At 46.6% G+C, this 62,008-nt stretch overlaps 3 protein-coding genes across 3 annotated transcripts; 1 reads left to right on the forward strand and 2 right to left on the reverse strand.

Moving 5' to 3' along the window:
* Window positions 1-3,732: 3,732 nt before the first annotated feature.
* Window positions 3,733-16,093, forward strand: LOC117416409 (LIM domain-containing protein 2-like). The gene is made up of 4 exons (XM_034027451.3): window positions 3,733-3,927; window positions 13,458-13,502; window positions 14,210-14,349; window positions 14,538-16,093. Exons 1-4 carry the CDS (start codon window positions 3,925-3,927, stop codon window positions 14,695-14,697), a joined length of 348 nt encoding a protein of 115 aa, XP_033883342.1. The 5' UTR covers window positions 3,733-3,924; the 3' UTR covers window positions 14,698-16,093.
* A 3,736-nt stretch (window positions 16,094-19,829) lies between these two features.
* On the reverse strand, window positions 19,830-53,504 carry LOC117416421 (mitogen-activated protein kinase kinase kinase 3). Its single transcript, XM_034027469.3, has 17 exons — window positions 50,675-53,504; window positions 47,637-47,718; window positions 44,080-44,201; window positions 43,060-43,100; window positions 39,547-39,646; window positions 38,964-39,077; window positions 38,001-38,121; window positions 34,713-34,846; window positions 32,873-32,946; window positions 30,502-30,569; window positions 30,136-30,228; window positions 29,024-29,215; window positions 28,739-28,887; window positions 26,773-26,904; window positions 25,666-25,795; window positions 22,969-23,146; window positions 19,830-22,481 (listed from the first exon to the last, which is right to left on the reverse strand). The coding sequence occupies exons 2-17, from the start codon at window positions 47,638-47,640 to the stop codon at window positions 22,253-22,255; spliced, it is 1,881 nt and encodes a 626-aa protein (XP_033883360.1). The 5' UTR covers window positions 47,641-47,718; window positions 50,675-53,504; the 3' UTR covers window positions 19,830-22,252.
* A 1,869-nt stretch (window positions 53,505-55,373) lies between these two features.
* On the reverse strand, window positions 55,374-59,622 carry LOC117416419 (translational activator of cytochrome c oxidase 1-like). Its single transcript, XM_034027465.3, has 6 exons — window positions 59,310-59,622; window positions 58,002-58,319; window positions 57,668-57,774; window positions 56,709-56,842; window positions 56,346-56,505; window positions 55,374-55,982 (listed from the first exon to the last, which is right to left on the reverse strand). The coding sequence occupies exons 2-6, from the start codon at window positions 58,288-58,290 to the stop codon at window positions 55,773-55,775; spliced, it is 900 nt and encodes a 299-aa protein (XP_033883356.2). The 5' UTR covers window positions 58,291-58,319; window positions 59,310-59,622; the 3' UTR covers window positions 55,374-55,772.
* Between the last annotated feature and the right edge of the window lie 2,386 nt (window positions 59,623-62,008).

The following is a 62,008-nucleotide window of genomic DNA, read 5'->3' on the forward strand; positions in this document are numbered from 1 at the left end:
AAGGGTACAGCAGCAGTGTCCCCCACCTGGGATTGAACCCACGACCCTCTGCTCAAGAGTCCTAAGCCCTAACCAGTACTCCACACTGCTGCCCTTTGCCACACACCAGCCTGGCAGTGACACGAAGCCCATGACTGTCACTTACATCCCTAAAGGCAGGTTTGACCGGTGACTCCACGCACCCTGAGGACTGTGATACTGTCAATAGCTTGTGCAGGTCCAAACCAGGTTTCATCACAATTCAATAAGGGCAGAAGACTGGCACCTCTCGACAGCTTGTGCTACAGAGTGACGCAAAATAAAACCAGGTCCCACATGGACTGAGCATGTGCAATGTGGAGTCATGTGACTGTACCCCTGCATCAAACAGGAGCAGTCTCCCTTTACAGTAGGTCTCTTTGGCCACTAGGGGGCGCAGTGTTACAAAGACATGCACACACACTTTCTGTTTTCTCCCAGAACTACAGCGATGGCCAAAATGTTTTGCATCACCCTGTATAATTAACACATAAAGTCGAAGGAAACCTGCTGAATAATGTTACGTTAACATATTGAATTACACTCGGCTTTGGAGTTTTCCAGATACAAAACTGACACAAATTGAAAAATGACAAAAATTGGAATACTGTACTGCTATTATGGCTTCCGGTAGACTTTTGCGATATAATTTTGTAGTGTCTTTGATTATGTGATGTGAAATAAATGATCTAAATTATGTTCATGTTGTTGATCTCAGTCCTAAAATTCTAGGTGATGTAAAACGTTTGGCCATTGATTTCCACTGGGCCCCCGCAGTACTTCGCTGCATTGGGGAGCAGCTGTAATGGGTGAGCATGTGACCTGGGTTAACTTTCTTGCAGTGCTGAATTGGGTGCTGGCTTTGTGCTGGCCAGGCAGCAGGCCAACAGAGGTGATTGGTTTCAGAGCTAGTGAATGAGTCCACTGCACCACAGCCCGCTGTCCACCACTTCAATCAGGACACTGCACTGCACTACAGCCCCCTATCCACCACTTCAATCAGGACACTGCACTGCACCACAGCCCCCTGTCCATCACTTCAATCAGGACGCTCCTCCACTGTACCACAGCCCCCTGTCCACCACTTAAGTCAGGACGCTACACTGCACCACAGCCCCCTGTCCACCACTTCAATCAGGACGCTGGTAGCTGACCTTGTCTGGACGGTCTGCTTCCTCCTAATAAGGGCTCTGTTGCTGAAGTAAGTAAATACATAAGAACATAAGAACATAAGAACATAAGAAAGTTTACAAACGAGAGGAGGCCATTCGGCCCATCTTGCTCGTTTGGTTGTTAGTAGCTTATTGATCCCAGAATCTCATCAAGCAGCTTCTTGAAGGATTCCAGGGTGTCAGCTTCAATAACATTACTGGGGAGTTGGTTCCAGACCCTCACAATTCTCTGTGTAAAAAAGTGTCTCCTATTTTCTGTTCTGAATGCCTCTTTATCTAATCTCCATTTGTGACATGAACAGCGCCTTCAGTGAGACCAGCGCTTGATCATGGCTAGCGGCACTGGAAGGGACTGAAGCAGGGAGAGTTTGCTCCTTTACCGTGTAGAAAGCTGAAGAGAAACATCTTTACTGTCAGTTTCATTATTTTCAGATACCAGGGAAGCTGTATCTCATCCCTCAGACTCTGAACAGAACTCAGCTGCCACGCTAACAGCTAACAGGATGCTGCTAGCCCTAATCTGAGAGCTTTGAATAAAAATCAATAATGTCTCAAAATAAACAACTGACATTCTGCCAGCCTCGCCTGATCCGTTTCTTACTGGTTTGAATGGAAAGCGTTCCCGGTCTGGCCTGTTGTGTGCTGTTAGTGTTTGTTTGTAGCTTTTGATCACATCTGCATCCAATTCATAAAAATGTTTTTGCTTACAGATGTGCATCTCAATGTTTAGAATCCTTGTTTTTGTATTAATTTTGTTAATTAAGAGGATATCTAATTTAATCAGAACCCCTTTGGTACTAAAGGACCAGGGTTAGGGTAGTGAAATATTTACTCCAGTATGTGGCTACACTGGGAATGAAAGCACATCTCTAAAGCACATTGTAATGTTCCTCCGGTCTCATAATGCTGAAGAGTGAAGCTGTGTGATGAAACCACTTTCTTCTGCTGGTTGCTGGCTACAATGTTACAGCGTCTGGGTGGCAGAAGTCTGTTTTTCCAGTGCTCAGGATTCCCAGGAATATCGTCTGGACTATGCAGAGCAGCATTTCCACATCCGAGACTCTGTAATGGAAGCCTGCCCACATCTGTTTGCAATGAAGGCTGTGATGCAGGACTCACTCAATACCAATGGAAAATGTGGTTTCAATCCTTACTTGTGTTTTATTTATGGTTGCAAAGATTTTCCTGTCAATCGAAGGATCATTTTTAGGGATGCATTTTTTTCGTGAAATTATTATTTGTTTATTTAGCAGACGCCTTTATCCAAGGCGACTTACAGAGACTAGGGTGTGTGAACTATGCATCAGCTGCAGAGTCACTTATAACTACGTCTCACCCGAGAGACGGAGCACAAGGAGGTTAAGTGACTTGCTCAGGGTCAAACAATGAGTCAGTGGCTGAGGTGGGATTTGAACCGGGGACCTCCTGGTTACAAGCCCTTTTCTTTAACCACTGGACCACACAGCCTCACATTGCTGTGTAATATGTAGTTTCCTGTGAAAATTCACATTTCTGAAAGAATAGTGTAAACACACATTGTTTTTATCACTTAAAAATCAATTCAGCAAACGTTCGGGTTAGTGACGCACTTCCTGCTGCACTGCATTCAGGAACCTGGCAGACGGTTTAGTTTGCTTCCGGTAAACGACTGAACACACCGCTTAGAGCTGCACGATTTCTAAAAAATGTCTTCAATGAAAAAGGACGCCTTCTGCATCAGGAATCAGAAATATGTTTGCTAAAGATCGCTCTGTCCAGCACACACAGTGTTTGTGTATAAGACTCTGGGTTAGGTCGTTGTGCTGTGCTCAGTTGTTTCTTAATGACAACGAGAAAGGACTGGAAAATGTGTCATTTTTGTTAAAGGTTTTCAAAATCATTCTGTCCATCAAGAGTGAGAGAAGAATCAAGCACCAGCAAGCTGGTAAAATCACATGAGCCTCAGCCTCAGCGTGGTTTACCTCTATAGTAGTGGTGAGGGCTCTGGACTCTTGACCGGAGGGTCGTGGGTTCAATCCCAGGTGGGGGACACTGCTGCTGTACCCTTGAGCAAGGTACTTTACCTAGATTGCTCCAGTAAAAACCCAACTCTATAAATAGGTAATTGTATGTAAAAATAATGTGATATCTTGTAACAATTGTAAGTCGCCCTGGATAAGGGCGTCAGCTAAGAAATAAATAATAATAATAATAATAATAATAATAATAATAATAATAATAATAATAATAATGCACCATCATAGGTGCCTGCAAACAGGTGAAACTGTTTTCAACCAGTTCAGAACTCTATAGGAGTCTAAACGCGGTTTTGATTTCATACCATGATCGCTCACTGGTGTTGAAACACGAATATAAAAGTTTATTTACGCTGTGCAGGGGGGGCACCGCAGTATGAATGCGCAACAATCAAGACGTGAAACTTGATGTCCGAGCCGTTTCTCTGTGAAGATACGAAGCCACGGCTGCTTTACTGTTGTGAAACCCAGAGGCGCACAAAACGGAGAAGTATGCTGGGGAAGTCGAGGAGGGGAGGAGGGGGGAGTTGTAGCGAGCCAATCGCAGGCAGCATCCTGCTTATCAAAAAGCGTCTTCCAGCGCCCGACAGAAAGAGAAGACAGACGCACAGGAAGCCGGTACTGCTGCAGAGAAAAAGAGGAAAAAAACAAAACTAAACTAAGCCCACACCTTGACAACAAGCGCTATTCTCGGTGTTTGTTTCTCAGCGATAAGAAGCATGGTGAGTGGTTTTTCATGCTCGCGGTGAACAAGACAGAATCGTGCAAGAACCGCTCTCTCCTTTGTCATGAGGGGGCGGATGGTACGGTTCATCGCCAGGGCGCATTCTTTGCACGGAGCTTTTGAGAAGAGTACAGAACGGTACACATTGAGAGCGGGTGCTTTCTGTTTTTTTAAGCCTTTTTAAACGAAGGTGTTAAAAAAAATGCACGACCAATGAATAAAAAAAAGAGGAGATTTGTGTTTTGTAATGCGATTTTAAATATATATATATATATATATATATATATATATATATATATATATATATATATATATATATATATATATATGTATATAACACTAAAACGGGGGAGGGTTGTTTAGTTGTGCACACATATCCAGAATTTGCAGCTGGGGGTGGTAGGCTGTAATATTCCTGCAAAACCGTGCAGTTAGCCGGGCGGGGTAGTGCTTTTGGTTGTCTCTTATGGTTCTGGGTTGATCAATATTTCAAACCCCACTGAGCTGGTGCTACCGCGGGCACAGCTTCAGGACCCGCCTGACGTGAACACTTTACATTTTCCACAGGTCCGTCAAAGAGGCCGTTTTCAACCACGGCGCTGTACTGTAATAGATGCTGCAACAAATAGGACTGACTTCCTCAGAGAATTTTCTTCTTAATTATTATTATTATTTGTATAACAGATAACATTACCACCCACCCCAAAGCCTATTGTACGAGTTAATCAAATCAATTAACCATTGGCTGAAAAACGTCTTGCACAGGTCCTGTGGTTGACCCCAGTGATTCAGGCAGGCAGTGATATCAGAGCTCAGATCTGTGTTCTGCTGCATGTTTAAGGAATGCCTTCATCTGAAATGATTTGTGTGGGTCCAATGGGTGGGATCGCTTCAGCATGGAAGGTCATATTTAACAGAGCAGTGCCGTGGGGACCCCCCTGTTTGACCCCACTAGTGTCCATGGTTCTCGTCAGATAACGAGTGAGGTTTGAGGCGAGTGAGTGGCTGGTGTGGCACTGAATGGGAGACAGAGAGTGAGGGTGGACGGGCTTGCCGTTAAGCTGTGGAGGGTTTCTGCTGTTTTATAACGCTGTGTTGAGGGTGATCTGGAATGCAATTTACTGTTGATTTTAATTTGACTGGCTGTTCAAAACCCACCTCTCTCTCTCGCTCTGTCTCACACACCCATGTTTTATAGCTGGGTGTCTGCCTGGCTGATCCCTAGTGAAGCTGCAGGTTCAGAGGTCCCTGAAGGGGTCAGATTAAGGTTCTGGGCTGTCTGGATCTTTGTGAGTATTCTTGATGCAGCAGGCTCTGTTGAAAGAGTTCTTGCAGTTTATCCTTTGGCGGTACAGTTCTTGTTTTTGGAGCCCAGGGTCCGTGGGTTTGCTGCAGAGCTGCAAACTATGATCGTCTATCTTCTTTGGACCTCTGAGTGCTCCCACGAGGTTTGATTATCAGCACTCTGTGTTTGCAGTAGCCAGATTTGATGTGTGTTTCCTGGATGAATATTACTGCTGGAGGGCAAATACTAAAGGTTGTTTTTTTGTTGAGCAAAGTCAAATGGGTGAGCTGTGGAGCTGCATCAACAATCTTGTTTACTCAGGAGTTCAGATTGCAGCAATTCAGTAGAATAGAACCCCAGTCTGTTTTTAAATATAACATTAATGATTAACTGGAAGTCACTTCTGAAAGGCTGAGCACTGAGCTTTGTGATGTGTGACTGTTGTCTGGTTTAGTGAGAGTGTCTGCTCTTTAATATGCTATCGTGGTGCCCACAGTAGTTGAGTGGGTTCTTGGCTGTTTTAAAGAGGCTGGGTTTGGCTGATTCACTGTTCTATTGTATGTTGCATTACATTGCTGTGTAAGGTGTCGTGCTCATGTGACCGTCGTGGAGGGGGATTCCGAGTGTCTAGTCATGTGACTGCCTGCAGAGTCCAAAGGAGTTTTGTTTTATTTTTGTGGTCAGACACACGGTAGTTCCTTGTGTGGATGTTCCGCTGATGAGCTGACAGGAAAGCCCCTGGAGCAGAGGGCAGGATGGTGGCGTGTTGGATTGCGAGCTGTCTGGTTTTTTTAACTAACTCAGGATCACGTGTTCACCGCTCGGTCAGGCGCGCAGCGGATTGGACAGACCCATGACAGGGACGCCGATGCACAACACAAGATTGCATCTAAATTCTGTGGAGCTCCGAATCCCTTCATCGTTGAGCTCGTGCAATTAGCCTCCCTGAATCTGAAGTTTGTAAACCTAAAATGTGTCTGAGGCTGGGGGGTGATGAAGATGTTCGGCTCGGTGCAGAGCTGCAGGCTGGGTAACTTTTCATAAGACTAATACTCCACAGCAGTGATAACACTGTCATTCAACACTGTGACTCATCTTCAGTGCTGGAGCCCAGTCTGAGTATTTAACCCAAGCAAAGGGATTTAGAACACCAGCCGGGCGTGTTTTGGGTGGAAACTTGTACCCCTTCAGGCAGGTTCTCTGCCGGCCGTTGTGTGGGACCCTGTGGGTCTCTGGATGGTTTCTTCCTCCCCCCCCCCCCCCTTGATGTCAACTCAGCCCAGTGCAGATGCATTTAGCAAGACTGGAACGAATTCGCAGGAGCCACAGCACAGAGGAGCCCGTTTGTGTGCTGCTGTACCTGCTGCATATCCCTCCTCTCCTGTCTCTCCCTTTCAGAGGCACACCCAGAGCAGGGTGCTGCACACTGGCTACTCTCTGAGTCTGTGTCCTGGGCCTTGTTTTCCAGGACACCTCCAGTGCTGCTGTTCAGTGCGTTTCTGAGATGATTCGGGGTGGATGGGAGGCTTGGCACGCCCGCTGCCTTTCTGTTTTGAAGCGTATTGAACCCCCTTCGTTAGGTACTTAAGAACAACAATAAAGAAACTGAAGCTTTGTTTCTTACTGCGGGAAGCTGTACCAGTACCAGTGTCTGGCTCTTTTAGATATGAAGCCTCTGAATTGGTGGTAGGACTGCCTTTACAAGATGCTAACAGAACTTGTCATTATCTCTCTCACACACACACACATACTCACACACACACACCCCTACACACGCACACACAAACCCACACCCACATCCCTACACACACACGCGCACACACCCCAGCGCACACACATACTCACTCACACGCGCACTCCCACACCCCCGCACACCCACACACACACCCACACCCACACACACACACACACTCACACACCCACACACACAGAGCTGCCTGTTGGAGGACCCGAGAGGAGGCCCTTCTGTACAATTCACTATCGGAGCCGTCTTCAGCGTCTGCTTTTATGCTTTTGTGACTTAAAATCAGAATGCGCATTTTGTTGTTTTATATACTACCTCGCTATTGGCTAAAAAGGGACCAACAAAATATTGCCTTAAGGCATTGCTGCTGTGCCCTGTAGGGGTTGTATAGTGTGGCCGGACAAGAGCTGGGTATTCACGGTGTGTGTGTGATCATTTTGTAGTTCGTGAGAGAGGTGTCATGGCCGTAGGCCTTAAAAAAACAACATCCCCCAGAGTGCTTTGGGTACACAGCTGGCTCTAATGAAATGAGGGACACCTGCATGTGATTAAGCAGGCAGGGATAAAGGATCAGTCACAAATGTTTGTTGTGAAGGCTGAGACCAGTGTGGTCGAAAAGGGGTCTGGGGGTCCTCGGCTCACCGCGCACCTGCGACCCCTGTGGTCTGGCCGGGCGCCTGCGGGCTTGCCTGTAAGCTGCCCAGAGCTGCGTTGTCCTCTGATGCTGTAGCTCTGGGTGGCTACACGGTGAGTCCGCAGTGTGAAAATATGCAGTCGGCTGACGGCACACGCTTCAGAGGACAGCGTGTGTTCGTCTTCGCCCTCCCGAGTCAGCGCGGGGGTGGTAGCGGTGAACTGAGCCTAAAAATAATTGGCAATTTTACTAAAAAAAACCACAAAAAAATAAAGAAAAACACAAGTATTAAATAGAAGAGATTCTCTCAATCGCTTGGAAATAAAACTGCAAGTTCCTCATAAAGTAACAAACATCACGCTGTGGGTCTAAAGTCTTCCTTCCTGTACTTCCTTCCTGAAATACACGGTTTTGTATCGAAGATATTTTCCACTAGTATGTGATAAAGCAACTGCTAGAGTATTTCATCGAAGACATTCACGTGAAAGTAATGATTTCAACTCTGTATCCTGGCTCGCCTTTCCTTTTTAGGTAACCTTAATAAGCATTAACCCTGTAACACTGGCGTGCTTTCCCGATGTGTAGTCGGCATTTTTTTTTTTTTTTGGTATAGAACGTGTCGGGGTTCACTTCGGGTGGATCAGGGCTTTCATTTTAGTTACTTTTTAAATTATTTTGAATGTTATTTTATGTTATGTTACTGATTTGTGTGATTTAGGATAATCAAGGATACCTTTAGTTGTGAAACTAAACTTGGGTCCCCTGGGCTGTGTGTAACTGCATGACGGGTAGCTCCGTGGTCTCCCCTGCCTGTGTGCAGAGTGTGTTGGGTCTTGCTTGGTGTTCCCTGGCTGTGTGCAGAGTGTGTTGGGTCTTGCTTGGTTTCCCCTGGCTGTGTGCAGAGTGTGTTGGGTCTTGCTTGGTGTCCCCTGGCTGTGTGCAGAGTGTGTTGGGTCTTGCTTGGTGTCCCCTGGCTGTGTGCAGTGTGTGTTGGGTCTTGCTTGGGTCCCCTGCCTGTGTGCAGAGTGTGTTGGGTCTTGCTTGGTGTTCCCTGGCTGTGTGCAGAGTGTGTTGGAGCTTGCTTGGTTTCCCCTGGCTGTGTGCAGAGTGTGTTGGGTCTTGCTTGGTGTTCCCTGGCTGTGTGCAGAGTGTGTTGGAGCTTGCTTGGTGTTCCCTGCCTGTGTGCAGAGTGTGTTGGAGCTTGCTTGGTGTTCCCTGCCTGTGTGCAGAGTGTGTTGGAGCTTGCTTGGTTTCCCCTGCCTGTGTGCAGAGTGTGTCGGGTCTTGCTTGGTGTCCCTGTAAAGTTGCAGCAGATTGATAAGTTGCTCTTCCTGTGGCGTTGTGGGAACCACAGAGGAAGTCTGATCTCTTATCTCAACTGTCAGCCCGGAAGAGACTTCGCTGAGGGATGCACTTATAAGGCAAGGAGCATCGTTGAGGTTTTGTTGTGTAAACTGAAATGTTTGAGAACGCTTTGCAACAAGGTCACGCTGTCTCTTATTACTCAACGCCGTGGCGTGACTCTTTAGAAAAGATTCCGCTTCTGCCTTCTTTCTTTCTGTAGCTCTTTTTATATTGCTGCACAATAAAGATTACAAACCGTTCTGTGCAATTGTAATAAGTGTGTGTGTGTGTGTGTGTGTGTGTGTGTGTGTGTTTTCCTCCCACACCTTGTTTTCAGTTGCAAAGTGAAAATTTCTGTGGAAGAGTCTGTAATCAGTTTGCAGAATCCAGGCTGTTCTGTGCTGGTAATGATACCCCTGTTTGAAACGCACAGGTGCATCTGTTCTGAACCACGGCGTACAGCACCACACTAACACGGCTCTCCCTGTTTGCATAAACCAGCCCCTTTGCAAGTTTATTTCATTATTTGATTTTTATTCAATTTGCATCAAATTGTTTTGAATGTCTTCTGCTCGCCGGAAAGACACCACAGCTGAACTGTCGTGTGGACGATGACGTCATCGGCTCATATCTGCAGGTCCGCGGTGTTCATCGTGGTGGTGGCAGAATGGCAGCGCATCTGAGGCATGTGTTTCCGCGTCTACCCCAGCAGAGAGACGGGCTCCCTGCAGGGAAAAGGCCTTGGAACACGGCGACAACCGAGAAAAACCATCTCTCTCCGGCATAGAGTCCAGTCCCCCTGGGACCCCAGTTCAGTACACTCAGAAAGCAGTTTACTGTTTAGAAATCCAGCTGCTGCCCATTCAGAGGTCGTGATGGACAGTTTTTTCAAAGATTAACAATAATATTGTATTTGTAAACTTGACAGCTTTTGATAACCTAGACTGTACTGTGCATGCACTTTATTTTTGAACTTGCTTACACTCAAAGTTTTTAAAATAATTTAAAATAACTGCCTACACAAAGACGACTTCTATAAATCTCGCCACACTCTCATCACCCAAAACCACAGGGCTTCAGGAAGCCACTGAAGTGATTTGAATGTTTGTAACTCGACACTACCAGTTAAAACAAACAGGAGCTCGTGGGGTGACTTCACAAACAGGATGTGGAACCTGAGCCAGGTTATGAGAGAGGAATGCTGTGCACTGCTCCACCAGCAGGGGGCAGTCAACACATCAACCCAAACATTGTTTCCATTGGCGTTGTGGGTGTCGAGACAGTGCAGCCTCGTTCTCGCTCTGTAGCGAGAGCTTTCAGGTAACAGCGTGCAGGTCAGAGGTCAGAGCTCAAAGCAGCGCTGGTGTGGATCTCATGCTCTAGTGAGAGCGTGCAGGTCAGAGGTCAGAGCTCAGAGGAGCGCTGGTGTGGATCTCCTGCTCTAGTGAGAGCGTGCAGGTCAGAGGTCAGCAGCGCTGGTGTGGATCTCATGCTCTAGTGAGAGACGTGCAGGTCAGAGCTCAGAGCAGCGCTGGTGTGGATCTCATGCTCTAGTGAGAGCGTGCAGGTCAGAGCTCAGAGCAGCGCTGGTGTGGATCTCATGCTCTAGTGAGAGCGTGCAGGTCAGAGCTCAGAGCAGCGCTGGTGTGGATCTCATGCTCTAGTGAGAGCGTGCAGGTCAGAGCTCAGAGCAGTGCTGGTGTGGATCTCATGCTCTAGTGAGAGCGTGCAGGTCAGAGCTCAGAGCAGTGCTGGTGTGGATCTCATGCTCGTCGAGACAGTGCAGCCTCGTTCTCGCTCTGTAGCGAGAGCTTTCGGGTAACAGCGTGCAGGTCAGAGGTCAGAGCTCAAAGCAGCGCTGTTGTGGATCTCATGCTCTAGTGAGAGCGTGCAGGTCAGAGGTCAGAGCTCAGAGGAGCGCTGGTGTGGATCTCCTGCTCTAGTGAGAGCGTGCAGGTCAGAGGTCAGCAGCGCTGGTGTGGATCTCATGCTCTAGTGAGAGACGTGCAGGTCAGAGCTCAGAGCAGCGCTGGTGTGGATCTCATGCTCTAGTGAGCGTGCAGGTCAGAGCTCAGAGCAGCGCTGGTGTGGATCTCATGCTCTAGTGAGAGCGTGCAGGTCAGAGCTCAGAGCAGCGCTGGTGTGGATCTCATGCTCTAGTGAGAGCGTGCAGGTCAGAGCTCAGAGCAGTGCTGGTGTGGATCTCATGCTCGTCGAGACAGTGCAGCCTCGTTCTCGCTCTGTAGCGAGAGCTTTCAGGTAACAGCGTGCAGGTCAGAGGTCAGAGCTCAAAGCAGCGCTGGTGTGGATCTCATGCTCTAGTGAGAGCGTGCAGGTCAGAGGTCAGAGCTCAGAGGAGCGCTGGTGTGGATCTCCTGCTCTAGTGAGAGCGTGCAGGTCAGAGGTCAGCAGCGCTGGTGTGGATCTCATGCTCTAGTGAGAGACGTGCAGGTCAGAGCTCAGAGCAGCGCTGGTGTGGATCTCATGCTCTAGTGAGAGCGTGCAGGTCAGAGCTCAGAGCAGCGCTGGTGTGGATCTCATGCTCTAGTGAGAGCGTGCAGGTCAGAGCTCAGAGCAGCGCTGGTGTGGATCTCATGCTCTAGTGAGAGCGTGCAGGTCAGAGCTCAGAGCAGTGCTGGTGTGGATCTCATGCTCTAGTGAGAGCGTGCAGGTCAGAGCTCAGAGCAGTGCTGGTGTGGATCTCATGCTCGTCGAGACAGTGCAGCCTCGTTCTCGCTCTGTAGCGAGAGCTTTCAGGTAACAGCGTGCAGGTCAGAGGTCAGAGCTCAAAGCAGCGCTGGTGTGGATCTCATGCTCTAGTGAGAGCGTGCAGGTCAGAGGTCAGAGCTCAGAGGAGCGCTGGTGTGGATCTCCTGCTCTAGTGAGAGCGTGCAGGTCAGAGGTCAGCAGCGCTGGTGTGGATCTCATGCTCTAGTGAGAGACGTGCAGGTCAGAGCTCAGAGCAGCGCTGGTGTGGATCTCATGCTCTAGTGAGCGTGCAGGTCAGAGCTCAGAGCAGCGCTGGTGTGGATCTCATGCTCTAGTGAGAGCGTGCAGGTCAGAGCTCAGAGCAGCGCTGGTGTGGATCTCATGCTCTAGTGAGAGCGTGCAGGTCAGAGCTCAGAGCAGTGCTGGTGTGGATCTCATGCTCGTCGAGACAGTGCAGCCTCGTTCTCGCTCTGTAGCGAGAGCTTTCAGGTAACAGCGTGCAGGTCAGAGGTCAGAGCTCAAAGCAGCGCTGGTGTGGATCTCATGCTCTAGTGAGAGCGTGCAGGTCAGAGGTCAGAGCTCAGAGGAGCGCTGGTGTGGATCTCCTGCTCTAGTGAGAGCGTGCAGGTCAGAGGTCAGCAGCGCTGGTGTGGATCTCATGCTCTAGTGAGAGACGTGCAGGTCAGAGCTCAGAGCAGCGCTGGTGTGGATCTCATGCTCTAGTGAGCGTGCAGGTCAGAGCTCAGAGCAGCGCTGGTGTGGATATCATGCTCTAGTGAGAGCGTGCAGGTCAGAGCTCAGAGCAGCGCTGGTGTGGATCTCATGCTCTAGTGAGAGCGTGCAGGTCAGAGCTCAGAGCAGTGCTGGTGTGGATCTCATGCTCTAGTGAGAGCGTGCAGGTCAGAGCTCAGAGCAGTGCTGGTGTGGATCTCATGCTCTAGTAAGAGCGTGCAGGTCAGAACTCAGAGCAGTGCTGGTGTGGATCTCATGCTCTAGTGAGAGCGTGCAGGTCAGAGCTCAGAGCAGCGCTGGTGTGGTTAACTGAACCTTCAATACACCCACAGTTATCTCTGTACAGGAACTTGTGGTGTGTTCAAGAACTGCAAGCAAGCTTCATGGTGGTCACCCTTCCAGGCAGCTGATCAGCAGAAACCAGCATTTACAGGAACCGGCAAATTCAGCAATAAGCGAGCTGGAGCAGTCAGCGTGCGAGCAATTGGGGTGACGCTTGATCTCGTACACTGACAGACTCAATAGAACTGAATAGATCACTTGAGGTAATGAATAGAAAACCAGAGCGATCAGACGTGCTCCACAGAGGCGTCGTCTCATTTCGAAGCTCGTCCGCCTCTGTGCACAGTGCTGGGGAGGAGTGCGACATCCTCATCTGTGAGGAAGTGCTGTCTTCAACCACTTCCTCCCCAGCACTGCTATTTAGCACTGAACCGTAACAGGGTGTCGCCGAACCTGTTCTGCACATCATCACCTGACATCCGCCCTGTCCAAGCTTTTCCACTCCGGTTACCAGGGCAGAAGCCTGACCGTGACCCACGTGCAGATCTGTCCCCGTCCTGCTGTTCGTTGTCATGGGCTGATTCGCTCGGGTTTCACCCTCTCCAGCTCCCAGGGATTCTGGTCCCAGGCCTCTACCTAGCAGGGCTGCCAGTTGTGCTGAAATTAACAGGACAGGCCCCCGGATCTCTCACCCCTTTTCTCGTTGTCTTTCCAGTGTTTGTGATGCTGGCTGTGAGTGAGACTGTGTTCAAAGAATGCTTCTGTTAACCTAACCCTCATCGTCTCTCTCCTTTGCAGGACAACAGCACAACCTCCAGCGAGACAGCAGTGCAGCGCTCCAAGGTACTCCTCTCTCTCGCTCTCGCTCTCTCTCACTCTCTTGCTCTCTCTCTCTCGCTCTCTCTCTCTCGCTCTCTCATTAATCCTGATGCAGGTGCATCAGTATTTGGTGAATGGACCTCTGAGCTAATCTATTTAATATGTGTTGGCACTCCCGCATATATGTCCTCACACCTGATTTCAATAAACTGTGACCGTGACTGGAGTGCGGTTCAACCCATTTTCAAACCTCTCTAAGTTTTGAATCCTCTGTGACGGTACAACCCTCCCTGCCCCCTCTGTCCCTCCCTCCCTCCCTCCCTCCTCCTTGCTGGCCCCCAGGGCTCTGTTGCTACGAGTGTGTAGTGCAGCAATGAACCCATGTGGCTGAGGGGAGTCTCGTGGCTGAGGGGAGTCTCGTGGCTGAGGGGAGTCTCGTGGCTGAGGGGAGTCAGGGGGCTGAGGGGAGTCTCGGGGCTGAGGGGAGTCTCGTTGGTGAGGGGAGTCAGGGCTGCTCGGTAGTGTTCGGACTGCTGCGAAATATTTCAGTAATGTGAATGTTCCATTAAAGGGAGTGATGGTGTGTGACTGAGCGTGAGTAATGGCTCTCGGTGGGTGTGTGTGAGTATCGACTCTCGGTGGGTGTGTGTGAGTATCGACTCTGTGTGTGTGTGTGTGTGAGTATTGATTCTGGGTGTGTGTGTGAGTATTGACTCTCTGTGTGTTTGCAGTCATTCAGCCTGAAGCCGCAGGCAAAGGAGCTCTGTGCCTCCTGTGAGAAGACTGTGTACCCCATGGAGCGCCTCGTCGCCGACAAGAACGTCTTCCACTCGTCCTGCTTCTGCTGCAAGCACTGCAACACCAAGCTGAGGTGAGTCCACTGCATCTCTCCACCCCCTCTCCACACTGCAACACCAAGCTGAGGTGAGTCCACTGCATGCTCTCCCAGTTCCACTGTTCAATCCCGGTGTCCAGCCCTCCTGCTCTCCCAGCTTGGTGTCCAGTCCTCTCTGTTCCTGTTGCTCTGCGGCTCACCCCTCCTGTTCTGTCTCCCTGCAGCCTGGGCAGCTATGCTGCGCTCCACGGGCAGTTCTACTGCAAACCGCACTTCCAGCAGCTCTTCAAGAGCAAAGGCAACTACGACGAGGGCTTCGGCCGCAAGCAGCACAAGGAGCTGTGGAGCGTGAAGGAGGCAGAGAGTGGCACCAAGACCGCCTGACCAGCCCCGCGGCTCCGAGACCTGCCCCTACAGCCACGCGCACGACGTCCTGCCAGAGCTCCTCCTCCTCCTCCTCCTTCTTTTAAAGCAAACTCTTTTTAAAAACCTTGTATCTTAACAGCATGCTCTCAGGAAAGTGCTGCCACAAACAAGCGTTCCCTGCATCCTCAAAGAAGGAAATTATGACCCAGAAAAGCACTCGCAGGAGGCTTTCTCTGCAAGCCCTTCCACAGAGGCACCGGAACAAGTCTGAATTGCATTGATAGGATCTTGTTAATTGAAATGTGTGCAGGTTTGCATTGATAGGATTTTGTTAATTGAATTGTGTGCAGGTTTGCATTGATAGGATCTTGTTAATTGAAATGTGTGCAGGTTTGCATTGATAGGATCTTGTTAATTGAATTGTGTGCAGGTTTTCCCTTGTTTTGCATGGTGCTCTTTTTCAGAGATGCCGTGCCCCTGTGATTTGAGGGTGCTCCTGGCTTCTACTTGGCCAGGTCTGGAAGGCACAGTCCCTCTCTCTAGCCAGCAGGGGGGAGACGGGGGGACTGGATTCAGACCCGGCTCAATGGGGATCTCCAGGCTTCATGACCGCTCCAGGGCATGCTGTCCTCGTCCGCCTGATGCCACTCCGAAAACAAGCCTGCCATCTGAGACTGGCACGATCTGCAAGCCTGGCTGCTCATTGGTCACAAGGCTTTTTAATGGGTTACTAACTGGACAGAACCTCGTTTTCAAAGTCAAGAACCACAGTCTTCTTGGTACCACGCCGTCTAACAGAACTGAAATTCAAACCAGAATCTCTCCAAGGCGTCGTGCACGATCCCAGCGTGGCTCAGTTTGTGGAATCTCAGGAGTCGGAATTCCGGATGCTTCACTGCTGGGTCTCTTTCTTTCTTTCTTTCTTTCTTTCTTTCTTTCTTTCTTTCTTTCTCCTCTCCCCTACCTCATGCGGACCAACCCAGGGTATCATGTTTGAGACTCCAAATCTCTTCAGCAGGGCTTCTGCCTTCAGTCACTGAATCTCAGTCTTTGTAAAGGAGAATGGCATTTGTTTTTTTATATGATCTGAAATTGGATTTTAGAGAATTGTTTTTAGTGTTTAATTGAGATGTTAAGGTATCTGCAGATATCTTTGCTTGCTTTTATAACTGGCTGCAGTCAGTGAGAGAATGCTTGTCACTTCAGGTACGTTTTTCATTTCAGCGTCTCTGTAGGTCTGTGGCGCTCGTCTCCAGAGAGGTATTAAACTGGGTTTCAAATGCTGGTTTGCTTCATAGTTTCTGAAAGAAAGCAAATCGAATGAACCCTTTTACTGCTGATGCATATTAGAAAACATTTTGAACCTTTTTAATGTCTTGTCTCTTTGTTAGTAAAATAAAATTCTATTGTTTTACTTGGGGCTTCGATTTCCATTTCTTTTCATTCCCATCCTTTCACCACACAAGGTTGTATTTTTCATAGGGTGTCATTGGGCACTGAAGGGGTTAAACTGTCCATTCACTTCCAGTCACTCTGTCATGAAACTGTAAGAAGCCAAGCCAATGCACTGGTCAGATCTGCTGATATGTGAATTAGCCTGTAAAGGATGAATGCACGGCCTCTCTTTCATTCTGTGGCGAGTGAATGACAGGGCAGCAGTGTGGAGTAGTGGTCAGGGCTCTGGACTCTTGACCAGAGGGTCTTGGGTTCAATCCCAGGTGGGGGACACTGCTGCTGTACCCTTGAGCAAGGTACTTTACTTAGATTGCTCCAGTAAAAACCCAACTGTATATAAATGGGTCATTGTATGTAAAAATAATGTGGTATCTTGTAACAATTGTAAGTCGCCCTGGATAAGGGACTCAGAATATATGGCCTGGACTCAGAAAGCCGAATCACAGCTAAAAACAAGACCCGTTTATCTGAAGGCACAGTATATCTAGATGTGTTTCAATACAGAGGAGGAGGCATTCGTTAGACCTGCAGGTTGATTGCGTCAAGCCTGTGGGTTTAAGTGGACTGCACAACCTCTGAGAGGAAGGGGCCCCGCAGAGATTTCGTTTCATTTGTTTTTATTTTGTCATGTTTTTCTTTTTTTTTGTAATATATTTTGAAGTAAGTTTCTTAGTTGTTGATCGGGTCATTGGTTGTTTTCTTGACTGAAGTAATTGAGAGGCAGGTGCTGTAGAGAGGGGATACAAGGTGCAGGCAATGTTAGGCTTTCTAGCATTGTGAGCATTAGTCTTAAGGAATGCAGCAGCTGCTATTCTACTGGCATTGAAGCAGGAAGATGTGTTAGGTTGTCAGACGTTTGTACTCCAAAGGTGACTGGCTGGCAACAGCAGGAAAGTGACCCAGAGCAGGGCTGTTTCAGAAACCCTGACAGCAAATCAACTGCAGTCTAAAGCGAAAAACGAACAAAGCCGAAGTGGGAAGTTCATGTTTTGGGTGCGGTAAACGCAGAACTCAGTTTGTTCTTGGTAACGGGGTTTTCAGCACCAAAGTAAAAAATTCACTGTTGGAAACGCGGTCACAGAGAACACATTTGTTTTGCTGGTTGGTTTACTAGAAATGTAAAGAGAAATCTCTTTTAGAAACGGTAGAGACATGCAGGGTACTGGGACGTGGTCCTGTCGCCATTGTTGTTATCTGGACTGTTCACTGTTAAATTGATTTTGTATAAACATGATTGATATCAGAGCAGTGGAGCCGAACCCACAGGGTCTGGCTTGTGTCAGTCTTTCAGATCTATTCCTTCTAATGTGGCTCATTTTAAATGTCTAGAACATTGGCATGTAGATCAGAGAAGTGGGAAGTGTGATGTTTCTTTCATACGAAAAGACCCCTCTGTTAGGGTGAGTTCTCTCTTTGATCTGCCAAAGAACCGTTTCCTTGAATTGGATCACTGTATAGCCCAAGAGCCTATATTGTATTATATTTTGTATTGTAAAGTATTTGAGAATCTCGGGAATCTTCCCATTAAGTTTTAATGTTTCTCCCCTCGCTTTGAATCGAAATCTTTCAGAAAGAGGACCGTCTATCAAGCTGTTTAGTTTAACAGATTCCACCCCAGGAACGCCAGGATGTTTTGTGGGATGTGCCGACTCAGTTATTCACTGCAGGCCTGCAAGATGTTTCGCTGCTCGAGCACAGCTGCTGTGCTGTGTTTGTTTGTTTGTAATGAACACCTGTTTGATAGCAGTGTGTGGTTAGGAATGGAATTCAGCAGTGGAGAGGGGTCTGTGTGGTGCACAGTGACCCCTATAGGTGGTCTCTGGCACTGCAGCTGTGTTTTTGGTGTATTCTGCATATGTGACCTGCAGGTGTACTCTAGCTGTCTGTTAAACTGCAGGTACAATGCAATTTCAGTGCAGTAAGACACTGCCTGTGTAGACCCTTGGACCGCAGCTGTTTTTCAGCGTGTCCTCTAGTGTTGTATAGAAAAACCATGGCCAGTTGAGGAGAGAGACGGACAGACAAGCGCGCTGCTGTAACTGCGAGAGGAGAAGCAGCAGGGAGTCACGGAGAGCTTCCTGTTTGTAGAATTTCTTTCCAAAGCGTCCCTGTTTGAACCCTCTCGTGCAGGACTGTACACTGCAACTGGTTTGCTAAGCCCCCTCGAACACTCGGCCAGTGGGCTTATCTGCATCGAAAAACAGATTATTTATTTTTCTTTCTCTGGTTTTAATTAAAAGTTTCCAGTGGAGCAGCTCCCAGTTTCCATTCACAAAATCCCACATTTTCTAAACAAGCGAAGGGGGCAGGACTGCATTGTGGGGCTGCTTGGCTTGCTGCGTGTTTTTATTTTTCTACAATCACATCCAGATTTCGATCATTTTGAGGCGGTGGGAGAGAAATGCAGAGGGTGTAATCTGCTGGGTGAATTGGAGGTTCTTTATTTTCCTGAAATGTTTTGTTGCACTGGAGTGGGTTTCTTATCTATCTATAGAAAGCTGTCAAAGCCGTGCTGGTCCTCCTGTGAGACACTGAAGACAGTCTGGACCGTGACCTGTGAGAGGGACAGTCTGCACCCCTTCTCGCCACGAGAACCAACTTGTTTTCTATCTGTGTCACTTCTTTGATATCTCTGGTGGAGCACAGCAGGAGAACCAGACCTTGAGATCTCCTACATCAGTTATTTAATTCAGCACACGGACAGAAGGCAGGTCACCTTTCCATCTGCACGATAAAACCAGTCTCTTCTCGTTCCCAGTATCAAACTGGGGCTGCCTGCCTCCGGCTCAAACATTCTGTCACGTCTCGTAGAGTTGTCATTAAATAAATGAATTAACCTACCGCTGACAGGATTTTAAACTCATGCTGTCGGATGAAATTGTGGCAATCACGTTAGATTTCAAATCGATTTTCAACTCTGCCCCAGTGTCCGATGGTGTCAATGCCTTTGTCACTGCCCTCCCCGCCAGCAGGGGTTGCTGCTGGGCACAAGGTAAAGCTGAGAGGCTCCGGGCTTACCTCTGCAGCACCAGCAAGGTAAAGCAGAGAGGCTCCGGGCTTACCTCTGCAGCACCAGCAAGGTCAAGCTGAGAGGCTCCGGGCTTACCTCTGCAGCACCAGCAAGGTAAAGCAGAGAGGCTCCGGGCTTACCTCTGCAGCTCCAGCAAGGTAAAGCAGAGAGGCTCCGGGCTTACCTCTGCAGCACCAGCAAGGTCAAGCTGAGAGGCTCCGGGCTTACCTCTGCAGCTCCAGCAAGGTAAAGCAGAGAGGCTCCGGGCTTACCTCTGCAGCTCCAGCAAGGTAAAGCAGAGAGGCTCCGGGCTTACCTCTGCAGCTCCAGCAAGGTAAAGCAGAGAGGCTCCGGGCTTACCTCTGCAGCTCCAGCAAGGTAAAGCAGAGAGGCTCCGGGCTTACCTCTGCAGCACCAGCAAGGTAAAGCTGAGAGGCTCCGGGCTTACCTCTGCAGCACCAGCAAGGTAAAGCAGAGAGGCTCCGGGCTTACCTCTGCAGCACCAGCAAGGTAAAGCTGAGAGGCTCCGGGCTTACCTCTGCAGCTCCAGCAAGGTAAAGCTGAGAGGCTCATTAGGACAGACCTGGTATGTGACTGAGGCAAATTTGGAGGGTAAAAGAGAAAGGAATAAAGTCATACAGGACTGTTTCATTCGAAATGCATAATCACAAACACCCCCAGTATCAATAGGTATATTGATCATTTTATTGTAAATACATTTGATACACTGGGCTGGCTTTGCACTGCAAGCCCCCTGTCGATATATATATATTTATATATTTATATACTGGTTCCTATTCTTCTGTTTAACCCAGGGTCCCACCCTGCCAGTGCTCATCAGTGACCATGAAACCACAGCAACAAACTCATCCCAATGCTTGATGCAGTGGAGGACACTCCCTGTGACTCTACACAGTTAAAGATGAACCAGCAGCCATTTACAGTCCTGTTAACAGCAGCTTGCCATGGAATTGCTTGTATGAGAGTAACATTTAACTTCCATCGCAAACTGAAAGACAGGCAGGCTGGTATTTGCATTGTATAGAATACCATACAGGATAATACCTGCTTTTTATTCAAATACTCCACAGACCAAACATGGCAATACAAAACTATCGAATTAAAATCTTCTACAGTGGTAACTGGGCAACAATGACTCTGCCCCGGGTCGGTTTACTGTGTTAACCTGTTGCTGTTCTGCCATGTTTGAACAGCTTTGTTAAAATAGCTCATTTTTATGGTGCAATGTTAAATAATTCAGTTAATATCCTTGTGTGGAGTTAACATGTATAATACTGTATAAATGCGAGAGATGTCAGAAGAGCTGAAACAAATCTACAGCACAGATTCCTACCCGGTGTTGTCAATAAAGGGTTAAATAACATCTTTTGATGCAAAAGATATCCCCCCCCCCAAAAAAAGATAATATCCCATGTGGACTAAGGAAGTTCGTGACCTGTCCTTTCGGGAAGGTCACTACATTACAGTATATAAAACATTTGAACTGTGTTGCTTTACTTCCTTTTTAAAGTAAAAGATTGGGCACTGAGACGGACCTACCCTGGGCTAAACAGAATCGTCAGGCTGGGAGAAATGCCAGGCTATCGCACCCTGTCAGATTCCACTGTAGAGCTGAGGCACACACTGCAGAATCCCTGTCTGGAGCGCCTCTCTCCACTATACTCGCCCCCTGAAGGGAGCGGTTCACAAGCCATGGGCTGCCATGACAACGAGGGCTTGCTTTTGTGGAGGAAGCAAGATCTTTTCTGATGAAGGTGCCAGCGATGGTTTTAAATCGCTGTTCTTTTCAAGCTCTCGTGCAGCTCGGCATATTTATTTACGAAACCCATCCTTGTAAAGCACCATAGGATTCATTTAGCGTGCTTTGTTGGTTTGAAGATACTGGCAGCATTTCATGAATAATGAGAAGCAGGTGTTCTTGTATAGCAGCTCTGCCTGCAGTTACTTGAATCCCAGATAAAGGTCCAAAGGGAGAGCTAGTCAGAGGAACGATATTCTGACAGATTAGTCTTAATGATGAGCTGGTCATTACTGTACCAGCAAGACTACATAACCGCAGGAATAGCCAATTTATGTGGAGACAGGCAGGTAACACTGCACATTAATGGGCTTACACACTGGTACGTTTAGATAGAAAACATGTCAAACGAAATGATCAGGTTCTACAGTTATGCTACAGTAAACCGTTATTCTGCGGCGTGATGAGATCTGACAGGAAGCAAGGCGATTGATCATTTCTCCCAGCTCTTCATTACAAATAAACCTTCTGCATAATCTCTGCAAAACCAGCTGCTTTTTCTGTTTTAAAGGCATCATTAGATTTCAAACAGTCTAGAGTCGGTATACATAAAAAAAAAAAATCATCAATTAATGATCTTGAGGATATAAATAAAGTAAAAAAGGCGTCACATTATATGAGAAGAATAGATCTAAAAGCTAAAAAAAACTACATTCATAAAAAGTGCATTTCTGACAAAATAAATGCTAGGATTTGGCATGTCTGAACCCCTGTGAGAGTCTTTCTTTCTCCCTGCTGCAGTAACAGATAGCATTTGGTAAAGTATAAAAATACTGGAGTGGATATTTAAAGCAATCATTATAATCCTCTCAGTAAGGACACTTTTCTTTGGTATGCTTCGGAAGCAGAATCCCTTTTTAAACCCCGAGGGCGCCGGGCACAGCACTGTGGCAGTAGAGCTGTGCGGCTCCAGTGAGGAAATACTCTTTGGTAAAGGCTTGAAGACTCTCCTGAGCTGCTGCACGGGAGGACGGTGAAGGCAGGAACAAGATCAGACGGATTGGCACATGTACAAATACTCCAGTGGATCCTGACCTCTGCAGATCTGTCATCAGCAACACAGTCTTTGGACAAGAAATTTGACAGCCTGCAGTCACCTCTTCTGGATTGCACTGGTAGTGCGAGCACTGAACTCTGTTTTTAGAGACACACACACACTTAGTTTCTTTGCAGCACCCCTGCTGGTGATGGATTGCTCCCTTCTCTCCACGGGATGAAGAAGCTGGTAACGCTGCAGCTCCGCGGTCCGCCCCCAGTCCATCTGCCTGGAGAGGGGGTGGGGGGCCAGCTCAGAACACGGTCTGAGAGATGGGGTGTCTCAGCAGCTCCTCTGCGGACGGCCGGTGCTTCGCCTCCACGAAGATGCGCTTCAGGAAGTCCCGGCAGTGGTCCGAGATGTGCGAGGGGAGCTGGGGGTTGGTTGGCTGGGTGGCGATCTTGAAAATGGCTGCCATGGCTTCAAACTCCGCCCACGGTGGCTTCTCCGTCAGCATCTCCACCACTGTGCAGCCCAGGCTCCTACCAGCAGAAACAACACAGGGTCAGAACAAGACACCAGGGACATCGCTTTCCAGCTTATTATTAGAACTGCATTTTCAAAATAGCATTTGAGGAAAAGGCCCATCATTTGTTGGAAAGGAACAAGGCAAAATCACTTTTGCCTTCTAGGGTAAATTAGAACACACAAAGAAATGGTTTATTTTAAGACATCAGGAATGATTTCATGGAAACTTTTTTTTTCCACCCCCGAGCACTAATAAACCAGCCAGTGTGCTGGATGGAGTGACACTGGGCTGGTGCCGCTGCAGAGTCCTGGCACGGCTCTCCTGCCTTCACTGTGCCAGGGCGCTCATGTCATCCATGCAGCACGTGCACTAGGACAATTACAACCCCAAAAACAGCTGCCGGGCAACAGATTCTGGCTTTCATCCAATCACCTCTCCTGATGGATCCTAGCCAATCAGATTGCATAGGGGGCTGAGCTGCAACTGGACGGAGGTCTTACCACACGTCAGCCTTCCTGCCGTAGCCCTCCCCGCTGATCACCTCCGGACTCATCCAGTAAGGGGTGCCGGTGACCGAGCGGATCCCCGTCCCAGACATGCAGATGGTCTGCAGGCGCTTGCTGGCGCCGAAATCCCCCAGCTTCACGTTCCCCGCAGAGTCACGCAGAATATTGGCTCCTTAAAAGAACCAAACAAACAAAGAAATCAATCAAACCGTCCTGCAGCTTTACAATATATATATATAAATATATTTTGTGTTTCTCTAGAATGTGTTCGACTCTGCTTTCTTGATGTTAGAGCCAGGATTCTTTCCTGCTCGAGGTTTTTAAATGCATTTTTATTTTTTTAACTCATATCAGCTCCAGCGATATTATCCCCCCCCCCCCCACCCTCTGCTTCTGGTGGCTCTTTGCTTGCATTTTATACATTCATTTGAACTGTGCAGATCTCTCAAAGACAATGCTTTAGATGAGAAGCTGCTAGAATGTTATATTAAAAATGTCAGTATATCCTGAATAATGTAAAAAACATTATGGATACAGCAGTGAGAGAGGGGGAGCTGACCCTGACATGCATTACAAGCATGACACCATGACCATCTGACTCCCTAGAACTTGTGCCAGAGAATAATCATGCTGATGCACATCACAGTAGGATTAGCAGGAGGTACTTGTCTGTGTATAAATGGCTCAATTATACCTAAGGCTTCTGGTTTTCAGGTTTCTATTCATTTCATATTTCGGTGCTTATTTTTAGCTATTTTCGAGTTTTATGTAATTTTTATTTTTTTTTTTCCGGGGCTTTCTCTTTTTATATCTGTTTTCGTGTGTAGGTATTTTTTTACATTTCGCCACAATTTGCAATTCTGTTTTAAATCCTCCGTATCTTAACTGTAATACAGCTTTAAATCCTGCTAACAACCCTGCATTGCTAATTGTAATCTCGTTTTAAATCTCGCTAGCAGAGTCTCCAATAAAAATGTGAGGCTGTGTGGTCCAGTGGTTAAAGAAAAGGTCCCTGGATCAAATCCCGGCTCACTCACTGACTCAATGTGTGTGACCCTGAGCAAGTCACTGAGCCTCCTTGTGCTCCGTCTTTCGGGTGAGACGCTGTTGTAAAAGACTCTGCAGCTGATGCACAGTTCACACAACCTAGTCTCTGTAAGTCGCTTTGGATAAAGACGTCTGCTAAATAAACAAATAATAATAAAAATAATCAAATGTGCTGTCACTCAGTAGTTGGGGCGGGTTTAAAGTATTCAGAACGAATCAATGATAGATACGAGTCTGGAAGGCGGGACATTGCCCAGCAGCACTGGGAAAGGTAGTTTTTTCATTTTTTTTTTTGTATTTGGGATGTTTTATCAGTTAAAACCGAAAAGCCCTAATTAAAACCCACATGCGATAAATAACATGAGCTAACAGACCCTGCAGAAACAATGAACCAGGTACCATGTCCCAGCCTCTAACAGATCTGCTGAGGATTCAGGATCACTGTGTGGTTTGGAAACGCTGCGGAGTGGAGATCCAGTTTCACAGCTGTCAGCCCTTCCACAATCCCTTCACTTGCACCCACGCAGTGTAACAGCAAAACAGAACACCCATTAGCAGCCGCTTCCTTCTATAATAATCAATAATCCGAAGGCTGAGACTTCAGAGTGCAGCATTAGCAATGAGCCTGAGCACAGGGCAGCACTGTGGAGAGGGGAGGGGAAGGGGGGAGAGGGGGAGGGGAGAGGGGAGAGGGGAAGGGGGGGGACGGGGGGAAAGGGTGAGGGTGAGGGGAAGGGGGGGAGAGAGGAGGGGGTGGGAGAGGAGAGGGGAGAGGGGAGAGGGGAGGGGGGGGGGGGGAGAGGGAGAGGGGGAGGGGGGGAGGGGGGGGGGGGATTCTCAAAGCTATTCATTCCAAGTCATCATTAGCACCATTAACACCCAATAAAGTCAGCGAGCCAGAGTGAAGCAATCCAGACACTGAGTAATTCAGGGTAAGCAGACGTTCAGTCGTGCGCCTCTCTCTGGCACAGACTGTGCTGAACTGTGAAGGGGACTGTGGTACAGAAGAAGTGACCACTGACACAGCAAGCAGCAGTACTGTAACTCCCAGCCTGAACGTAGCATCACTGGCCCTTTCCAAGCACCATCCTATCTCATAGCTTAGAAACCAGCTTTTCTCTCTTGCAAGCCTCAAACCACAAATGTTTGGATGCATGACTGTGTTTCCAACTCATTGCTATAAAAGCAGCTACAGGACTGTCATTAAAAGCTACTTCTGGAAGGAATGCCTGTGCCTGTACTTGCATAATCAGAGCCTTGGGTCTGAATAGCAGCCCCAGTATCTCCTGCACAGTTAAATGCCTCTCAGCAGGAATGCGTTGCAAGCCTGACGTGAACGCAGTCAGCAGTCGTGTCCCACACTGAAGCTCTTTACCCTGTGTGTGTCTGTGCTCGTGTCACAGAGGAAGTCAAGCCTTCCTCTGAGCCGGGCTGAGGGGCTGCCCAGGAGACGGGTGTTCCTGTTACATATTTATGACATTCTGTCTGGACTGTGGGCCTGCACTTTGACCCCGTCTTCCTCCCGCTCAGCCCTGTGCTCTCAGTTTAACCCTTCCGTGTCCATGTCGAAGCGCGCTAGCTACACCCGTTCATAAAAGCAGCTACACAAAACATGCGAGTGTTACGAGAAGCCCGAGGGCTCACCTTTGATATCTCGGTGCACAATCATGTTGCTGTGCAGGTAGGACATGCCCTCCAGGATCTGCCGTGTGTACTTCCGGGTCACGTTCTCCGTAAGCGCTCCGTATGCCTTCAGCTGATCCTTCACAGAGCCCTGCACACAGGAGAGCTTCAATCAGCATTAGCAGTAATGGCTCTGCGTTACACAACATTGGTTTACACAACACTGCCTGTTGCTCTACACAGCCTCAGTTCCCCAGTGTCTGAAACCGTAGCCATCATAAAACTGTATGTCATGCTTGTCACTGTGAAGCTCGTGCTCCTTTTCAGGACACTTCCACCAGCTCAGACCTCAAGGGCCATTTCCCCCATTTCCTAAACTGGTAAAGCATTTCGACATTTCCTTCCTGTGCAATGTGCTGAATCACTGGTTTAGTTTCAATTCGTCTTACCTAAAGTCTCCCTGTCTAACCAAACAGCTTTCAACACAATTGTTATTTTCAGTCTAGTAATAATAGTGACACACCCCAATGAAATGTGGAGTGCCTCGTTGATAAAACTAGCTAAACATTATTTATTTCTTAGCAGACGCCCTGATCCAGGGTGACTTACAATTGTTACAAGATATCACATTATACAGATATCACATTATTTTTTACATACAATCACCCATTTATACAGTTGGGTTTTTACTAGAGCAATCTAGGTAAAGTACCTTGCTCAAGGGTACAGCAGCAGTGTCCCCCACCTGGGATTGAACCCACGACCCTCCTGTCAAGAGTCCAGAGCCCTAACCACTACTCCACGGTGCCACGAGTTGTCTTTATGAAAACATTTCTAAAACTCTTCCTAACAAGTCTTTGCACACAGCGGCTAGACGGCTAGAATGGGATCAGAAAAGTTTTCCCTTGCTTTTGTAGCTCATGATGTAGCCATCATCGATCCAGCCTCCACTCTGAACAGACTGACTGTCACAAGCAGGGATTTCTCATGGAATGAAGTGCTTAATGTTGCACAACAGCAGCAGGTTCTCTGTGCTGCTGAGCTCTGGCAGCAGTATGAACAGAGGTTGATAGAGTTGAAGAAAGGAAACTATTTGGTGAGTGAGGTAGCAGGCTTGGCAGTACGCACCCCGGGCATGTACTCCATGAAGATGGTGAGCGTCTTATCCGCCTTGTCCCTCAGGCAGCCGTAGTACTGCACTATCCGCTCGTGATGAAGGTTCTTCAGTAACTGGATCTCACACTCCAGCGCACTCACCTCCTACCCAGCCAGGACACAAAGGAGGCCAACGTTACCAGGGAGGAACAGGCTGGGTCACAGCCAATCACATCTCACCCAATCACATCTTACCCAATTAATACCCTGCCCTACTCACTCACTGAGCCACACCCACTCACATCTCACCCAATCACATCTTACCCAATCAATACCCTGCCCTACTCACTCACTGAGCCACACCCAATCACATCTCACCCAATAACATCTCACCCAATCACATCTTACCCAATCAATACCCTGCCCTACTCACTCACTTAGCTACACCCAATCACATCTTACCCAATCAATACCCTGCCCTACTCACTCACTGAGCCACACCCAATCACATCTCAACCAATCACATCTCACCCAATCAATACCCTGCCCTACTCACTCACTGAGCCACACCCAATCACATCTCAACCAATCACATCTCACCCAATCAATACCCTGCCCTCCTCAGTCACTGAGCCACAGCACCCTGCTCCATACCCTACCCTGTACCACATACACAAACGTGGAACAACCCCCTCCACACTACTCACAGTGCTATCACGATTCTATTACAACCCCCTCCACACTACTCACAGTGCTATCACATTTCTATTACAACCCCCTCCACACTACTCACAGTGCTATCACATTTCTATTACAACCCCCTCCACACTACTCACAGTGCTATCACATTTCTATTACAACCCCCTCCACACTACTCACAGTGCTATCACATTTCTATTACAACCCCCTCCACACTACTCACAGTGCTATCACGTTTCTATTACAACCCCCTCCACACTACTCACAGTGCTATCACATTTCTATTACAACCCCCTCCACACTACTCACAGTGCTATCACGTTTCTATTACAACCCCCTCCACACTACTCACAGTGCTATCACATTTCTATTACAACCCCCTCCACACTACTCACAGTGCTATCACATTTCTATTACAACCCCCTCCACACTACTCACAGTGCTATCACGTTTCTATTACAACCCCCTCCACACTACTCACAGTGCTATCACATTTCTATTATTGTTTTTTAAAAGGCACAGATTCGTTCCCTTCTCAACACACACACGCACACACACACACACACACACATATTTAGTTCTTAAAAACCTGTTTTACAAAGTGGGGTTATCGAGTTACTATCTTTGTGGGGACATTTTCTCACACATTGATAGTAATAGCTGCACACACACACACACACACACACACACACTCACACTTTCCTATGCCAGGAAGTGACAGGATTCATTTTCTCAGTTGTAGACAGGAAACAGCTTTCAAGCTCCTCTAAACTCTGGCCAGAACATAAGTCTTTGTTGACATCACTGAGCAATCTGCAGCTCAGGTCAGGCTTGTCTCTGCAGCTTTATTTATATACACAATAAACACAAGAAAGCTAGCCACAAATGACACCATTTAAAAAAAAAAGGGTCATCGATTTACAAACTTGACCCTTCAATCTAGTCTTCAGAGTCCATCCAGTTCTGAATATATATATATTAATACAGTAATTTAAATCTTATATTATCATATCATCTGGCTCTCTGGGTATTTATTCTGATTTTTCTCATTATTCTAACCCTTCCTGTATAACAGAGTTCTAAACGGGTAACACAAATATAATCGAGAGCGAGTGGAGTTACCCGCAGAGAACCACTGTGTTCATTTACTTATGATGAAAGCTTAAATGCAGTCAACCCACACGCACTGCGCCAGGCTCTCACTAGGAGGCAGAAGTGAGCTACATGGTTATCTTTCGTTGAGTCACAAAGTGTAGCAATCCAGGACATGCCCCCCCCCCCCCCCCCCCCCGACTCTCACCTTGCTGGTCTCGGGGCTCTCCGGGTCGAACTGGACCTGCTTGGCGGCGAGCTCACGGCCCGTGTCGACATCGTAGCACAGGTAGACGCGCCCAAAGGCTCCCTGTCCCAGCAGCTTCCCTCTCCGCCAGTTCACTGGGGCACTGGGAGCTGTGAGAGGCCCACACACAGCAGGGTTAACGCTGAATCAGACGCATGCACTGGAACTTTGTGACTGGTTGATTTCTCACACAATAATACAGGTTTAACTGTGCTAAGCAGTGGTTCAGCCCCCTCCCTCACTTACACTTGGTGGGGACGTTCCTCTCCTGCACAGTCAGAGTGTTTTCGCTGTCCGCGCTGCGCAGGCGCCCTCTGCTGTCCAGGTACTGCACTGCCAGCCCCAGGTTCTCCCCGTTAGTGCTGAGCGAGCGGCTGGACGGGACGAGAGTGAAGAGGTTCCCCTGCTGCCGACGGATCCGAGGGAACGTGCGCCGGCCTGAGAGAGAGAGAGAGAGGGAGAGAGAGAGAGAGAGAGAGAGAGAGAGAGAGAGGGAGAGAGGGAGAGAGAGAGAGAGAGGGAGAGAGGGAGAGAGACAGAGAGAGAGACAGAGAGAGAGAGAGAGAGAGAGAGAGAGAGAGACAGGGAGAGAGAGAGAGAGTGAGAGAGAGAGAGAGGGGGAGACAGAGAGAGAGTGAGAGAGAGTGAGAGAGTGAGAGAGAGAGAGACAGGGAGAGAGAGAGAGAGAGACAGGGAGAGAGAGAGAGAGAGAGAGGGAGAGAGAGGGAGAGAGAGGGAGAGAGAGGGAGAGAGAGGGAGGGAGGGAGAGATAGAGAGACACACATACATTAATATCTCAACGACATACAATAATGATCCCCTATTGGGATATAGTGGATAAAGTCATTTTCATTACATTATTTATTGCTATTTTTTATTCTATATTAGACAGCAACCAGACACGGCTCTCCTATTGTTTTATATGGAGGTCAGATGTTCTGTTTATACTTAAATAAAGCACGGCTCACAGCTGACTCTTGAGAGAGGACTGCTTGAGCCCTGCTCTCAGAAACTCCTTCAGGGGACTGCAATCATTATTAGACAAAACAACACACACTGCAGCGTGACCTGAATGACCCAGGCACCGCAGAGACAGTACGTTCACGACTGCTCGATCCAAGTGCCTCCATTATCCAGACTATAAACTCCTCTCTGAGGTTTTACTGCCAGTGTGCACTCAGTTCAGCTCACTCTAAAAGCAGGATTTACTGGAATCTAAAAACAAACAAACCACAGGAAATCTTTAACATGTACTGCCATGCTTATGTTTCAATGCAGTAACTGTGCAGCTGAACTGCAGGTAAGCGCAGCACTTCCTAGTGGCCGATCTTGGTAATGACTAATCGCGTTGCACCCACCATCATTGTAATCCTTGTGCTGCATGGACACGTGGTATCGCCGTGGATACGTGCCCCCTTTCCCGGCTTTGTCGTAGACCTGGTTCTCCCGATCTGCAGACAATAAGAGTCACTTCATCAATGTGTATAAACAGAGCCGGGTTTTGCTATCAGCACCAGACTAGTTATCATGTGCACTGAAACTCGTTCCCTTTCCTGGATTTGGCTGCTTGCGACTCTTTTTCTGCTCCTGTATCCTTTCCTATATTTTGATTACCTGATTGATTTGATTAACTTCTGTCTAATGACCGAGTGCCCTGATTCATGCAGCTCACATCAAGGGAACAGTCAAAGCTCGGACTCAGACTGCAGCATCGCGCGGCTTACCTGAGAACTCCTGTCTGTTATCAGGATAGCTCTGCGCTCTCGACATCCGGGATTTCCGAAGGGAAGGGCTGCAACACACCGAACAACCAGTAAGTGACAGAAACAGCATCCGCCCCCGAGCACAGCATGGTGACCGCCCCATGTTTAATAAGTGAGGGAGCGGGAGGGACTGGGGGCAGGGGGTGAGGGACTGCGAGTGAGGGACTGGGGGCAGGGGGTGAGGGACTGGGAGCAGGGGGTGAGGGACTGGGTGTGGGAGTGAGGGACTGGGAGCAGGGGGTGAGGGACTGGGAGCAGGGGGTGAGGGACTGGGAGCAGGGGGTGAGGGACAGGGAGCAGGGGGTGAGGGACAGGGAGCAGGGGGTGAGGGACTGGGTCTGGGGGTGAGGGACTGGGAGCAGGGGGTGAGGGACTGGGAGCAGGGGGTGAGGGACAGGGAGCAGGGGGTGAGGGACTGGGTGTGGGGGTGAGGGACTGTGGTATCTTTATAACCACACCTCCTCACAAAAAAAGAACTCTGTGTAATTCACTGTGAAGTGGAGGGTTAAATTAAACTGGAAATAAGTGTTGAAACTCTGACATTGGGTCCAAATTCTGAAGCGTCTACATTAAAACCCTGTGAAGCAGCATTGCTTTCAGAGACCCTGGCAGTGTTTGATTCCAGCAGACAGCCGTGTGCTTGTGCTTCTCCCACAGGACATAATCTCACGGGTTAAGAAAACCTTTGCTTTTAATTTGGTTTAGAAGCTGCACTAAGAGCAGATGTTTCAGTTTATGAGCAGAAATTAGAACAAGAAAAAAATGAACAAAACATTTTGTGAAAGCTTTTTTTTTTTTATGAAACTTGGGTTTTACTTCAAAGGCAGAAAACTAGCAACGGAAAAGAAATCCCATTGCAGGATGCAAGAGCTGCTGAAACACATGGGCAGGTTTAAAACAACTGTCTACACAAAACTCTCAACACAAGGGTAGCCAATTATTTAAACCCCGTTTTCCTCCCCAGTTTACACCCCCTCACTGCAGCACCTCCTCCCAGCAGCTCAGGAGAAATGCAACGACCAAGGAGCTTCAGAGAGGAATGCACTTTCACATGACGAGTGTTTAACACTAGAAGGACCGGAGATACACTCAAACCTAGAAGCTCCGCAGCAGTCTTTCTGACGGCTGTATTCAAAACACTGCACGTCACAACTGAACAACCGAAGCACATTAAATATTTTATATATATATATATATATGTAAATAAATAAACATCTGAACAGATGATCGGTTTACAACATACATAACTGAAACGATAGCAACACATTTTTAACTTTTCAGCTGTGGGTACACGCTTGGCAGTCTCCCTCTGTTCCACATGCTTCTTGCGAAGTTCCTGTGCTAACTATAAAATATATTCTCTCCTTGGTAAATTCTTCTCCTTGCATTCTTTGTAAAGTACCCAGGAGTTGATGGCTGCTAGGTCCAATACATTGTAAAACGTCTGAACAGGCCTCTGTCGGGAGCCAGCTTTCACAGAATACTTCCGTGCCATCTGATCCAAAACATCAACTCCACATTTTGTTGCGTTGTAAAACTCCACGGTCTCTGGAATCTTTTTTTCACTTGTCCCGATGCTAACTGACTGACCAAAAAAGCGCAGCTGGCAAGCAGGCTGATTGAAAACAATAGACTGTCAGTGATTCACTCAGGCAGAGAGTAGAGACTAATCGAATTACAGCTAAGCACATGCGGACTGGTAAATAAAAATAATAAAGCAGAATACCGTTCTGTATAATCACAATACAGTTGTTTTCTGAGTGGCCGTCACTGTGACTGCTCCCGGGGCTTTTAGGTACAATGTAATATATCTCCTTTATTTCTGCACACCCTCGTTTCTTTCTTTGTGAGAATATTTAATACATACGGACAGAAAGGTACATGAACGCGCAGTCCCATATGTGTTACACGAGTGGACAAAATTACATTTTAAAACCAAAAACCGCCAAAATGACCACCGCGGGGCTTCTAATGTTACCATTGATCTTCTGGAAGTTAAGTCAGGTTGAACAAACACATGCTTCAGTTCTTCAGAACTGGAATAAGAGGAGCACGGCTAAACCTTTACAATTCAAAGGGTATTTAGCTCTTTCAAAGTGGGTTTCAGCAACTTTCTTGTTTTGATTAGAAACAGATTTTTGCAGCTCACAAATGCTTTAACAACTTGGCTAGCAAGCAACAAAAAATACTGACAAGTTGCACAAATCCCTTTGCACTGATGAGCACTTATAAAGCTGCTGAAAACGCTGCCCTCTGCTGGCTTTGTTGAACACGCCCCGCCCCCCCACCCCCACCCCCACCCCCACCCCCCCGGCTGATCCTGAGAGCTCACCTGTCTGCAGTTCTGTCCAGCGATGTGCAGCTTCCAGACACAGAGTTCTCTGCACTGCTCAGAGGGTCCAGCATCTGCAGCAACAAGACACAGCTTAGCACACTGACCACTCACTGCAGGGTCAAATATCAAACCTGCAGCCACTGCCCTGACCACACTGACCACTCACTGCAGGGTCAAATATCAAACCTGCAGCCACTGCCCTGAAGCACACTGACCACTCACTGCAGGGTCAATATCAAACCTACAGCCACTGCCCAGATCACACTGACCACTCACTGCAGGGTCAAATATCAAACCTGCAGCCACTGCCCAGATCACACTGACCACTCACTGCAGGGTCAATATCAAACCTGCAGCCACTGCCCTGAAGCATACTGACCACTCACTGCAGGGTCAATATCAAACCTACAGCCACTGCCCAGATCACACTGACCACTCACTGCAGGGTCAAATATCAAACCTGCAGCCACTGACCTGAAGCATACTGACCACTCACTGCAGGGTCAATATCAAACCTGCAGCCACTGCCCAGATCACACTGACCACTCACTGCAGGGTCAAATATCAAACCTGCAGCCACTGACCTGAAGCATACTGACCACTCACTGCAGGGTCAAATATCAAACCTGCAGCCACTGCCCTGAAGCACACTGACCACTCACTGCAGGATCAAATATCAAACCTGCAGCCACTGCCCTGACCACACTGACCACTCACTGCAGGGTCAAATATCAAACCTGCAGCCACTGCCCTGAAGCATACTGACCACTCACTGCAGGGTCAATATCAAACCTGCAGCCACTGCCCAGATCACACTGACCACTCACTGCAGGGTCAATATCAAACCTGCAGGACCGCTGTTGTGGATTTGTGTTTGCAAAAGCTCACAGCATGCTTCGAGTTGCAATGAATGCGGCTCTACAGAAATCGAGCTCTAGGGGTGTGTCGTTTTTCTTGTCCAATGAACGGCCACAAAGCCAAAGTGAAGTGATCATTAGAGCTGCTTCCCTTCAAATAAAATACACAACAATGGATTTGTAAGCACTAAGTTCAGCTCAAAATAAACTGGAAATCACTTGTAAATTCTGAAATAATTTTTTGTGACTAACGTCCCAGTACGGCCTCAAACCTAGAATTCTGATCTTATAAGATAAGCAAGACTGGACTCCAAGATATAGCCTTCATTAACAGAACCGGAATTCATGCATCCCGGGTCAGCGTGAATACTTGTACTGAGGGGACGTCTATACAAGTTTCACTACAACTGAATGACTCAACATCTGCCTAACAAGCTGCATGTTCAATTAGACTTCATTTCAATGTGATCTGATTTCATTTGTTTATATAGCGCCTTTTATACTATAGTTAAAACAGAAAGAAGTGCGGAATATCAAGAACCGTAAAAATGACAAAATAACAACAATAATAATAATAATAATAATAATGATAATAATATAATCAATAAATAATAACAAAAATAAAATAAGAACAATAGAAGAGAACAGGATATTAATAACAATGATAAATAAAACACAAAATTACAAAAATTAAGCAAATAAAATAGATAGGGGGGGCTAAGGTACGTTTTGGGGAGACTCCAGCCCCCCCCCCCCCCCCAAAGCCCCACCTTGCTACCGCCCCGATACTGACTGAACATGCTGCTGGACATCTCAAAGCTTCAGTGTCAGTCAGACAAAGGGAATTCTCTATTGAAATGCTTCAGTTTAGCATTTTAGACTAAAATACGACGGCTCTTTGAATTCCAAAGTAACTAACTCTCTTTAGAAATCCTAAAGAAACAGTAAACTGAAGGGCAGACATTGCCGCTGTCACTCACACACTGGTCGTGGCTCTCCGGAATGAACTCGCCCTCACTGTTGATGCTGGTGTAGGAGCCCTGCCGGGCGATGCGCTGCTGTCTCTCTGGGACATAGCCAGGAGGGGGCGAGCTGCGGCCCGTGTTCTGAGAACCTGCAGGGGCACAGAGACCGAAAATCAGGGGGAGATACTGGGAGAGACACAGGGAGAGACACAGAGAGAGATAGAGAGAGATACGGGAGAGATATATGCCCCAATTTAAAAACCAAACGGCAGATTTTAACCTCCTCTCCAATTCGAGTAAAATCCCCATCCTTCTGGGAGAGGAGGAGCGAACTGCAAATCTAGCAGCACAGTATGTGTCTGCCTGCCACAACCTGAGGGACAGTGTGTAGACACCCTGCATACACGACCATGGGGTACTGTTAATGAAAAAGGAAGGGGAGAGGGAGGGATGTAGTTATATTGTTCAAAGGGAAGGGAACAATGTTTTTTTTGTTTTTGTTATGTTCTGTAATTGTATTTCTGTTTTATTACTTCTGTTTTGTATTATAAAGCTTTGGCAATACCTGAGCGCTCTCATCATGCCAATAAAGCATTTTGAATTTGAATTTGATAGAGAGAGAGAGAGATACAGGGAGAGAGATAGAGTCCCCTATGCCAGCTGGCTTTGAAGCTAATCACACTGTCCCCCTCCAATACTAACTCCAACCAGCTTCAGGTCAGCACTGCTTACCAGCCCCCAATCAGAGTAAACCAAATTATAAAACAAACCAAAAATTCCTATCTGGAACACTGGGACACAGAAATAAAATCCCAAAATAAACTTGATTGCTATCGGGCCCTAAAAAGAAACTACAGCCTAGCAGAGTATCTCTCCACTGTCAGAGATACGAAGCAGAGACAGATCCTGACCAAGTACAGGCTCAGTGACCACAGCCTGGCCATAGAGACTGTTATTTATTATTATTTTCTTGCCATGGTCCCTTGTTTGTAAATATATGCATCTGTTCATAATATGTATGTAATTGCTTTGGTAACACTGTGGAAAATGAGTCATGCCAATAAAGCACTTTGAATTAAATTGAAATTGAGAGAGAGAGAGAGATACAGGGAGAGATACAGAGAGATACAGGAAGACTGTTGCTGAGAGACACTGACTGGGAGACTTGGAGAGAGACACAGGAAGAAACTGGGAGACAGAACATCTCGTTTTCTGGAAATTAGGTCATTTTAGGGTTTGTAAGGGTTGAAGAATTGAATTCAATGTTTCAAGGCAAGGGGAATTTCACTCCTCCTACACGTTTTTGAAGTTTTGCCATGGGATATTTGAACAGAATGAAATTAAATGTATGCCAGCTACATCAACATTACGAGAATAAGTTACAGTCACTAAATAAATAAAGAATAGGCCACTGATGTGGTTGATATTGATTGATATTAACCAGCATTAGTTTTTATTGGAATGAAACCCAATATAAATCAGAACACACACACACACATATATATATATATATATATCTTTAACCCTTGAATCTGCTGTGACCATTCCTTCTTCTCCCTGTTGCCTTCTCAAACACACTCAATTGTTTCATGTTTGTGTCCAGTGTCCAGTGTCCTCTACTGGTCAGCTGGAAGAATGTTACAAAGGGACTTTGCTGCCTGCCACTGCCCCTGTGTGGACGATGGCTCAGTTTGATCACCAGTAGCTGAAATGGAGGCGTTCTCTGAACAGGGCATGTGGCTGGCAGCCGTGAGATGATCAGCATTCCCCCGGTCAATCAGTGTGCAGTCAATGTTATTTCAGTCAGGGGAGTTTTAACTGCACTGTGCCTGGGAGTTATAGTTTGCTAGGGCAACCCCATTTATCTACTCAAAGACTCTGTGAGAAATGACCCCTCTCTTAATTCTCTGTGCTCTAATCCTGAATCCTCTCCAACCCTAACAGAGACACCCGGTCTAGACTAAAAAAAAAGATCCTTAATGATCAGCACACTCCTTTCTCTCTTCTGACTTTCCCTTTTTTCCAATACAATGGGCACTGCATACCGGTAGTGCTGCTGTGCGACTGGCTGGGCTCCAGGAGCTGTTGTGGAGAGGGCAGTGTTGCTGGACAGGAAAGGGAAGTGCTGCTACAGCTCTGTATATCAAAGGAAGTGTGTGGAAAAACAAAAGCTTTGCAAGAGAGCTCAGCTTTCCACTCCACTGAAATCCCTTATCTCTGCAAGAGAGGGGGAGAGTGCTGCAGAGCTCAGCTTTTTCTGTCATCTATATGCAGGTGTATGAAATGAACGATCTGAGCTGAGCAAAGAAACATACAATAGGTTACTGACAGCAAGTAGCCCACTACTGAAGTGTTAGAAAATGCAGCCTTTTACAGCCAGTTATTTAGTAAAAATAGTAGTGACCTACAGAAATAATAATACAAAAGGCAGGAAGGATAATTATCAGTCTGTGAGAGTATGAGTGTGTGAGAGTGTGTATGAGTGTGTGTGAGTGTGAGTCTGTGAGAGTATGTGTGGGAGAGTGTGAGTGTGTGTGAGTTAGTGTGAGTGTGTGTGAGTGTGAGTCTGTGAGAGTGAGTGTGTGTGAGTGTGAGTGAGTGTTTGAGTGTGTGAGAGTATGAGTGTGTGTGAGTGTGTGAGTGAGTGAGTGTGTGTGTGTGTGAGTGTGAGAGTGAGTGTGTGTGTGGGAGAGTGTGAGTGTGAGTGTTTGAGTGTGTGAGTCTGTGAGAGTATGTGTGGGAGAGTGAGTGTGTGTGAGTTAGTGTGAGTCTGCGTGAGTGTGAGTTTGTGAGAGTATGAGTGTGTGTGAGTGTGAGTGTGTGAGTGAGTGAGTGTGTGTGTGTGAGTGTGAGAGTGAGTGTGTGTGTGGGAGAGTGTGAGTGTGAGTGTTTGAGTGTGTGAGTCTGTGAGAGTATGAGTGTGGGAGAGTGTGAGTGTGTGTGAGTGTGTGTGAGTGTGAGTGTGTGTGAGTGTGTGTGAGTGTGTGTGAGTGTGAGTGAGTGAGTGTGTGTGTGTGAGTGTGTGTGAGTGTGAGTGTGTGAGAGTGTGCGAGAGTGTGAGTGTGTGTGAGTGTGTGAGAGTGTGAGTGTGTGTGAGTGTGTGTGAGTGTGTGTGAGTGTGTGTGAGTGTGTGTGAGTGTGAGTGTGTGTGAGTGTGTGAGTGTGTGAGTGTGTGTGAGTGTGAGTGTGTGTGAGTGTGAGTGTGTGTGAGTGTGTGAGAGTGTGAGTGTGTGTGAGTGTGTGAGAGTGTGAGTGTGAGTGTGAGTGGACCGCAGGGAGTGGCTGCTGACGGACGGTACTCACTGACTGAGAGGTGGCGGCCCCGGGGCTCAGAGGGCTGGAAGGCTGTGTTCACGTCTCCCACAGACTGGGACGCTTTGATTCGCACCTGCTTGGGAGCAATGGTGTGGGACGGAGACGTGGCCTGTGGGAGAAACAGACAGCAGACTCTTAAGCGCCAGGCGAGAGTCACAGCACTGAGAGTTACCCTGCTCAGCAGCGCTTTCAACACTTAACACCACGGCACTAGAACAATCTATCATGAACTTCCTCTCTCACGTCAGAGTTTCTAGTCGAGATATATAGATACAGTGTTCAGTACAGTTACTGTATTCAATCCTCACACGCGTGGTGGTTGTTAGTATTATTATTATTATTATGAAGGTAGACCTTCTTCGCTGTGACACTAACTCCATCCTGCTCATATCTGTGTGCATCAGTTTCACTTAAAGCAGATCTCTTGCTACAGCTTTCATTACAACATGCACGATTGTGTAACACAAGGCTAAGGATTGGCTCTCTTCAGTCTTTATTGCTACTGCATCCCTTTCACACTGGCTTTGTCTAACAGTCTGGTGATGCTAGAATTGCTCAGCCCTTCTGCCAATTAATCAACTCCTGAAGTTAAATCCAGCCTACAATCACTATTCAATGGGACAGTTGGAACCTGTCTAAATAAACATGGAGGTTCATCGCTCAGAGATCAGGGGTGTTTAGGCTACACTTTAAAATGAAAGAGTGATGGAGCCCCCCTCTGAGTCCCTGCTCTGTTTCTTTATGACAAGAGGAGGGCACAATGTGTATCCTGTCTGTCTCTAATTGCAGCAGCTCCACACCCCACCCGGTCCCAGCGTCACCACGGTTCTGCCTCAGCTCAGCTCTCAGTGTAATATCCCATTAGCATGCTGCGGTCTCCTGCAGTCCCTCCTGCCCCAGTGCTGGTGCAGCGCTGGGCTTGTTCTCAGCTGGCTGGCTGGCTGTACTCACGTGGTTCTTCTCCTGGCACAGCAGCAGGATCTTGATGCTCTTCATGTTGGAGCTCCGGTCAAGGAGGTCGATGGCTTTGTCAAGGTCGTCCTGCCCTCGTAGCGGGATGGACAGCTGAGGCAAGAGCAGAGATCAGGACAGGGTGCAAGCAGGAGCTCACAGGACTGACACGCACTTCAATACACTGCGTGGAGACTCAACACAGGCTAGCAGGGGCTCTAGGTTACACCCTGGAAGCGGGGACTTGGACAACTCTGCATAGAAACAGGTATTTTTTCCAAATTATGTTTTTGGTTTTACTAATTTTTACATTTTAGAATGCACAAATACAGAGCTGATATTTTCATCCTGGGCCTTAAAGAAAATATTCTTACAAAATTGCGGGGGCCCTGCACCTTTTTAAAACTGTTCTTTGGGACACAAAGACTTGTCAGATAATGCTTTTCATAAACCTGCTTCGATGCACTGGGCTTTACTGCGGCTGTTCTAATAAAACTTTGAGAAGAAAGCCTTTGAACACGGCAATGCATGTCTTGCACTGGGCTGTACCCCTTGCACTGCCATGCCTGGCCTCTCTCGGTACCTCATTGTTCATGTAATGCAGGTCAAGATGCTGCCCGAATGCTGTCTTCACTTTCTGCCCCACATCCTCGTACTTCACTGGCCGAGCAAACTGGATTATTCTGAAATGGGGGAACACAAGCACTGCACCTCAGTTTCAGCAGCACAATAAAGACATTCAACAAGCCTGGTGTCTTCTGAGCTTTCTAGGATCCCGCGGTCTGGGGGAACCCAAAGAAGGCTTCACAAAACATTAGAAATAAGGCATGAATTCTGGGGGCTTTGTTTTATACAGCAAGGCTGTAAAACATTTCAACAGTAAATTATAAAAAAGTCGAGGCGCTTGGATTCATATTTCTACTTTTACCCGAAAAACTCCTTCATTTATAGTGTCTCGATGCACTGAAAAGCACTGTAATTGAATACTGGATGTGAAAATCACACACTAAATTGAGATTGAGATTGTGGATCATAGATAGTAGATAGATAGCAGATAGATAGGGCAGTAGTGTGGAGTTGTGGTCAGGGCTCTGGACTCTTGACCGGAGGGGCGTGGGTTCAATCCCAGGTGGGGGGGACACTGCTGCTGTACCCTTGAGCAAGGTACTTTACCTAGATTGCTCCAGTAAAAACCCAACTGTATGAATGGGGAATTGTATGTAAAAATAATGTGATATCTTGTAACAATTGTAAGTCGCCCTGGATAAGGGCGTCTGCTAAGAAATAAATAATAATAATAATAATGTAAAAAAGAATGTGATATCTTGTAAGTTGCAAGTCACTCTGGATAAGGGCGTCTGCTAAGAAATAAATAATAACAGATAGATAGTAAGCGATCTATTAAACAGTTTGTTTGTCTAATTTTATAATAAGCTTATTCCTTAGTACAGTATAATCCCAAGTAAATGGGCTAAAGTGCGGTGTGCTGTACGCAGACCGGATAGTAACAGGGAATGCATTACAAGACTGAAAACCACTGAGAGCTTTGCCTGTTTTCATTCACAAGGCTGTTAGTTAGGAGCTTCTGCAGCCTGCAAAACACACATGAACAGCTAAAATGAAGAATGCATGTTTTGTTGGGGTCTGGCACTGTATTATAAATGAATGTTCTTAAACATCCAGTTACAGTATTCAACAGACTCACACCTGCACAAAAAGCACGAGTCCTGCCAGGAGGGAGGAGAAGCAGAGAACCTGAACAGATTTAGTTGTACTGGAGGAATGGGAGCACTCAAGTCTGCAGCTTAACCAGGATTCAGGCAAGATATCTAAACAAATCAAAGCTGGAATTTTAGACTTCCAAGAAAAATATGTACTGAAAACCCCTGGCTTTGAGTAGAGAGTGCTGGATGTTATTATTCTGGTTTATTGAAGGACAGGCTTTCAAGGGCTTTGAGCAGGCTGTCAATAACACAGAAGCATGATGTTCTTATTAACCTGGAGTGCTTATTACTGTTGTTCTGCAATGCTAACACGTAGCTCGGATTATTGATTCATTATTAATATTTCAAATGTGAGCCTAGCTGGTCTGGACCCAGGCATCCTGAGGCCCCACCTAGATCCTCATATCTGTAATTAACAGATGTTTTTATTGTGATGTTAATAAAACCCAGCTTCAGCCCAGCCTGCTGCGGTGTGGTTCCAATGCTAGCGTGCCTGACTGGTCTAATTGTTCATGACAGGAGGCTGGTCTGAGCCCAGCAGCCCATTCCTTTCAGTCCACCTTGCATTTCTGTGGTTGAAGCTGGCTGCAGCTCTAAAAGCACGCTCCCTTTTCCCAGAGCAGAGCTCTCATTGGAACTGCATACAGCAGACCCAGCCTGCCAGAACACCTCTGCTAGCTGTGCATGGCTTCCTGCACACAGGTTTTCATTACTGGACAGCAGGATATGAGCCACACATTGTAAGTGACTGAGATCTTCCAGCCTATTCAAACAAACATTTCCACGGCGACTGAACTGACATCAATACTGCACTGTGGTTTCCAGGGTGGGTTATCACCTTTGCTATATAAATGAACGTGCTGTGTGTGCATGGTCCCCTTTGCTATATAAATGAACGTGCTGTGTGTGCATGGTCCCCTTTGCTATATAAATGAACGTGCTGTGTGTGCATGGTCCCCTTTGCTATATAAATGAACGTGCTGTGTGCACATGGTGTCTCTTAGTGTGTAACCTTTTGGGCAGGAGAACTGCAAAGCTGAGATTAATTTGTAAACGTGTGGAATTTATAATATTTTGTAATCAGAGGAAAAGGCATTGGATGATTTTTAGTGGGTGATGTAAGTATAAGCGCAGTGCCAGTAACTGCAGATGCAAAATTCAAATTGCATTGCGGCCAGGCAAGTATTTTGCACTGTACACTATGTAAGCTTAAGAGCAATGCAAATTACTCAACACACACAAATAATCTGCAATTATGATAATGAAGGTCTCAGTGAGCGCATCGGTCTATCTAGCGGCCACACTTGCAGAGTTAGGAGTATAGAGAGCAGTAGTGGCTGTATGACATTTGTGGAACACGAAAATACAAACCAAAAAAAATGTCAGAGGAAGGGCAGCAAAGTCCTTCTGGCACACGGAAAAGAAAAGAAAACTTTTCTGAGAAGGAGCTGAGAGTCCTTACGGTCGAGGTCACTCGGCATGAAACAGAGCTGTCTGGAAAAGCCTCTGCCAACAACAGTTATGCTGGTATCCTTAGGAAATGATATGTATTGACCTGCCCTTTCCAGTAATTTGCCTAACACTCTGGAAAAGGTGGATTGGGCTATTCCTCCAGACATGCCAACTGTGGTCTGAAAGGAAGCAGAGGCTAAGTAGTGCAGAGAACACGGCACTTTGACATGTGCAGGGACAGCGGTCCCTAGATTGACGCTGGGGTCTAGCACATCCCCCTCAGTTCAGCTATGAGGTCAAGGATAACCTGCGGAGTGAGACGATAACGCTTTAGCACCGCATCCTCCGACATCCCAAACAAAGTGACCCTGGGATTGAATAAGCTGGGTCTTCTTCACCTTGCCCTTCTCCTCTGAACGTGTTCCTGCCTCTCCTCAACAAGGGTCAAGTGACGCCGCATCAGGAAGTGTACCACAGCAGCCATCCTGATGCTAATGACAGGTCTCTACAGGTGTGTGCTTTTATACAGCTCCAAGTTACTTGCTTCTACAATGGTTTGCACCTTGTAAGATGAGGTGTAAAGTTTTTGGAGGGTCAGCAATTGCCTAAGTGCAAGGCAACATCCTCACATCACATTAGAATGTTTGCGCCCGCTTAGTATTCAGATCCAGCCCAATTCCATGCTCTTTTCTCCATTTTAATGCATTTCGATATCATTTTAATGGACAGCGGGTGCAGAACGCCAGGTGAACACCATTCTTTACATACGCTGCATTTTTAGTGGATATCCATTTTTAAAACACTTGTTTAAGTAACCTCTTAAAAAACAAAAATTGGACTAATTGGATCACGAGTGAACAGAAATCAAAACACCAGTCCCTTCCTTTTCATGAAACTGTTCTTTAAAACAATCAACATACCTTCTTTCTCCATTGTGTTCAAACTTTATTCTCACGTCATTCTGAAAATGAAAAAAGAAAGCATTACATACCGTTTCACAAACACCAGAGTCTCCAGACATTCAGAGCACAAGCACTTGTTTAATGCGCTACTATAATTTTTAGCTAGCAAGGGCCACAAGCCCAGACAGATGCCCAATAGTTTTGTATCCCGGTTCACCGCTGCAACCCCCCTCCGGAAACGGAGGCTGAAACTCGCGTCCTCCGAAAAGTGTTCCTGCCAATCCGTCATTTCTGGCACTGCGGATCCACAGCAAAGCCATCAGACCTATAGTGCCGGAGGACAACACAGATCTGATGGCTCCTCTGCAGAACCGCAGACGCCCTATCGGCCACAAGGGTCGCTGATGCGCTGTGAACCGTGTATTCCCCTGCCGACCTAAGCCCTCGCTACCCGGGCGGCACTCGGCCAATTGTGCGCCGCTCCCTAGTAACCTCTGGTCGCGGTCGGCAGTGACATAGCCTTGAACCTGCGATCGCCAGGCTACAGGGCGCATCCTGCACTCCACTCGGAGCGCCTTTACTGGATGCGCCACTCGGGAGCCCTGCATTGTGAATAATTAACATAAGAAGAGCCCGCTGCCTTGGATAATGAGATAGCAGCGTGTCCCATTGCTTTTGTTAACTACGTAGGACCAGATTGTATCTAGAGTGCTGATGCATGAATCCCAATACATGCTCCACTATGTATTCCAAAGTATTATTTAGTTTTGTTTTTATTTTAAATGGTACAGTGAACACAGACATGGGGGGGGGGGCAAAGAGAAACACAGAGAAATTCTCCAGATGTTTCAAAATTGGTTCAGTGTTGATTTTTTCTGGACATATAATGTATAATATTTATGATGACTCTGATTCCCGTATAGTGTAGATTTAACATTTTAAACTCCAGAGGGGAATGGCTTGCCAGCACTATAAAGAAGCACAGTCACTAACATGGACAGACCCCACACAGACACCCCGAGCACGGCGCTGCCTCACCTGCTTGTTGGAGTGGCTGGGGGCCTTGCTCTTGACGCTGTCGTAGCCGCTCAGTCTGTGCCGCCGGCCCATCTGCAGAGCAACCAGGTCCTTCATGATGGAGTGCAGGGCCTCCTGCTCATCTGCAAGGGAACACACGTTACTGTGAGCAGACAGACAGTACGAGGGGGGAGTCACTCAGCTCACCCCGTTACTGTGAGCAGACAGACAGTACGAGGGGGGAGTCACTGAGCTCACCCCGTTACTGTGAGCAGACAGACAGCACGAGGGGGGAGTCACTGAGCTCACCCCATTACTGTGAGCAGACAGACAGACAGCACGAGGGGGGAGTCACTGAGCTCACCCCGTTACTGTGAGCAGACAGACAGTACGAGGGGGGAGTCACTGAGCTCACCCCGTTACTGTGAGCAGACAGACAGCACGAGGGGGGAGTCACTGAGCTCACCCCATTACTGTGAGCAGACAGACAGTACGAGGGGGGAGTCACTGAGCTCACCCCATTACTGTGAGCAGACAGACAGCACGAGGGGGGAGTCACTGAGCTCACCCCATTACTGTGAGCAGACAGACAGCACGAGGGGGGAGTCACTGAGCTCACCCCATTACTGTGAGCAGACAGACAGACAGCACGAGGGGGGGGTCACTGAGCTCACCCCGTTACTGTGAGCAGACAGACAGTACGAGGGGGGAGTCACTGAGCTCACCCCGTTACTGTGAGCAGACAGACAGCACGAGGGGGGAGTCACTGAGCTCACCCCGGTACTCTGAGCAGACAGACAGCACGAGGGGGGAGTCACTGAGCTCACCCCGTTACGGTGAGCAGACAGACAGTACGAGGGGGGAGTCACTGAGCTCACCCCGTTACTGTGAGCAGACAGACAGTACGAGGGGGGAGTCACTGAGCTCACCCCGTTACTGTGAGCAGACAGACAGTACGAGGGGGGAGTCACTCAGCTCACCCCGGTACTCTGAGCTCACCCCTTTACTCTGAGCTCACCCCGTTACTCTGAGCTCACCCGGCATTCTATATTCGGCTGCGAGACAAAATGGTAACCCTTTACAACAGGTGGGTGTTCATACCTTATGAATAAGTGTGGAATTCATTACGAGTCCATCGTTACTTCAGTGAAATTCAACAGGAAATTCTATTTCACATCTAATTACATATGAATCCCTGTCCTATATTTTCAAGGATTTTTTCAAGCAAAGTGTTTTGTGGCCCCCTTTCCCACCACACTGTATGGTGCTGTAATGGATAACGGTGTGTATTGGTTCATACCATTGTGATACCACTGATACATTATCACTGTGTTTCCACTCTACCAACACCAGCCTCCTGCCCTCGTAGAGGCCCGGGTTCGACTCTTGAGTCTCGTTATAGAACCATTGCATTGCCACAGCAGTGAGGATCATTTGGTAAGGGTACGGTTTCAGAAATACTGAGCAAGAATAACTGTGTAAAGAATTGTGTCAGGATCGCACAGTGCAATGAAAAGAACTCCTCGGGAAAAAATAATCATTTCAGCCCAAGGGTTTGTTTGATTCCCTGAGAATGCCAACATGCCAGTACTAGTGCTGGAAAAGCCACACCAGCAAAGGACTGCTGTACTACTGCACTACCAAAGTGTGCCACGAAGTCAATAGCAAACCAGTCATAGGTTTTGACACCTGCTGATACATGTTTTAATAAAATCAGTATCTCTTCCAGAACTATGGCAGCAACAATAGAAGTGCTGGTGCAATCGGGAGCCGATCCAGTCTCTCCTGGAATCGCGTCTCTGTGATCTGCAGGAGGGATGCTGTAGGGTAAAAGTATGCTCTGTGTTGCTTGGCCTCACATCACAAGCCATGACTAAGAAACATGTCTATTTACCAGGAACTGAAGCCTTGGCTTGGGCAGACAGAAATGAGGTGCTCTCTCATGGATATTAACAGAGAGGATCAAACACACAGATCAGAAACATGTTTTTAGTGACCTGCGAGTCAGTGGTAATAATGAACTGCTTTGTGCGTCTGGTTCGTTTTGGTTTATATGCATGTCTGCTACATGACCGTGAGAAAATGTTAAACTGGCTCAATGCTTTGGCTCACAGTGAAAGCTCATACATTAGCAGAGGTTCCAAGTGCGTTGGGATTACTGTGTGTGTTTCAACTCAAGTTTTGACTTCATATTTTTACATCTTGTATACATTAGAAACTGGTGCCTAACATCCAGTACCTCATGTTTATAAGACAGTCTCTGTCTTAGTGGTCCCTCCCAAATATTTATAAATTCAATTTTCAAAAGCAGCTGCCTGCTCCATTCTGGACATGCTGGGAGAGGTGTGACTTTGCACTATAACCCCCGTGGCTATGTACTTGTAATGAATGCTGACCAATTTAGCAGCTTGTTTCTCCTGTGCGGTACAGAGAGGACTATCCATCTATGATCAGTAAAGGGAGCCACTATCTGACAGCTGCCATCAGGGCCTCACCAGACACAGAGAGTCTGGAGAAACACTGGGGTCAGGGAGGGGTGAGGGAGAGGGGCAGTGAGGGGCTGGGACACACTGTTCAACACATCCTGCTGTACACATGCAGCACACAGCCTGACAGGTATGCTGTACATCGCACAGGTGCACGGTGGTATAAAGGCATGCTATGGAAACGGCCGATGCTCATCATTCGTCTTCAATCATAAACCTGCATCCAGGCTTTCCACAAGCAGAACCCTGTCCTCTCTGTCTCAGCGTCAATAGAAGAATAAATAACTAGCGGGAGCAAGGACACCAAAGTGAAGACTACCAGCCCGACTTCCAGGACCAGGGCCCTTTCTGAAGCAAGTGCAGCAGGTAAAGAGAAAGGCAGGTTTTCTGAGATGAATTATGCAACTGCACAGTAACTGTAATGAACTGGTTCGGTCGCTATGCAAAGTCTATGTCATGTTTTAGGGCAGCAGTGTGGAGTAGTGGTTAGGGCTCTGGACTCTTGACCGGAGGGTTGTGGGTTCAATCCCAGGTGGGGGACACTGCTGCTGTACCCTTGAGCAAGGTACTTTACCTAGATTGCTTCAGTAAAAAACCCAACTGTATAAATGGGTAATTGTATGTAAAAATAATGTGATATCTTGTAACAATTAAGTCGCCCTGGATAAGGGCATCTGCTAAGAAATAAATAATAATAATGTTTAACTGTCTCGGGTCTCCTATATGCAAAGTCTATGTCATGGTTATTTGTTCTGTAACTTGCTGCCTCATCCCCAGGGATCTCAATGTCAGTATTATCCTGATTCACTTTGAAAATAAACAAATACATAAATACATAAATACATAAGCGATAAGCAACTAGCATGTAATGTATTAGCTGCTGTAAAGCTAAGATAATTGTAATTCCAAGTAGTTTCTTGGCAGCTTTTCTCTCTGATATTTGGTCTTTGTTTCAAACTCCAGCAGGACCCATTATCTTCTGGCTTTGTAAAATGATTGTGTAGCAGCTGGTTAAATTCAAGCACCTCTGACAGCGTGTGTGAAAGTTCATTATGTTCCTCCCTTTGCATGGCTTTAAACACTGGAACTTACCCATTTTTGAAGCTGGCTGTTGTCTCAATCTAAGCTGAGGTCTTGGAAAATCCCTGCTCCGTGTCTCACATCACACAGATACCTGCAACGCAAGAATGCAGGAGGTTAAGAAACAGTCCGTGTTTCATTTGAAAGGGGGTATGCAGGGACACACAACCACAATCTGCGTGTGCTTTTGACAGATTCTACTGAAGAAAGAACAAAGCACCACATACAATAACCGCGTCTGATGGGGCTCCATGCAGGAGCGATGTTCGTAGTGGAGGGTGCTGAAATAAGTGGCCTGCAGGGTGTGTAATTCACATCGCCCGACACCCGGGACAACAAGATTTGTGTGAGGGACAACAAGTTTTGCCATTGTACTTTGCACGTTGGACAAATAGTTTTTATTTATTTGTTTTTCCTGTGTTTGTTCTGTTGCTAGAAAAACACTCCGGGTTGATTTGTAGAAAGCTGCACAAGTTTCTGAAAACTGAATTGCGGAAGTCTAGCACCTACACACAAACCCACCCCTATCACATCTGATTGGCTAGCTGTGGAGGAAGCTGATCTTCTATTGGTTACAAAGAAACCCAGAAATGGCTGCCAAGAGAGCCTCTGGCAAGGAACAGACTAATCTTTTAAACTTAAGATATTATTTACATGTTTGTAAATTAGCAAATAAGTGATGCTGCTTTCTCAATACATGAACCTGACATTTAAATGCAGCAATCTAATAAAGGTCCCGGTGTCCCTACATTTCCCTCAAAATCTTTAAAAAGTCCCGGTTTTCAGCCATTTCATGTAGCACGACATACTCTAAATACTTTTTGTCAAAATAATGTAAGCTTTTAGTTTATGGCACCTGCAGTGAAAACAAAATACAATTAAAAAACAAGGTACCAGTGTAAGAACATTATTTTTATAAAGTGATTAACTGCCCAAATTGGTTCTGAATGTCTGTAACTGCATGAACCTACTGTGCCACTGAGCCTCTCGCTATATCACACCACATAAACCAGTGTTGCTAGAGCAGTGTATTCATATCAATGGACTAAACCACTGTATGCTTCTATTGCTAGAAAAATATACAGCAAGCACAAGCTTGTATAATGTACTGCATGCTGGTATTGTATTGATGGTGCTGATTCCAATGCAGTGACGTGGAACAGGAAATCAATAAACTGGAGCTGTGTTAAGGGGAATGATCTGATTAAACTTGCCGCTTCATTCCTGAAAAGTCAGTGATGTCAGTGTTGAGTTTGGAGCCAATTATTGTTAAACACTCACTGGTGTGTTTTTTTTTTTGCACTTGAGATGACCTACGTGGAAGAATGCATGGAATGTGGTGTGGAGTTCTGAGCTGGACGGAGCAGCGCTCCAGAGCTCCTCTAACGCTAGCAGTGTCTGTGTGTCACTTTAACAATACAGAATTCTTATTATTTACATGGCCCTTTGCAATGCTCCCTCGAAAGTCCTTTACCACAGAGCTACGAAACTCGACATGCACTGGTAAACAAGAGGAACTTCATACTACAGAGACACAACTTGTATGACCAGCCATAGTTACACCTGCAATACTAACCTGCCTGCTCCAAATGATCCACAGCATTCAAAGTGTTTGACCAAGCGAGTCTACTATGAGGTGCAAATGTTCTGGAATATTAGATTCAAAGCATTGGGTTGGAACTTAATTAGTCAAGAAAGAGAGAATTCAGCCAAGCCACAGTTTTTGGGGGGGTCTTTAAAATAATTTACTAACTCGCTCTTTTCTGTAATGGCGTCACAGAACCATTCAGAATCTCAAAAAGATGGCCCCTCCAATAGCAGAGCCCCAGTAAAACCATTCTAGGGAATTCACATACTTGTACTGGGTTGTGCTTAGCTGATGGGATGTGAGATTATTACTCTGTGCAGTAATAATCACACGAGGGATAGTGAAGTCTGAGCCCCTCATCACCCCTCTCCCTTCTCTGTGCAGTAATAATCACACGAGGGTTAGTGAAGTCTGAAACATGCCTGAAACATGTCTGGTTGTGCAACATTTTTTGACCAAAATCTAAGAATGGTTTGGCTTCCCAGGCCCTGGATTTGCAAAGGAAAAATGTCATCAAACATATCAGGAGCGTGTACTGTACGCACCCTGGAGAAAAACCTGTGCAGGTTTACTGGAGTCACCAATTCCAGCAACAAGGTACTTAATTAATGAACTTGCAAACTGGTTGGATCATGATCGCAAATGATCTAATTTCTTACTTTTCTTACCAGGTCAAATCTCACATCACCCATTTTAACTTGCAGCGTAAAATGGGTTTAATATTCAACAGCCAGCTAGTCTGGGTAACAAAGCACGGAATGCTAGTGACACCACAGCGCTGGAAATGTGTGCTAATCCTGGTATTCAATTTGCACCAGTGTGTTCCCTGAATCCTCTAAACTCAGATACAGTAAGGCAGGCCACTGCACACCAGTGCGACTCTTCCATACAAAACAGTGCAACTGCTTTCTGCGACACTCCTAAACCACACGACATATCAATAAAAATAAAGATATTTACAATACCCTTCCCCTCCTGCTTAACTGCAGAATATTCACTGTTGCATTGCTTTTGTTCCAAGGTAGAAACATGACTTTAATTCTTATTAAAATAACAGTGAGGTGGAGAGTAAAAAAAACATAAAAACTTCTGGAAAACTCAAATCTAACAGAGCACAACTAAAAAGCATCCATTTTTTTGTTTTTGGAAGCTAGTGTTGGCCCTGCTGTGCTTTCACTTTCGACACATCCTGTTAAAATAATCCACACTGCAAAATGCAAGCCTACCCTGCAGCGTGTATTTGAATAATCCTGATCCCTCAACTGCAGTTCAACAGGGCTCAGAAACCAACCCATGCAACCATTCAAACAGGAATTCTAAATGGCCAGATCTTAGTGGATATATTTTCCTGTTTCAGCAGATATTTTGTTTGTAAAAACATGGGGGGAGACAGGAAAGTACCCCCTAAACAAAGCCTTTTTATAGGAGCAGGGAAACGGCTCAACCCCTGGCAGCCTCTCACCTCTTGTGGAAAAGTATTCAGGCCAGTTGTTTTGCCCCTAGGCTCCAAACCAAAGCGGTAATCGGAAGGCAATATTCCCCACGCGTCTCCTGGTGCTGGTCAGTGGTATCCCTTGCCCATTGACATTGTCTTTAAAAGCACAGAGACATTAATGCCGCTAGCTGTTTATTAGCATTGCTTATGTTCTTGGGAATTCAGCTGCCACTGGGACTTGTAAACCAAAGGCAACCATCCATGCAATGGAAGCCATTACCCAGAACACAACGCAGCTGTAATGACCCAGGTGTAAAGCAGAGCTCCCCAAAACCTGTTCCCACCTGGGAAGGACCGCAACCCGGGTATGATCTTCCAGGAAAATCTGTTCCCGGTTTAAGATGCAAAGCGCCGTGTGTTTCAGTTCAAACGGAAATAACACTTTGCAATCATCTGGACCACATCTTGGAGTTTGGAGAAACCTCAAAGGAAAGCACTAAACAAATATTAACATGTTGTAATGTCATCCTGAAAAGAGTCGCAGCTTTTTTTATTATTCTGTTTGTGGCATCTGGAGCAGAAAATCCACTTCTTCTTAATAGCTGGCACAAATAGGATGCAGTTTGCAGAAACGTTCAGGTTTTTATTTCCTGCCTTTATTTTTATTTATATCTGTACCAAAGACACGCAGCAATATCATACACACCACAACGCAAGAAACGGATTTATCTTCTTTGGTATGCAGCGTTCAAACATTCTTTGGACTCTGGCCAATCTATTTCCCGAAGGACTACTGAAGTGAATGTAGTTTTATAACAAAAGTACTGAGCGCTTTCCGAATAGGAAAAGTTCTCCTTCAGAACTAGTCAAGGTGCAACAATAACTTCAAGGCATTTATGAAATCCATTTGTAATCGTCGACTTTAAAAAAAAAAAAAAATCAAAATAAAAACACCGAATGATTAGCTTCCGCAATTAGGGTTGCTAAATGCAAAGTTTCCCTTTTTTGTGCTTTGTAACACGACAAAAAAATCTTTAATTCGTCGTTTTTGGTTTTAATTAAACGATTCTTAAGCACTGTGCCGTGTTAAAACTCCAAGATGTGTTAATTTTGAAACAGATCCGGCTATGCACCACAAAAGGATGTTCTGTCTGGAGCAAAATGTCATTTCAAACCAGGGAAACGCTGCACATTTACTGCGCAGTCAAATAATCTAAATATCTATTAAATCCGATTGGGATACGTAGTTATCGCCATTACTTTAAAGAACACGAATATCCAAACAAATCAACTTTAATAACACTTCGCAAGAAACGTCTGAAATAAATGGTAGCTCCGTGACGTTACCAAGTTTCAAAATGACAGTTAATCCTGCTTGTTTTCATAGGTGCACAGGGAAACTATCCAGGTTACAGTGCGTTTAAACACAAAAAAAACTTCGAATATAATCCAAGACCGAGATGTTTTTGGAATCCACTATATAGCGCTATATTCCCGTAAAGTTTTCCAAAATCATTCCTCCTCCAGCTCTCCCTTAAAAATATCAAATCCGCCACAAGAAAGACGGCGCTCGGAGCTTGTCCGCTTCTTTATTTTGACAGGAGCGGGGGACTGGAACTCCGCTCGAAGTTGAGACGCGCCCTCTTTTTTTTTTTGAATGTTAGAATCCACAAAAATATATCGAATTGAGTTTTACTGTTTCTTTCGGGATATCGTTTTGCACAAACTAAACCGAATCTTCTCGTAGCAGCAAAATTTCCTGACAAAAATGCAGTCAGTCAGTCAGACCGGAACCCGTCCGTCAGCTTCCGAAAAAAAAAAAAAAAAATCAAGTCTGAGTTACTCATAAAAACGCAAACTGGACCCCAACTACTCAACAGCGCTCAAACCCAAACGTCTTTGTTCAAAGCAAAAATGGATTAGGTCTGTGTGCTGAATTATTAACTTAAAAAAAAAATGGATTATTTTAAAACGGCTCATTATCTTTCTAAACTCGGGCGCGCGCGCGGTCCCGCCGTTGGTTTCCAGCTGTAGGTCACGCGCTCGGTGCTCAGGGTCCCGCGCTTCATCTCGACAAGCTCCAGCGCATGCACGCACAAACCAGTGACGTTCTGGCAAACACGTGTTCTCAATATGCCGTGCTTCCTCACAGTGCTTGGGTGAATGCATCAGTGCAGACGGAGGAGTCGGAGTCTAGGGGTGTTATAATATTAGTAACAACAACTATCAGATTCGAGATCTACTTTATCGTTTCTAAGAGGTCCACAGTTTATGCAGTGCGATACCTTTTCAGACTGTGCTGTCCATTTGCAGACACTTGTGCACAAAACATTATGTTCGTTCTCAGTGGTGAATAGACGTCTTCTAGCAGGCAGTCCCATTGCTGAACCAGAATGCAACAGAACACGGCTGTAGATATCATTATTTCATATGAAGGACGTCAAGTCGCCTGTCGGTACTTGATGTGAATGTATATAGTCTTTTCCATGCCAGTCACGTGACACACCACACGTTTTCCTAGTGGCCGATCCAGTGTACAGCTGGGCTAAGCAATTTCGACCACATCTTCACAGCTTTAAGTAACTCGCGGGTTACCCCAGTCTGTCTGCATATGCATTAAACTGCTGCACAGTTTTGCTGGCTTCTTTCACAGCATGCTAGACCCGTTTAATCAACATAAAAACAGACTATTTATCTCCTGCTGTTCAGATCGTTATGTTAATCCCCAGGTACAGTGAGTGCCAGTAAAGAGCTTGGAAACACTTTACAGTGTCTGAATCTATATGCAGAACAGCAGGACCTTGTTGAATTGATCTGCACACTGCAGTATTGCATGGGATCCTGTTGAATTGATCTGCACACTGCAGTATTGCATGGGATCCTGTTGAATTGATCTACACACTGCAGTATTGCATGGGATCCTGTTGAATTGAATTGATCTGCACACTGCAGTATTGCATGGGATCCTGTTGAATTGATCTGCACACTGCAGTATTGCATGGGATCCTGTTGAATTGATCTGCACACTGCAGTATTGCATGGGATCCTGTTGAATTGAATTGATCTGCACACTGCAGTATTGCATGGGATCCTGTTGAATTGAATTGATCTGCACACTGCAGTATTGCATGGGATCCTGTTGAACTGAATTGATCTGCACACTGCAGTATTGCATGGGATCCTGTTGAATTGAATTGCTTTGCACACAGCAGTATTGCATGGGATCCTGTTGAAGTGAATTGATCTGCACACTGCAGTATTGCATGGGATCCTGTTGAATTGATCTGCACACTGCAGTATTGCATGGGATCCTGTTGAATTGAATTGCACACTGCAGTATTGCATGGGATCCTGTTGAATTGAATTGATCTGCACACTGCAGTATTGCATGGGATCCTGTTGAATTGAATTGATCTGCACACTGCAGTATTGCATGGGATCCTGTTGAATTGATCTGCACACTGCAGTATTGCATGGGATCCATTTGAATTGATTTGCACACAGCAGTATTGCAAAATACTGCCCGGGCCACAGCCTTCAGGGATCGCATGCCAGATGGCACCTTATACATCGTGAATCTCTGCAGCAGTGCCAACTGAAACACACGAGAGCTGCTTCAACTGGTTATTTGCCTCAGAGCGGTTGGAGAAATATACATTTTTTTTTAAGCGTGTTGAAACCAATCTGACAAACTCATCTACAGAGAGAGATCCCTGGGAAAGTGACACCGTATCAAAGGATAAACGCATTCCGCTCAAGCTCTTAGAAACAAGCAAGGCAGCAACATCCACCCCCACAGCAGCTGAATATTCAAAACCAGAGCGTTCAGTACGACGGGAGAGTAGCACATCATTTGAAATAGCAATGCAAAGTCTCACGAAAAGTGATTCCCAAGATAGTGAAACAAATCTGTGAACACATATACATGCAGCTGGTGTGACTCTCAGTAATGTATACCACCACCAACGTGTACACCACGTTTCATGAAAATTAGATATGCGTTTCTCCAGTATCGATACGTGTAAAACATTCAGATGCTTTCAAATATCCCCACGATCTTAAACTCTCAAAAACATAACTAAAGATAATACTAATTATCATCCCAATTAGATAAGCAGCTTCCAGATACACAGAGGAACGTGCTGTGTCACATGCTTGTCTCCAGGGATTTGATAATTGTGCTGGTAGGGTGTGGAGCACATCACCTCACAGGACTGAAGCTGTGACGATTCACACACAACTCGAGGGCGAAACTCAAATACTGTTATTATTATTTAAGAGACGCCTTTATCCAAGACGACTTACAGAGACTAGGGTGTGTGAACTATGCATCAGCTGCAGAGTCACTTACAATTACGTCTCACCCGAAAGACGGAGCACAAGGAGGTTAAGTGACTTGCTCAGGGTCACACAATGATTCAGTGGCTGAGGTGGGATTTGAACCGGGGACCTCCTGGTTACAAGCCCTTTTTACTGTTCTGTATTGATTTGATTTACTTTCAGTGTTTGAAACTCTTGTGGTGTAGCACCTCACTTACAAGAGTGTCCTGGAAGGTTTGGGGGTTTTGCACATTGTATCAGACAAGCAACAACAAACAAATATGAACTTACAGTCTGAAACATCCTTGACTTATGTTTGAATGTAGCATCCCTGCAGCACTTTTCAATGTGAACATGCAGCTTGCATGCTGTGAATCCTTGCGCCTGCACACTTACAGTTCCAGTGTTACAGACGCTTACTGATGCTTTATTCAGCATAAAACCAGATCAAATAGATGATAAAAGAAATGAACAAAAAGGGGGTCTGATTGACAAACAGCGCTACTGTACAGAGAGAATTGCAAATAGTGCTTTCACGTCCTCACAAGCTGCAGTGCCCTGTTTGACTATAAAAACAGTCTGTATGTTTACAGGGGTTTCACTCCTTTCATTTTTATTTGGCTTCTCGAGATACAACAGGCTGTAAATTATATTGAGAACCTTGAGTGTATGACAACGTGGCAAGCAGTTTTCACTGCGGCTAAAACAACTTTCAGGGAATGCAAAAATATGTTCCTGCTGATGCTTGTCTTGCCCTGTCTGGCTCGGCACTGTGTAAGGGTCCCAGCGAGCCCCAGCCCTGGTGTCAGCTAAGGGGCTGGATGTTGTCATAGACTCGGATCACGTCATGACAGTCGTTAAGCAGCTCCAGGAGTTTCGAGGCAGCTTCCAGCTCCGAGTCGGAGAGCTGCACCGAGCTGCAGGCCACAAACTCGGGCCCCGCGGACAGCGTCTGCACCCCCAGGGCCTGGAGCGCCTCGCGGACCAAGCGCAGAGACGACACATCACAGAGAAACTGAAACGAGAGCAGAGACACGCTGAGCAGCGGCACAACAGAGGCACCGGAACAGACCAGGGCTGCACGAAGCACTGAGAAACCAACAGTGCGAACCAACAAGACACATTCACTAAATAAACTCACACATCAATCAGACATCATTCAGAATGCCGGCTGCAATGAGCCAACATCTTTCTCTACTTAGTTTCTTACCAATTAAATCAGACAAACTTTTGATGCACGGTATTGTAGAGAGATACTTCAACTAACTTGAGTGCGTGTGAATGTTGCAATCCATGCAGTAGCGCAATACAGACAGACAGACAGACAGGCAGACAGACAGGAGAGGAGTGAACATCGCGACGGTTGCTCTGTTCTGACCTGCAGCAGGGGCCTCTCCTCCTCGTCCTCCATCTCTCTCACGTCCTCGGCTCCGACCTCGATGGCAAGCTCCAGCGCCCGGTCCAGCGGCACCTCCCCCGCCGACACCACCACCCCCTTCCGCTGGAAACTGTGCCGCGCCCCGTCACTCAGCGCCCCCCTGTGTGGAGGCAGAGAACAGCGTTGCACACAGTGTCTCACACACACACACAGGGGCACAGTGTCACACACACACACACACACACAGGGATTCACACACTGTCTGGTACTCAGTTTGAGTTACAGCACTGGCAGCTATACAAGGGCTTTTCAAAACTGCGATGAAGACTGGTGATGCTTTTGTCCAGCCCAGCAGATCCCTACCCATTCTTGTTGAGGATGTGTTTGATCTCCTGGTGGGATCGCGTGTTGTTGTCGGTCAGGATCTCGATGAGCAGCGACGAGCCCCCGGGACCCCTCGCCTCATACAGAGCGTACGAAGAGGCCTTGGACTTGTCCTGGAACACAGAGGCAGGGACGAGGTTAACAGGGCTCCCTATGCAGGTCTTGAAATAGATGAATACACCACACTGTACACGACACTGTAGGAACCTGTTAAAAACCTGTTCATTACAAGATGAGATTTCCTAACTTTCTTTATTTTCAATGTACACATTTTTTCAGTACCAATCAATAACTTTGAATTGAATTATATATCAAGGTATATTTTATATAAAACTAGGCGATTTGACCTGAAATGACCAAATCCGACCAGATGCAACCTGCTGGATAACGGACCATGACGGCAGAACCGGTCCGCTGGCCAATGCCAGTCAGTAATCCAGCAGCTAATGCACACAGCAGAGGGGTTTGTTGCTATTATAAACTGTGTGTCTGTGTGCCTGTGTGTGACAGTGTGACTGTGTGTGTGAGTGTCTGTGTGTGTGACAGTGTGACTGTGTGTGTGAGTGTCTGTGTGTGTGACAGTGTGACTGTGTGTGTGAGTGTCTGTGTGTGTGACAGTGTGACTGTGTGTGTGAGTGTCTGTGTGTGTGACAGTGTGACTGTGTGTGTGAGTGTCTGTGTGTGTGACAGTGTGACTGTGTGTGTGTGTGTGAGTGTCTGTGTGTGTGACAGTGTGACTGTGTGTGTGAGTGTCTGTGTGTGTGACAGTGTGACTGTGTGTGTGAGTGTCTGTGTGTGTGACAGTGTGACTGTGTGTGTGCGAGTGTCTGTTTGTGTGTGTTTATGTATGAAGATATTTGCAATGTGTTCTTTTTAAAAGCAGCAATCCCCCTGACTGAGATTCGGCTGCTGGAAGCCCAGCAGACCAGTCCACTCACCGCTCCCTTCATCGCAGCCTCGATGGATGCTTTCGGCATGTTCACACCTCGGCACTGTTCAATGATGTTTCCCAGCTGGGTGTTGAAGTCTGGGTTCGCTCCTCCTTCTGCACAGACGCACAAGGGATCAGAGACAAGAGCAGGCATTTAAAAACACAGTCCCAGCATCGATACTGAAAGATCAAAGTGCAAAAAGGAGAAATTTAGAGCTGGAGACAACAAAATCGGAAGGGACACAAAACTGTTTCCATCAAGGCTACACAGAAACAATAACTTCCTAAACAACAACAATGTAATTCATGAAGCAATGCAGTCATTACAAAGGCTCCTTGACCTCGCACAGCATGTCGGAGCATCATGGCGAGCTTCATGAACACGCGGCTCCTGGCCGAGTCCTTGGGTCCCTTGATGTGCTTCACTTTGGACCACTTGTTGTGTCCAGCCAGAGCGAGGGGGCTGCAGTGCAGGGAGCAGCGAGGCTGGGTCCAGCTCGGCCAGGGGAGACGGGTCCCAGCCAGGAGAGAGGGTGTGAGAGAGGCAGAGAGGCGGTTCCCCAGCAGCATACAGGGCAGGAGCTGCTGCCGACATCGGAGACCCAGCCCTCGGACAGCTAGGGCAGCCATCTGCGCAGGAACTCAGTCTGTCACTGTGCCTGGAAACAAACAAGCAGGCTGTTAATCTGAATGGGAAGACTCTGTGATGCTGTTTCATCGTCCACCTCCCCCTTTGGGTTGTAGAATCTTTATGCCTTTTCAACTTGATTTATTCCGGACACTGCAGGCTGGGATAAAACAAGATACACGACAGAGCAGCAAACATACGGACTGCAGAATTCTGAAGAATCTTCTAGAACCGTCGCTCTACGAAGGCAAGAACGCACCAGCATGGAATCGACCGCACTGGGTTAGAGAACAGCGGACTAGGAATGTGAGATTCTTTAGCATTAAACACGCAGAAACCTGGACTGTTTTTAAATAGCCTTTCATGTAATCTACAAGTATTCTGTATTCAGCAGAATGGATGAATGTGGTAACTGTGTGTATGTGTTTGCATCACTCAGCTGTAACTGTCTGTCTGTGTGTGTGTGTTTGCATCACTCAGCTGTAACTGTCTGTCTGTGTGTGTGTGTTTGCATCACTCAGCTGTAACTGTCTGTCTGTGTGTGTGTGTTTGTATCACTCAGCTGTAACTGTCTGTCTGTCTGTCTGTATGTATGTGTTTGCTTCACTCAGCTGTAACTGTCTGTCTGTCTGTCTGTCTGTATGTGTTTGCTGCAGTCAGCTTCCATGCAGTGCAGTACTAGTGTTTTTGCAGTAGTGATTTTTTTTGTAAGGGTTAATGTATTACATTCAATTATAGAAATGGAATTACATTAAAAATGTTCAGCAATCATCACACACAATGAAACGTACCAATATTTATGTACCAATATAGTCAAATATAGTCATATTATCTCATATATCATCTCTTTTTTTATATTCCCACACTAAACGCATTTCTCGCGAAGGTCATGACCGGTCACGTCACAGCATTGCTTTTGCAATAAGACGCAAACGAGCACATATCATCCCGCGTGTGCCTCGGTTACAAACAGCCGTTCGTCTTGTTTTAAAATCCTCTAATAGTGTAGAAATATACTTACTTTCACCAACAGCAAACCCCAAACGCTGTTTCTGTGCCATTTACAGCTTCCGGTTACCGGGTTCAGTAAAAAAAAAGTCCTCCCGGGAAACGTTTGCCGATGTTTTTGTTCCTACGCCTGTTTTCAGTGAACACGTTGTTATCAGAGATCAGCTGTCGCGTTTGTTTTGCCTGTCCTTTGTGCGAAATCTCGTATTTCCTCCGAGTCACAGACATTTGTTTTATCATATAAACAAACAACAAAAAAAAACGGATGCAGTCCAATCATCATAAACGTCACTGTTTTGTTTAATAATATGAAGTATTAATACTTCCTGGTTAAATCCAACAGAAATGTGGCTTCTAATACGAGCAAAAAGCAACACGGGTAACCATAAATATAATAATTTGTGAGTATTCAAATTTCTCTGGAGTGAAATGCTTTATTATAGCGGAATGTACCGTATCTCTCACGCCCTCTAGTGGATGTGTGAAGTGCTACATTACATAAGAACATAAAAACATGAGAAAGCTTCAGATATAATTTCATTTGCTTTTCGTATTTCCCTGATCAGTATTTGCATTTTATCACAGTCACATGCACATGCACAGATATATTCTTTGTAATGTGTTGTAACGCATTGCCTTCAGAGAGGAGCCCCGTACATTTAATGTCATTAAAAACACACGCATTTAAAAGCAATATATAACAGAATATGTGTGAAAAAAATCCACATCGAAAAAAGCGTACTGTAGAAAAATAAATAAATAAATAAAAATAGCAGTACCGCAGTACCGCCAAAGAGCTTTGTTGAAGTTAGTCTCGTATCAGGCATCATTGCTTCCGATAAGATGTGTTTCCTTCAATACTGCACGTTTGAGACGTGCATAGCACATGGAATGCTATGGAAGTATTATGTATAAGTCCTTTAAATGAAGGAGTTATGCATCAGTTCGTTTGCATATCAACCCTGGAGAGAATGCCACCCTGTTTGAATGTCCTGTAAACCCTGAGGTAGTTCCCTGTTTCTCCCACATGGTGGTGCTACAGCATATCAATAATTCTCATTCTTCCTTTTGAACCCCAGCCAGGTTGCAAAGTATCAGCTTGGATGGACAGAGTTTCATTCTACAAGTAAAATTACATAGGAAGTGCAAGCACAGCTACCTGACAGTAAGACATGCAAACTGAGAACTTCCTTCAACCTAATATAATACCAGATCAGATCAAAACATCTGCTTCCTTCCAAACGGCTCATCTGCACACAGGACCTGCTTGTAAAGGAGATCTCGTTTGCTATGTTAGCATGCAGAAGGAATCAGTGCTTTTAGAAGTGATTGATTTGAATTGGAAATAAAAGCACAGAGTGAGAGGAATCCCATTTAAAACTGACCTGATACCAGCTCTGCTTCCCAGCTGGTTTACATGCAGATCATATAGATTCCTCAAGCAGGCAGCTTGAATGCAATGAGATTGCTCATATAAGCGAGGTAACTGCGATCACACCAGTGGAGACATGTAGCTGCAGCAGCCCTTCCTCCACAGAACAGGGGTGAATACTGCCTGTGAATCCAGCTCTGTCTCCAACCAGAGAGGCGGCCCCTGAGGTAGCTTGTCTCTGTGGCTCACTGGGTGACACAGTGCCTTGCCACACTGGCCAGAACAGAGACACAGGCTTTTAAATCAGCTGCTCTAGTAAATGAAAGCAAATCTGAAAGAGCCTTCTGTGTTCCCAGGGCTGGAAGAAAAACGGTCTCTTCGGCTTTCTGGGAAAAGAAAGACTTTGATCTGAGGGACAAAACCAGTGACAAGCCGAGAACAACAACTGACTCTTTGATGTGAAAGAGCTGAGGTATCTCTCTCTCTCTCTCTCTCTCTCTCTCTCTCTCTCTCTCTCTCTCTCTCTCTCTCTCTCTCTCCCTCTCTTTTTTTACATCCCTCTCAAATTCAAAGGTGATTTATTGGCATGGCAACATTAGTAGTATTGCCAAAGAAGTCACAAAGTCCATTATACAATATAAACATCATGAGCATTAACACAAGTAAATACATGAAAAGGAATAATCAAATAAAGAAGAATGTAAAACTGAACACTTTCCAGTCAGTGTTCACTGTGTGTCCCTCGGGCTGTGACGACAAGTACATACATATATACTGGGCAGCCAGTCAGGGCTTTGTGGTGGTAGGAGTTTGTGTCGCTGTGGTCTCAGTTTGAATTGAGAAGTGCTGCAGTGTCTCTGTGTCTCTCTCGTTTGCATTGAGAGGTGCTGCAGTGTCTCTGTGTCTCTGTGTCTCTCTCGTTTGCATTGAGAGGTGCTGCAGTGTCTCTGTGTCTCTGTGTCTCTCTCGTTTGCATTGAGAGGTGCTGCAGTGTCTCTGTGTCTCTCTCGTTTGCATTGAGAGGTGCTGCAGTGTCTCTGTGTCTCTCTCGTTTGAATTGAGAAGTGCTGCAGTGTCTCTGTGTCTCTCTCGTTTGCATTGAGAGGTTCTGCAGTGTCTCTGTGTCTCTGTGTCTCTCTCGATTGCATTGAGAGGTGCTGCAGTGTCTCTGTGTCTTTCTCGTTTGCATTGAGAGGTGCTGCAGTGTCTCTGTGTCTCTGTGTCTTTCTCGTTTGCATTGAGAGGTGCTGCAGTGTCTCTGTGTCTCTCTCGTTTGCATTGAGAGGTGCTGCAGTGTCTCTGTGTCTCTCTCGTTTGCATTGAGAGGTGCTGCAGTGTCT

The sequence above is a fragment of the Acipenser ruthenus genome, chromosome 33 (assembly GCF_902713425.1).
Source record: "Acipenser ruthenus chromosome 33, fAciRut3.2 maternal haplotype, whole genome shotgun sequence".
NCBI lineage: Eukaryota > Metazoa > Chordata > Actinopteri > Acipenseriformes > Acipenseridae > Acipenser > Acipenser ruthenus.

Bases quoted from the DNA above. Each gene is read 5' to 3' on its own strand.
- LOC117416409 (XM_034027451.3), top strand. The intron at 13,503-14,209 runs GTACTCCTCTCT...GTGTGTTTGCAG, and splicing joins CAGCAGTGCAGCGCTCCAAG to TCATTCAGCCTGAAGCCGCA. The intron at 14,350-14,537 runs GTGAGTCCACTG...GTCTCCCTGCAG, and splicing joins CACTGCAACACCAAGCTGAG to CCTGGGCAGCTATGCTGCGC.
- LOC117416421 (XM_034027469.3), bottom strand. The intron at 32,947-34,712 runs GTGAGTGACAGC...TTGTTGCTGCAG, and splicing joins CGGAGAGCCACGACCAGTGT to ATGCTGGACCCTCTGAGCAG. The intron at 29,216-30,135 runs GTGGGTGCAACG...TCTCTCTCTCAG, and splicing joins GCACAAGGATTACAATGATG to GCCGGCGCACGTTCCCTCGG.
- LOC117416419 (XM_034027465.3), bottom strand. From the start codon at position 58,290: ATGGCTGCCCTAGCTGTCCGAGGGCTGGGTCTCCGATGTCGGCAGCAG. The intron at 56,843-57,667 runs GTGAGTGGACTG...TCTGTGTTCCAG, and splicing joins AGGCTGCGATGAAGGGAGCG to GACAAGTCCAAGGCCTCTTC. The intron at 55,983-56,345 runs GTCAGAACAGAG...CTCTCGTTTCAG, and splicing joins AGGAGAGGCCCCTGCTGCAG to TTTCTCTGTGATGTGTCGTC.